Source organism: Oncorhynchus clarkii, chromosome 17 (genome assembly GCF_045791955.1).
Source record: "Oncorhynchus clarkii lewisi isolate Uvic-CL-2024 chromosome 17, UVic_Ocla_1.0, whole genome shotgun sequence".
Classification (NCBI taxonomy): Eukaryota; Metazoa; Chordata; class Actinopteri; order Salmoniformes; family Salmonidae; genus Oncorhynchus; species Oncorhynchus clarkii.
The window spans coordinates 4,949,746-5,021,834 of record NC_092163.1 but is presented as its reverse complement, the minus strand read 5'-3'; the positions used below and the strand labels follow the sequence as shown (position 1 = coordinate 5,021,834).

Genomic DNA, 72,089 nt, shown 5'->3' with positions numbered 1-72,089 from the left:
ACAGAGTCAATGTGGAGGCTATATACAGGGGGTACCGGTACAGAGTCAATGTGGAGGCTATATACAGGGGGTACCAGTACAGAGTCAATGTGGAGGCTATATACAGGGGGTACCGGTACAGAGTCAATGTGGAGGCTATATACAGGGGGTACCGGTACAGAGTCAATGTGGAGGCTATATACAGGGGGTACCGGTACAGAGTCAATGTGGAGGCTATATACAGGGGGTACCGGTACTGAGTCAATGTGGAGGCTATATACAATGAGTACCAGTACCGAGTCAATGTGGAGGCTATATACAGGGGGTACCGGTACAGAGTCAATGTGGAGGCTATATACAGGGGGTACCGGTACTGAGTCAATGTGGAGGCTATATACAGGGGGTACCAGTACAGAGTCAATGTGGAGGCTATATACAGGGGGTACCGGTACTGAGTCAATGTGGAGGCTATATACAATGAGTACCAGTACCGAGTCAATGTGCTGGGGTACAGGTTAGTAATGAGGCTATATACAGGGGGTACCGGTACTGAGTCAATGTGCTGGGGTACAGGTTAGTAATGAGACTATATACAGGGGGTACCGGTACCGAGTCAATGTGCAGGGGTACAGGTTAGTAATGAGGCTATATACAGGGGGTACCGGTACCGAGTCAAATTGCTGGGGTACAGGTTAGTACTGAGGCTATATGAGTACCAGTACCGAGTCAATGTGGAGGCTATATACAGGGTGTACCGGTACAGAGTCAATGTGGAGGCTATATACAGGGGGTTCCAGTACAGAGTCAATGTTGAGGCTATATACAGGGGGTACCAGTACAGAGTCAATGTGGAGGCTATATACAGGGGGTACCAGTACAGAGTCAATGTGGAGGCTATATACAGGGGGTACCAGTACAGAGTCAATGTGCTGGGGTACAGGTTAGTCGAGGTAATTGAGGTAAAATGGACATGTAGGTAGGGGTAAAATGACTATGCATAGATAATAAACAGTAGCAGCAACGTAAAAAAAAAAGACATCCTGAAAATAGATCTTCTCATTAAAACGTCTGTAGCGTCCGAACGGTGTGGCCTTCAAAACTACAATGACCTTTTCTATGGAAAAGGGAGACTCTTTTCTTCCGTTTTGCTCTACGACCCCTTCATCTGAAGGTAACCCATACAAATGAATGGCAGTATGGAGGTATATATATAGATATTAACCCATACAAATGAATAGCAGTATGGAGATATATATAGATATTAACCCATACAAATGAATGGTAGTATGAAGATATATATAGATATTAACCCATACAAATGAATGGCAGTATGAATATATATATAGATATTAACCCATACAAATGAATGGTAGTATGGAGATATATATAGATATTAACCCATACAAATGAATGGCAGTATGGAGATATATATAGATATTAACCCATACAAATGAATGGCAGTATGAATATATATATAGATATTAACCCATACAAATGAATGGTAGTATGGAGATATATATAGATATTAACCCATACAAATGAATGGCAGTATGAAGATATATATAGATATTAACCCATACAAATGAATGGTAGTATGGAGGTATATATAGATATTAACCCATACAAATGAATGGTAGTATGGAGATATATATAGATATTAACCCATACAAATGAATGGCAGTATGAAGATATATATAGATATTAACCCATACAAATGAATGGTAGTATGGAGGTATATATAGATATTAACCCATACAAATGAATGGCAGTATGAAGATATATATAGATATTAACCCATACAAATGAATGGCAGTATGAAGATATATATAGATATTAACCCATACAAATGAATGGCAGTATGGATATATATATAGATATTAACCCATACAAATGAATGGCAGTATGAAGATATATATAGATATTAACCCATACAAATGAATGGCAGTATGAAGATATATATAGATATTAACCCATACAAATGAATGGCAGTATGGATACATATATATAGATATTAACCCATACAAATGAATAGCAGTATGGAGGTATATATAGATATTAACCCATACAAATGAATGGCAGTATGGATATATATATAGATATTAACCCATACAAATGAATAGCAGTATGGAGATATATATAGATATTAACCCATACAAATGAATGGTAGTATGGAGGTATATATAGATATTAACCCATACAAATGAATGGCAGTATGGAGGTATATATAGATATTAACCCATACAAATGAATAGCAGTATGGAGGTATATATAGATATTAACCCATACAAATGAATGGTAGTATGGAGGTATATATAGATATTAAACCTTCATCTGAAGGTAACCCATACAAATGAATGGCAGTATGGAGATATACAGTGCCTTGCGAAAGTATTCGGCCCCCTTGAACCTTGCGACCTTTTGCCACATTTCAGGCTTCAAACATAAAGATATAAAACTGTATTTTTTTCTGAAGAATCAACAACAAGTGGGACACAATCATGAAGTGGAACGACATTTATTGGATATTTCAAACTTTTTTAACAAATCAAAAACTGAAAAATTGGGCGTGCAAAATTATTCAGCCCCTTTACTTTCAGTGCAGCAAACTCTCTCCAGAAGTTCAGTGAGGATCTCTGAATGATCCAATGTTGACCTAAATGACTAATGATGATGAATACAATCCACCTGTATGTAATCAAGTCTCCGTATAAATGCACCTGCACTGTGATAGTCTCAGAGGTCCGTTAAAAGCGCAGAGAGCATCATGAAGAACAAGGAACACACCAGGCAGGTCCGAGATACTGTTGTGAAGAAGTTTAAAGCCGGATTTGGATACAAAAAGATTTCCCAAGCTTTAAACATCCCAAGGAGCACTGTGCAAGCGATAATATTGAAATGGAAGGAGTATCAGACCACTGCAAATCTACCAAGACCTGGCCGTCCCTCTAAACATTCAGCTCATACAAGGAGAAGACTGATCAGAGATGCAGCCAAGAGGCCCATGATCACTCTGGATGAACTGCAGAGATCAACAGCTGAGGTGGGAGACTCTGTCCATAGGACAACAATCAGTCGTATATTGCACAAATCTGGCCTTTATGGAAGAGTGGCAAGAAGAAAGCCATTTCTTAAAGATATCCATAAAAAGTGTTGTTTGAAGTTTGCCACAAGCCAGCTGGGAGACACACCAAACATGTGGAAGAAGGTGCTCTGGTCAGATGAAACCAAAATTGAACTTTTTGGCAACAATGCAAAACGTTATGTTTGGCGTAAAAACAACACAGCTCATCACCCTGAACACACCATCCCCACTGTCAAACATGGTGGTGGCAGCATCATGGTTTGGGCCTGCTTTTCTTCAGCAGGGACAGGGAAGATGGTTAAAATTGATGGGAAGATGGATGGAGCCAAATACAAGACCATTCTGGAAGAAAACCTGATGGAGTCTGCAAAAGACCTGAGACTGGGACGGAGATTTGTCTTCCAACAAGACAATGATCCAAAACATAAAGCAAAATCTACAATGGAATGGTTAAAAAATAAACATATCCAGGTGTTAGAATGGCCAAGTCAAAGTCCAGACCTGAATCCAATCGAGAATCTGTGGAAAGAACTGAAAACTGCTGTTCACAAATGCTCTCCATCCAACCTCATTGAGCTCGAGCTGTTTTGCAAGGAGGAATGGGGAAAAAAATTCAGTCTCTCGATGTGCAAAACTGATAGAGACATACCCCAAGCGACTTACAGCTGTAATCGCAGCAAAAGGTGGCGCTACAAAGTATTAACTTAAGGGGGCTGAATAATTTTGCACGCCCAATTTTTCAGTTTTTGATTTGTTAAAAAAGTTTGAAATATCCAATAAATGTCGTTCCACTTCATGATTGTGTCCCACTTGTTGTTGATTCTTCACAAAAAAATACAGTTTTATATCTTTATGTTTGAAGCCTGAAATGTGGCAAAAGGTCACAAAGTTCAAGGGGGCCGAATACTTTCGCAAGGCACTGTATATAGATATTTAACCTTCATCTGAAGGTAACCCATACAAATGAATGGCAGTATGGAGATATACAGTGGGGCAAAATTATTTAGTCAGCCACCAATTGTGCAAGTTCTCCCACTTAAAAAGATGAGAGGCCTGTAATTTTCATCATAGGTACACTTCATCTATGACAGACAAAATGAGAAGAAAAAAATCCAGAAAATCACATTGTAGGATTTTTAATTAATTTATTTGCAAATTATGGTGGAAAATAAGTATTTGGTCACCTACAAACAAGCAAGATTTCTGGCTCTCACAGACCTGTAACTTCTTCTTTAAGAGGCTCCTCTGTCCTCCACTCATTACCTGTATTAATGGCACCTGTTTGAACTTGTTATCAGTATAAAAGACACCTGTCTACAACCTCAAACAGTCACACTCCGTACTCCACTATGGCCAAGACCAAAGAGCTGTCAAAGGAGGACACCAGAAACCAAATTGTAGACCTGCACCAGGCTGGGAAGACTGAATCTGCAATAGGTAAGCAGCTTGGTTTGAAGAAATCAACGGTGGGAGCAATTATTAGGAAATGGAAGACATGCAAGACCACTGATAATCTCCCTCGATCTGGGACTCCACGCAAGATCTCACCCCGTGGGGTCAAAATGATCACAAGAATGGTGAGCAAAAATCCCAGAACCACACGGGGGGACCTAGTGAATGACCTGCAGAGAGCTGGGACCAAAGTAACAAAGCCTACCATCAGTAACACACTACGCCGCCAGGGACTTAAATCCTGCAGTGCCAGACGTGTCCCCCTGCTTAAGCCAGTACATGTCCAGGCCCGTCTGAAGTTTGCTAGAGAGCATTTGGATGATCCAGAAGATTGGGAGAATTATCATATGGTCAGATGAAACCAAAATAGAACTTTTTGGTAAAAACTCAACTCGTCGTGTTTGGAGGACAAAGAATGCTGAGTTGCATCCAAAGAACACCATACCTACTGTGAAGCATGGGGGTGGAAACATCATGCTTTGGGGCTGTTTTTCTGCAAAGGGACCAGGACAACTGATCCGTGTAAAGGAAAGAATGAATGGGGCCATGTATCGTGAGATTTTGAGTGAAAACCTCCTTCCATCAGCAAGGTCATTGAAGATGAAACGTGGCTGGGTCTTTCAGCATGGCAATGATCCCAAACACACTGCCCGGGCAACGAAGGAGTGGCTTCGTACGAAGCATTTCAAGGTCCTGGAGTGGCCTAGCCAGTGTCCAGATCTCAACCCCATAGAAAATCTTTGGAGGGAGTTGAAAGTCTGTGTAGCCCAGCAACAGCCCCAAAACATCACTGCTCTAGAGGAGATCTTTATGGAGGAATGGGCCAAAATTACAGTCAAACTGAAATGAATCATTGTTTATTAACACCAAGCTGGAGAGATCACAGTCAAACTGAAATTAATAAAGTGCCGGTCTGCAGGGAGCTCCTCCGGGGCAGTCCTGTTATATCTCTTATATACTGCTAACAAGTTATATTTGCATGATTTAGCTTATTCATCATTCATAGTTTATTCATTATTAACGTTTGGTTCATGCATGTGACAGACCAATACCCCCACGAGACTTCTTCTCTCCAAGCTGAGACCTTGAAACTGAGATATCCCTTTCGTTCTCAAAACAAGGGTCTGAGCGTATTGCCAAATTGCAGACGCCGATAGTGAGGATTCGTTCAATCAGTCGCTTACATGAACACATACATTGGTTATTAGAAAAGCACAAACAACATTTTCCGTCACAATAGCATCAGAGAGGAAGAAGTGAAGCGAGAGGTTTCACTCTCGTCAAAATATGCCCAATGCGTTTCTATCGGCTTATTTTGGACCTGAACTTGTCGGCTGCCTTCACGCCGTTGGGACAACTCCCATTGTTAGGGCAAAGACTTGAGAATCTTGTCATAATATACAGATCTCTGATAGAATTTTCTGTTGGTCACATCATTTTACTGTTTGGATTTTTTTTGTTGACCGTTTGTTAACCGCTTAGTGAGGGTTGGTTAGTCGGCATCAAAATTAATCTAAATTTGTATCCCTAGACAAAATATCTTTCTGATACAAAAATGGCTCTAACAATCATGTTTACATGAACACATCTGAAGTCCGTTTACCTGATGGCACTGATAGATGCAGAAATATTCACCCTTTCAAAATATTTCTTCTGCCACAGCTACTATGTTATTTTTTTGTGAAGCATATTTGATTCTCAGTTCAGACAATACTGTATAAACGTTATGTGAAAACGACTTCTGACATTTCTATTGAATAATAAATCGCCAGAATACGTTCAATGCGTATTTTCTTTTACATATGAAATGCAGAGAGGCGGAGAGCAAAGGGTTTGAACAAGTCCCTTCTGTTACAAACCAAATATTTGACTAGCAGCATGGGGTAATAATGTCTAGATGCTTTTTTTTCCCCAGTGGAGAGAATTTCCTGTCTGGGCTGTGGGACAGTGGAGATTAGTTTATAAATTGCCTGGCTAGGCTGTGGGACAGTGGAGATTAGTTTATGAATTGCCTGGCTGGGCTGTGGGACAGTGGAGATTAGTTTATAAATGGCCTGGCTGGGCTGTGGGACAGTGGATGTGTAGGAATGATTCAAATGGAACTGTTAATAGCCATTACCCGGGTAGTATTGGGACTAACTAATGGCTATTAACCAATCGGCATCAAAGATCCAAATGTACGGTTTATAATGAGTCTAGATTAAAACCTCATAGGAAGACAGTTTTATCATGTGGGGGTTTTATTCAGGTCTCTCTGTTTAACCAAATACTCTGTCTTTGGCAGGAGAGAGACCAGACTCTCACTCTGACAGCAGTAAGAGTGCTTCAGGGGAACCAGACCCAGAGACTCCCAAACCAGTGAGACGACTCGACTGCTCCCAGTGTAATAAGAGTTTTAAGTTGTCACGGTACCTAAAAATACATCAGAGGACACACACAAGGGAGAAACCTTTTCTCTGCTCCCAGTGTGGAAAGAGTTTTACCCAGTTATGGAGCCTGAACAAACATAATAGAATACACACAGGAGAAAAGCCTTACCGCTGTTCCCATTGTGGAAATAATTTTAGGTCGTCAGATAAGCTGAAGGAGCACGAGAGGACACACACAGGGGAGAGACCATACCATTGCTCCTTGTGTGGAAAGAGTTTTACCCAGTTAGGAAGCCTGAAAGAGCATGAAAGGAAACACTCAGGAGAAAAGTCTTTCCAATGTTCCCAGTGTGGAAAGAGATTTTTAAGATCACAGCAACTAAAATCACACGAGAGGATACACACAGGGGAGAAACCATACCACTGCACCCAGTGTGAAAAGAGTTTTACCCAGTTAGGGAGCCTGAACAAACACAATAGAATACACACAGGAGAAAAGCCTTATCCCTGTGCCTATTGTCCAAAGAGATTTTCAGGATCACAGGATCTAAAATCACACGAGAGGACACACACGGGGGAGAAACCATACCACTGCTCCCAGTGTGAAAAGAGTTTTACGCAGTCAGGGAGCCTGAACAAACATAATAGAATACACACAGGAGAAAAGCCTTACCCCTGTGCAAATTGTGGAAAGAGATTTTCACGATCACAGGACCTAAAATCACATGAGAGGACACACACAGGAGAAAAGCCTTACCCCTGTGCCCATTGTAGAAAGAGATTTTCACAATCACATGACCTAAAATCACATGAGCGAACACACACAGGAGAGATACCTTACCATTGCTCCCTGTGTGGAAATGATTTTTTCCATTTAGGAAGTCTGCGCAAACATAAGAAGAGAAAACACTCTGGCGATGTGTGTACCCATGTTCCCATTGCGTAATGAATATCAGGTTGTTAAATAAAAAATACACAAAGACCTGAAATCACATCATTGAATAGACAGGCAGTGTTCCGATGAGTCACTGTGTTCTGATGAGTCACTGTGTTCTGATGAGTCACTCTGTTCTGATGAGTCACTGTGTTCTGATGAGTCACTGTGTTCTGACTGATGTTTGACTGTTGTTTTATGCCACATTAAATCATATTGTTCACATGAAATCATTCTCTAGAATAGGCCTGTTTTAGTTTCTGAGACAGGATTATGTCTAAAATCAGATTACACTTTTAAAATGTATTTGATTTTGATTCTACACTTTGATATGTTGGATACATGTAAGAAACCTTACATGTTCATGATATGATTTGGATATTATAAAATGTAAATTATAAAATGGATGAATATTGTGTGTATTTCTTGATTCTGACCTTAAAACCTCAGGACGTTTAGTTGTTTGGTTTACAGCGTGTCAGTCAGAACATCACTAGAGGTCTTCTGAGGTGGTGAATGGATGGATGGGAAGGTAGATGTCAGTCAGAACATTACTAGATGTCTTCTGAGTGGGTGGATGGAAGGTAGATAACATGTCAGTCAGAACATCACTAGAGGTCTTCTGAGTGGGTGAATGGATGGAAGGTAGATCACATGTCAGTCAGAACATCACTAGAGGTCTTCTGAGTGGGTGAATGGGTGGATGGAAGGTAGATCACATGTCAGTCAGAACATCACTAGAGGTCGATGGAAGGTAGATCACATGTCAGTCAGAACATCACTAGAGGTCTTCTGAGTGGGTGAATGGGTGGATGGAAGGTAGATCACATGTCAGTCAGAACATCACTAGAGGTCTTCTGAGGTGGTGGATGGAAGGTAGATCACATGTCAGTCAGAACATCACTAGAGGTCTTCTGAGTTGTCTTCTACTTGAAAATATTTTGTACTTAAGTCGTTTTATTGGCTACTTGTACCTTACTTCACTATAGATTTTTTTGACAACTTTTACTCCACTCCGTTCCTAAAGAAAAATATGTCATTTTTACTGCATACATTTTCCCCAAAAGTACTTGTTACACGATGAATGCTTAGCAGCAGGAACATTTTCCAATTCAAGCACATCAAGAGAACATCCCTGGTCACCCCTCCTGCCTCTTATCTGGCAGACTCACAAAACACAAATGCTTATTTTGTAAATGATGTCCGAGTGTTGAATTTAGCCCCTGGCTATCCGTAAATAAAAACAAATACAAATGAACATCCTGTTGTCTGGTTTGCTAAATATTAGGAATGTGAAATTATTTATACTTTTACTTTTGAAACAAGTATATTTTTGAAATTACATTTACTTTTGATACGTAAGTATATTTAAAACGATTATTTTACTCAAGTAGTATTTTACTGGGCGACTTATTAGTAAGTTATCTTTACTTTTACTCAAGTTTGACAATTGGGTACTTTTCCCACCACTGGCACGTAGTAGAAGCAAAGTAGCAGAACGTCCATCTGTGTTTACACCAGAAGGGATACCGGAAAAAACGTGATGTCGACACAGGGGCGGGACTTCCGTTGCAAAACGTTCTCAATACCGCCCCACTCAATCTTCACAAGGAACGGGTGTCAATTTCCAGGTAGAAAAAAAAACTGCTTTGAATGACGAAGCGTCTTACAAGAAGTCGCCCCTTTTGTAAGGAAAAACGACATTGCAACTATGTGCTAAGCTCCTTCGGCCCTGTTTGCGTATTGTCTGTAGACCCCTTTAGTTTACGAACTAGCTCCGTCGGTCGCGGCGCGCAAGACCAGAATGATACAACGCTAAACCACCAAAGGCACATCCCATTTCTGTTAGAAAATTGAGAGGTGGAGTTGGACTGTTTTTTTGTGTGCCCAAAGCCAACCTTTAAAGCTACATGAGTGTGTGTGTGTGTGTGGGGGGGGGGGGGGGGGGGGGGGGCAACAACAAAAATCTTTAAGTTCTTAGGTTTTTAGCTATAAGGGAAAACAGACTGACCTGATTGAAATCTCTATGATACCACGTCATATAACATATTGTTACCACCAGCTCATGTCTGACCGGCCCCACAGGTTATTACAGGTTATTACAGGTTATATAGACCCCGGCCCCACAGGTTATTACAGGTTATATAGACGCCGGCCCCACAGGTTATTACAGGTTATATAGACCCCGGCCCCACAGGTTATTACAGGTTATATAGACACTGGCCCCACAAGTTATTACAGGTTATATAGACCCCGGCCCCCCAGGTTATTACAGGTTATATAGACCCCGGCCCCACAGGTTATTACAGATTATATAGACACCGGCCCCACAGGTTATTACAGATTATATAGACACCGGCCCCACAGGTTATTATTACAGGTTATATAGACACCGGCCACACAGGTTATTACAGGTTATATAGACCCCGGCCCCAGGTTATATAGACCCCGGCCCCACAGGTTATTACAGGTTATATAGACAATGGCCCCACAGGTTATTACAGGTTATTACAGGTTATATAGACACTGGCCCCACAGGTTATTACAGGTTATATAGACCCCGGCCCCACAGGTTATATAGACACTGGCCCCACAGGTTATTACAGGTTATATAGACCCCGGCCCCACAGGTTATATAGACACTGGCCCCACAGGTTATTACAGGTTATATAGACCCCGGCCCCACAGGTTATATAGACACTGGCCCCACAGGTTATTACAGGTTATATAGACACTGGCCCCACAGGTTATTACAGGTTATTACAGGTTATATAGACCCGGCCCCACAGGTTATTATTACAGGTTATATAGACACCGGCCACACAGGTTATTACAGGTTATATAGACCCCGGCCCCACAGGTTATATAGACACTGGCCCCACAGGTTATTACAGATTATATAGTCCCTGGCCCCACAAGTTATTACAGGTTATATAGACCCCGGCCCCACAGGTTATTACAGGTTATATAGACCCCGGCCCCACAGGTTATTACAGGTTATATAGACACCGGCCCCACAGGTTATTACAGGTTATATAGACACTGGCCCCACAGGTTATTACAGGTTATATAGACCCCGGTCCCACAAGTTATTACAGGTTATATAGACCCCGGCCCCACAGGTTATTACAGGTTATATAGACCCCGGCCCCAGGTTATATAGACCCCGGCCCCACAGGTTATTACAGGTTATATAGATACCGGCCCCACAGGTTATTACAGGTTATATAGACACCGGCCCCACAGGTTATTACAGGTTATATAGACACCGGCCACACAGGTTATTACAGGTTATATAGACACCGGCCCCACAGGTTATTACAGGTTATATAGACCCCGGCCCCCCAGGTTATTACAGCGTATATAGACACCGGCCCCACAGGTTATTACAGGTTATATAGACCCCGGCCCCACAGGTTATTACAGGTTATATAGATACCGGCCCCACAGGTTATTACAGGTTATACAGACACTGGCCCCACAGGTTATTAAAGGTTATATAGACCCCGGCTCCAGGTTATATAGACACCGGCCCCACAGGTTATTACAGGTTATATAGACCCCTCTCCACAGGTTATTACAGGTTATATAGACCCCGGCCCCACAGGTTATTACAGGTTATATAGACGCCGGCCCCACAGGTTATTACAGGTTATTACAGGTTATATAGACACCGGCCCCACAGGTTATTACAGGTTATATAGACACTGGCCCCACAGGTTATTACAGGTTATATAGACCCCGGTCCCACAAGTTATTACAGGTTATATAGATACCGGCCCCACAGGTTATTACAGGTTATATAGACACCGGCCCCACAGGTTATTACAGGTTATATAGACACCGGCCACACAGGTTATTACAGGTTATATAGACACCGGCCCCACAGGTTATTACAGGTTATATAGACCCCGGCCCCCCAGGTTATTACAGCGTATATAGACACCGGCCCCACAGGTTATTACAGGTTATATAGACCCCGGCCCCACAGGTTATTACAGGTTATATAGATACCGGCCCCACAGGTTATTACAGGTTATACAGACACTGGCCCCACAGGTTATTAAAGGTTATATAGACCCCGGCCCCAGGTTATATAGACACCGGCCCCACAGGTTATTACAGGTTATATAGACCCCTCTCCACAGGTTATTACAGGTTATATAGACCCCGGCCCCACAGGTTATTACAGGTTATATAGACGCCGGCCCCACAGGTTATTACAGGTTATTACAGGTTATATAGACACCGGCCCCACAGGTTATTACAGGTTATATAGACACTGGCCCCACAGGTTATTACAGGTTATATAGACCCCGGCCCCACAGGTTATTACAGGTTATATAGACACCGGCCCCACAGGTTATTTCAGGTTATATAGACACCGGCCCCACAGGTTATTACAGGTTATTACAGGTTACAGCGGATGTTTGGGGATAATTAAAATGGAACTGTTAACAGCTATTACCAGTGGATTATCGTGAATTACTAACAGCTACCAATCAATCAGCATCCACGATCCAAACGACCCATTTTATAATGAGGGATCTAGACTGGATTAAAGCTCATAGGGAGACAGTTTAAAAATGTGGAGGTTTTATTCAGGTCTCTCTATTTAACAAAATACTCTTGTCTTTGACAGGAGAGAGACCAGACTCTCACTTTGACAGCGAAAAGAGTCCTTCAGGGGAACCAGACTCAGAGACGCCCAAACCAGCAAGACAACATCACTGCTCTCAGTGTGGAAAGAGTTTTACCCATTTAGGGTATCTGAAATCACATGAGAGGAGGCACCCAGGAGAAAAGCCTTTCCACTGCTCCCAGTGTGGAAAGAGATTCTCCATGTCAAGTAACCTGAAAAAACACGAGCGAACACACTCAGTAGAGAAGCCTTTCCACTGTTCCCAGTGTGAAAAGAGCTTTACACAGTTAGGGCAACTGGAAAAACATAAAAGAATACACACTGGAGAGAAGCCCTACCTCTGCTCCCACTGTGGTAAGAGTTTTACCCAATCAGGTACCTTGAAATCACATGAGAGAACACACTCTGTAGAGAAGCCTTTCCAATGCTCTCAGTGTGGAAAGGCGTTTGCCCAATCAGGTACTCTGAAATCACATGAGAGAACACACACTGTAGAAAAGCCTTTCCAATGCGCTCAGTGTGGAAAGGGTTTTACCCAGATGGGGAGCCTGAAAAAGCATGACAGAACACACACAGGGGAGAAGCCTTTCCAATGCTCTCAGTGTGGAAAAGGTTTTACCCAGATAGGGAGCCTGAAAGGTCATGAAAGAACACAACACATACAGGGAAGAAGCCTTATCACTTCCCCCAGTGTGAAAATTATTGTAATTTATCCGGCTAGGGCACCTGAAAGAACATAATAGAACACACACGGGGGAGAAGCCTTTCCAATGCTCCCAGTGTGGGAAGGGTTTCACCCAGAGAAGCTTGCTGAAAAGCCATGAAAGAACACATACAGGGGAGTAGTGACGGGGAAGCCAAGCGTTTAGATTTTCCAGCCAATTGTGTCAAAAATAGGTACATTACTCAATGCTTTGATCAACACAGTGTACACTATTGCCACCTGCTGGTCTGAAATAATTTAGAGCAGGCATATTATTGTAGAGGACGTCCCACGCCCCATAGCGTGCCCAGCGTTTTTGTCTTCTACCAAACCAATCAGGTGGAAACTATAAGCTTGCGACTGTGTTTTTGTTTGTCACATGAAATCAAATGAGTACAAAGCAGGACTCAAATATAAATGTTTTATTTAAAAAAAACATGAGCTGAATATGGAGTCAGTTTCCATGTATACACACTGGTGTCGTTCCTCAAAGACTACAGAATATGGAGTCAGTTTCCATGTGATGCATTTTCTCCATTGTTTCCATCGCTGGTCCTCTGATGATCTGTATCTAACAGAGTGACTTTAATAGTCTGGTCACATCTATAACAGAGTGACTTTAATAGTCTGGTCACATCTAACAGAGTGACTTTTCTAGTCTGGTCACATCTATAACAGAGTGACTTTAATAGTCTGGTCACATCTAACAGAGTGACTTTAATAGTCTGGTCACATCTAACAGAGTGACTTTACTAATCTGGTCACATCTAACAGAGTGGCTTTAATAGTCTGGTCACATCTAACAGAGTGGCTTTACTAGTCTGGTCACATCTAACAGAGTGACTTTACTAGTCTGGTCACATCTAACAGAGTGGCTTTACTAGTCTGGTCACATCTAACAGAGTGACTTTAATAGTCTGGTCACATCTAACAGAGTGACTTTACTAGTCTGGTCACATCTATAACAGAGTGACTTTAATAGTCTTGTCACATCTAACAGAGTGGCTTTACTAGTCTGGTCACATCTAACAGAGTGGCTTTACTAGTCTGGTCACATCTATAACAGAGTGACTTTACTAGTCTGGTCACATCTAACAGAGTGACTTTACTAGTCTGGTCACATCTAACAGAGTGACTTTAATAGTCTGGTCACATCTAACAGAGTGACTTTACTAGTCTGGTCACATCTAACAGAGTGGCTTTACTAGTCTGGTCACATCTAACAGAGTGACTTTAATAGTCTGGTCACATCTAACAGAGTGGCTTTAATAGTCTGGTCACATCTAACAGAGTGACTTTACTAGTCTGGTCACATCTAACAGAGTGGCTTTACTAGTCTGGTCACATCTAACAGAGTGACTTTTCACATTAATTAAGCCACATAAAAAAACGCAGAGAACTCAGAATTCTCTGCAATGTCGGTAAACTAAAGACAACACCATATATATTGCTCCATTACATTGACACTAACATCTCCCAAAGCCTCAAACCGAAGAGAAAATAAAAGTTGATCAACTCAAACAAGCCGGCCATAATGTCACCCTGTGCTTGAGAGGAAGCCACGGCTGCCAAGTGGCATAACGCCAACGTTTCTGCATTAGGAAGGCTCTTTCTCATAGTAAAGTGCAACTGGATGGGCCTCCTGAGTGGCACAGCGGTCTGATCAGTGCTAGAGGCATTACTACAGATCCGGGTTTGATCCCGGGGCTGTGTCGCAGCCGGCCGAGACCGGGAGACCCATGAGGTGGTGCACAATTGGCCCAGTATCGTCCGGGTTAGGGGAAGATTTGGCCGGCTGGGATGTCCTTGTCCCATCACGCTCTAGCGACTCCTTGTGGCGGCCGGGCGTATGCACGCTGGCTTCGGTTGCCAGCTGTACTGCCTTTCCTCCGACACATTGGTGCGGTTGGCTTCCAAGTTAAATGAGCAGTGTGTCAAGAAGCAGTGCGGCTTGGCGGGTCGTGTTTTGGAGTACGCATGGCTTTCGACCTTCGCCTCTCTCTCTGCACAGGAGTTGCAGTGATGGGACAAGACTGGAACTACCAATTCGAAATAAAAGAGAAAAATGGATAATTAAAAAAAACTGGAACTGAATTATTTGGTAATAACGACATTGTCACGCCCTGACCTTAGTTATCTGACCTTTATTATTTTGGTTAGGTCAGGGTGTGACTAGGGTGGGTATGTTTGTTTTGTCTTCTCTAGGGGTTTTGAATTTCTAGAGATTTTGTATGTCTAGGTTTATTGTATGTCTATGGTGGCCTGAATTGGTTCCCAATCAGAGGCAGCTGTTTATCGTTGTCTCTGATTGGGGACCATATTTAGGTAGCCATTTTGCCTAGGGTTTTTGTGGGTTCTTGGTCTATGTTTAGTTACCTGTCTGCACTACGCATATTAGCTTCACGGTTCGTTTGGTTGTTTTGATAGTTTGTTCAGTGTTTTTTTTATAAGAAGAATGTACGCTTACCACGCTGCCTTGGTCTCCTCCTTACGACGGCCGTTACAGAAGAACCCACCATAAAAGGACCAAGCAGCGTGTTCAGGAGGAGCAGTCAGTATGGGCATGGGAGGAAATACTGGATGGAACAGGACCCTGGACGCAGCCAGGGGAGTATCGCCTTTCTAAGGAGGAGATAGAGGCAGCGAAAGCGGAACGGCGATACTACGAGGAGAAATACAGGAGAATGGAGGAAAGGCGACGATATGAGGGTACACGGCTAGCACTGAAGCCCGAGAGGCAGCCCCAATATTTTTTGGGGGGCGGCACACGAGGAGATTGCATGAATCAGATTGGAGACCTGAGCCAGCTCCTCGTGCTTACTGTGGGGAGCGTGTTACTGGTCAGGCACCGTGTTATGTTACAGCTCTTCGCATTTGCCGGGCTAGAATGGGCATCCAGCCAGGACGCATTGAGTCAGCTATACGTTCCAGATCTCCAATGCGTCTCCGCGGCCCAGTGTATCCTGTGTCTGCTCCCCGCTCTCACCTTGAGGTGTGTGTCACCAGCCCAGTACCACCAGTGCAGGCACCACGCACCAGGCCTCCAGTGCCCCTCCACAGTCCAGTACGTCCTGTTCCTCCTCCCCGCACTCGCCCTGAGGTGCGTGTCACCAGCCCAGTACCTCCAGTGCCGGCACCACGCACCAGGCCTACTGTGCACCTTTGCAGTCCAGAGCGTCTGGTGACAGTACCCAGTCCAGAACGTCTGGTGACAGTACCCAGTCCAGAGCGTCTGGTGACAGTACCCAGTCCAGAGCGTCTGGCGACAGTACCCAGTCCAGAGCTTCTGGTGACAGTACTCAGTCCAGAGCTTCTGGTGACAGTACTCAGTCCAGAGCGTCTGGTGACAGTACCCAGTCCAGAGCGTCTGGTGACAGTACCCAGTCCAGAGCGTCTGGTGACAGTACCCAGTCCAGAGCGTCTGGCGACAGTACCCAGTCCAGAGTGTCTGGTGACAGTACCCAGTCCAGAGCGTCTGGTGACAGTACCCAGTCCAGAGCGTCTGGCGACAGTACCCAGTCCAGAGCGTCTGGCGACAGTACCCAGTCCAGAGCGTCTGGCGACAGTACCCAGTCCAGAGCGTCTGGCGACAGTACCCAGTCCAGAGCGTCTGGCGACAGTACCCAGTCCAGAACGTCTGGCGACAGTACCCAGTCCAGAGCGTCTGGCGACAGTACCCAGTCCAGAGCGTCTGGCGACAGTACCCAGTCCAGAACGTCTGGCGACAGTACCCAGTCCAGAGCGTCTGGCGACAGTACCCAGTCCAGAGCGTCTGGCGACAGTACCCAGTCCAGAGCGTCTGGCGACAGTACCCAGTCCAGAGCGTCTGGCGACAGTACCCAGTCCAGAGCGTCTGGTGACAGTACCCAGTCCAGAACGTCTGGCGACAGTACCCAGTCCAGAACGTCTGGCGACAGTACCCAGTCCAGAGCGTCTGGTGACAGTACCCAGTCCAGAGCGTCTGGTGACAGTACCCAGTCCAGAGCGTCTGGTGACAGTACCCAGTCCAGAGCGTCTGGTGACAGTACCCAGTCCAGAGCGTCTGGTGACAGTACCCAGTCCAGAGCGTCTGGTGACAGTACCCAGTCCAGAGCGTCTGGTGACAGTACCCAGTCCAGAGCGTCTGGTGACAGTACTCAGTCCAGAGCGTCTGGCGACAGTACCCAGTCCAGAGCGTCTGGCGACAGTACCCAGTCCAGAGCGTCTGGCGACAGTACCCAGTCCAGAGCGTCTGGCGACAGTACCTAGTCCAGAGCGTCAGGTGACAGTACCCAGTCCAGAGCGTCTGGCGACAGTACCCAGTCCAGAGCGTCTGGTGACAGTACCCAGTCCAGAACGTCTGGTGACAGTACCCAGTCCAGAGCGTCTTGTGACAGTACCCAGTCCAGAGCGTCAGGCGACAGTACCCAGTCCAGAGCGTCTGGCGACAGTACCCAGTCCAGAGTGTCAGTATATTTGCAGCCCGTCGGCATTGAGCTGATGTGGAAAACAGTAAGCTGGTTTTTAATATTCAAAAAGTCACAGAAGATGAGGTCTTATCTGCACTATCTGCTATAGACTCTAAGAAATCATTAGGCGCTGACAATCTGGATCCATATTTACTCACGTGTGCGGCACCTATTATTTCTGGTGTGGTGACGCACATCTTTAATCAAACATTAGTCGTAGGAAAGATTCCTAAATCTTGGAAAACAGCTTTTGTTTAACCACTCCTCAAGGGAGGTGATGGTAGTGAGTTGGATAATTATCGGCCCATCTCTAACTCTCCTGTTTGGATAAACTTCTACAGTCACTGGTGAATAGGCAACTACAATCCTTTTTAACTGTTAACAATACTCTTTCTAGTAATCAATCTGGCTTTAGACCTAAACACAGTACTATTACGGCCACTGTACGTATTGTAAATGATATTACTAATGCCCTAGATAATAGAAAGTACTGTGCCGCCTTGTTCATAGATTTATCTAAAGCTTTTGACACTGTAGACCATGCGATACTTTTGGGTAAACTGTCGCCAATGGGACTGGATGCCTGTCGTTGGTTTCATGACTATCTAAAGGATAGAAGTCAGGCTGTTAGAGTCGACGGCATCCAGTCAGAGCCATTGGAGTTGGTTAAAGGGGGTTCCACAAGGTTCTATACTCGGTCCATTACTGTTCACTCTCTACATAAACAATATCGGTGATGAGATAAAAAAAGTGTCAAATTCATTTATATGCTGATGACACTGTCATGTACTCTATCGCTTCAACGGCTCACCAAGCATTATCACTATTGGAGACAGATTTTAAGATATTACAAGGGTATTTTATACAGCTTAAACGTTTGTGATTTTTAATAGGTTCAAAAAGTTGGTTGAAAATACACTTGCAATTACGAGCATAGATGGTTCTCGAATTAATCAGGTCTCTGCATGTAAATACTTATGGATATGGTTGGATGATAAACTCTCTATTAAAATGCATGTTGACGAACTTTGTAAACGGCTAAAAATCAAGCTAGTCTTCCTCTATAGAAACAGGACATGTTTGTCCTCTACAAATAGAAGACAAATTGTGCAAGCTACTTTTATGTCTGTTATAGATTATGGGGATATTATTTATATGCATGCTACGGCATCAACACTTAAATGGCTGGATGCTACTTCTCATTGCACACTTAGGTTTATTACGGGTGCTAGCTACAAAACTCACCACTGTGTTTTATATCATAATGTGGGTTGGACTTCGCTGTCCGTGAGATGAGAACAACATGCTCTCGTGTTTGTCTATAAAGCACTTCTGAATAAAATACCTTCTTAATTATCATCACTCATCAATATTAGAATTATAATTCCTAAAACCAGGTCTCAAGCTTGGATTCCACTTGAGGCCCATGTGATTTCCACAGAGTTGGGTATGGATTCCACTTGAGGCCCATGTGATCTCCACAGAGTTGGGTATGGATTCCACTTGAGGCCCATGTGATCTCCACAGAGTTGGGTATGGATTCCACTTGAGGCCCATGCGATTTCCACAGAGTTTGGTATGGCTGCCTTTTCCTGTTACACTCCTTGCCTATGGAATAAGCCTGCAGACTAAACTTAGACTTGAGACTCTTGTCCCCCTGTTGCTCATTTTAAACATTTATTGGAGCATTTTTATTGTTGTTTTGCTTGTAACTGTTTCGGGTAATGTTCTCGTGCTGTTAGTAGAATAACCTGTTAGTGGAATAACCTGTTAGTAGAATAACCTGTTAGGGGAATAACATGTTAGTAGAATAACCTATTAGTAGAATAACCTACGTGTAAATTAAATCTGTTGCTGTATTTTTTATTTTTTGTGTGTTGTCTGTGATCGTTTTGTTTGTCTTGTGTAGTTTCTTAATCGTTGTACCTAAACTATATGTGTAAACATGTATAAGCAGGGCCCAGCTGTTAAAGAGACCTTGGTCTCAGGCTGTGGTCCTTGTTGAAATAAAGGTATAAAAATACAATACATTTTTAAAAACATGTTTTTATTGGAGTGGCGGCATACGACACCGTACTTCTCTTTGTATGTCGCAATATAATATTACTATTTCATAAAAATAAACAAAAAAATAAACCCATTTTTTTTATTCTCTCAACTGCGTTATCCACTCCAGTCAGCAGATGGCGATGTGTGTATTTCAGGTGAAGCTACCATCGTGACGTATAATCTAGTGGACAGGACGCGTCTTCAACAACAACAGATAGTCATCCACCTCGGTAGCTTGCTAGCTAACAGCTGAATGAAACACTACATTTCTTGAGCCACTGTCGGTGTATATTAGCCACTGTGTTTGAAACACAAGTCTGTCGTATAGCTGGTTGCCGAATTTAATTTCATTTTACGCTGCTAGTAGTCAGCTAGCTGACTGGTTAAATCAGAAGTAGCACCTGGCTAATCATTAATGCTAACCAGCTAACGTTAGCTAACTAACATCCCGACCATGAGTTCACTAAGCTACTCTCCTGATAAAGAAGAGGTGGTCTGCTGGACGGAGAAAGAAGCTCTCATGAAAGAGGAGGAGGCTGTCACAGTTAAACAAGAAGTAGAGGATGAGGCTGTTACAGTTAAAGAAGAAGAGAAAGACGTTACAGTGAAAGAAGAGGAAGAAGCTTTCAGAGTGAAGGAGGAGCAGCAGGCTGCAGTGTTTGGAGTGAAAGAGGAGGAGGGAGAGCTGACGGTCACAGTGGAAGAAGTGTTTGGAGTTAAGGAAGAAGGGGAGATTACTGTCACATTGGATGAGGAAGAGGGAGAATTAGAGAAGACTGGAAATCTGATTAACACCAGTAAGTACCATCTTACAAATAGGGCCACACATTATGTAGTTGTTGAACTAATATCTGTTTTTTTTAAAGAGTATTCTACACTTGACTATGTTGTTTTGTATTGTAGGAATTGTTAAAGGTACAAAGAGTGGGGTCAACCCACCAAACGTTAATGGATTAAAAGTCTTCCCATTATATTACCTACACAATTCATAAAATCGATATCAACAATCTGTCCCCCATTCCTGTAAAAAAAAGCGGCTAGACAGGACAACCCCATAGTTCTAGTCAACTAGTCAACTAGTCCAACAGAGGGCATTTGTATACATCTTTCTACAGTGACTAATGAAAGTCTGCATTTTGCTGCCCTACATTGACTAAATGTAACAGATGGGAAATGGCTAGCTAGTTAGCGGTGGTGCGCTAAATAGCGTTTCAATCGGTGACGTCACTTGCTCTGAGACCTTGAAGTAGTAGTTCCCCTTGCTCTGCAAGGGCCGTGGTTTTTGTGGAGCGATGGGTAACGATGCTTCGTGGGTAACTGTTGTTGATGTGTGCAGAGGGTCCCTGGTTCGCACCCGGGTGGGAACGGACTAAAGTTATACTGTTACATAAACATGATTGACATGTTGTTGTCTTGCTAGGCACAAGAGGTGTTGTCATGACAGCCGGGTTGGTTAACACCTTGTTACAATTGCCCCCAACGCAGTGTTAACATTGCCCTAAATCAAGCAGCCAAATTATGAAAACAACTAGTGATTTTAACTTTAGGATAGTATAAATTATACATGATCATATACTCACTCTAGCCAGCCTTGGGGTCGTGTAGAAGCCAAACAAGTTGAATGATCATATACTAACTTTAACCAGCCTTGGGGTCCTGTAGAAGCCAAACAAGTTGAACGATGTTCTAAACAGATCTGATGGCCATCAGACAGATGTTTTGAGAGGATCTGAATGGCAATGCAAAAAACAGGGCTGCTACTGTAAATATTGGTTACGTACATTTCTAGCGAAATCATTACATACGTCTATGATAATTCATTAACATGAATGGTTTTGAAGTTAATTACATTTATTTAGTTAAACATTTTCGGTGTTACATTTGACCCCACAGCGACTGTTACAATTGGCCCGGGGGGCAAATGAAAAGTGCAGACTTCTCGGACTGAAATCAATATTGTGATCTGACTGTTTTATGCACAAACCTATAAATGGTATGAATGTTTATGAGACAGATGTACGTTTGTTATATAAAACAATGACTTTGCCTAGTTCTAGTGTTTCTGAGAAATTGAGTAAAACGCACCAAAAACAAGTACAATTGCCCGTTATCTCTCCTACTCATTAAAATCGTGTTTTTAATGAAAACATGTAGGTAAACTTTTTAAAATGTTTTATAAATGCAGTAAGGCACTCAAACCTGTGGATTATGGTGAATAACACACTAACAACAGCCCTTGTGGAGACTATATACAGGGGATACCGGTACAGAGTCAATGTGGAGGCTATATACAGGGGGTACCAGTACAGAGTCAATGTGGAGGCTATATACAGGGGGTACCGGTACAGAGTCAATGTGGAGGCTATATACAGGGGGTACCAGTACATAGTCAATGTGGAGGCTATATACAGGGGGTACCGGTACATAGTCAATGTGGAGGCTATATACAGGGGGTACCGGTACAGAGTCAATGTGGAGGCTATATACAGGGGGTACCGGTACAGAGTCAATGTGGAGGCTATATACAGGGGTACCGGTACAGAGTCAATGTGGAGGCTATATACAGGGGGTACCAGTACAGAGTCAATGTGGAGGCTATATACAGGGGGTACCAGTACAGAGTCAATGTGGAGGTTATATACAGGGGTACCACTACTGTAAGTAGCCATTTCACTGTAAGGTCTACACCTATTGTATTTAGCGCATGTGACAAATAACATTTTATTTGAGCAGCAGTAGTAGATGTAGCAGTAGTAATAGTATCAGTAGTGGTGGTAGTAGCAGTGGTAGTAGTAGTGGTAGCAGTAATAGTTGTGGTAGTAGCAGTAGCAGTAGTAGTAGTGGCTGCAGTAGTAGCATTAGTGGTGGTAGTAATAGTTGTGGTAGCAGTAGTAGTAGTGGCTGCAGTAGTAGTATTAGCGGTGGTAGCGGTTAGTTGTGGTAGCAGTAGTAGTAGTGGCTGCAGTAGTAGTATTAGCGGTGGTAGCGGTTAGTTGTGGTAGCGGTAGTAGTAGTGGCTGCAGTAGTAGCATTAGCGGTGGTAGCGGTTGTGGTAGCGGTAGTAGTAGTGGCTGCAGTATTAGTATTAGCGGTTGTGGTAGCGGTAGTAGTAGTGGCTGCAGTAGTAGCATTAGCGGTGGTAGCGGTTGTGGTAGCGGTAGTAGTAGTGGCTGCAGTAGTAGTATTAGCGGTGGTAGCGGTTGTAGTTGTGGTAGCGGTAGTAGTAGTGGCTGCAGTAGTAGTAGTAGTATTGGTAGCGGTTGTAGTTGTGGTAGCGGTAGTAGTAGTGGCTGCAGTAGTAGTATTAGCGGTGGTAGCGGTTGTAGTTGTGGTAGCAGTAGTAGTAGTGGCTGCAGTAGTAGTATTAGCGGTGGTAGCGGTTGTAGCCACTACTGTAAGTAGCCATTTCACTGTAAGGTCTACACCTATTGTATTTAGCGCATGTGACTATTAACATTTTATTTGAGTAGAAGTAGATATAGTAGCTGTGGTGGTGGTGGTAGTAGTAGCAGAAGCAGTAGTAGTAGTAACGGTAGCAGCAGTAGCTGTAGTGGTGGTAGTAGTAGTAGCAGTAGTAGTGGTTGTGGTAGAGGTAGTAGTTGTGGTAGGAGTTGTGGTAGCGGTAGCAGCAGTAGTGGTGGTAGGAGTTGCAGTAGTATCGGTAGCAGTAGTAGTGGTTGTGGTAGTAGTAGTAGTGGTAGCAGTAGTAGTAGTCGCAGTAGTAGTGGTAGTAGCTGTAGTAGTGGTAGCAGTAGTAGTGGTAATGGTGGTAGTAGTAGTAGCAGTGGTAGTGGTAGCGGTAGTAGTAGTAGCTACAGTAGTGGTGGTAGCTGTAGTAGTAGTAGCTGCAGTAGTGGTCGTAGCTGCAGTAGTAGTGGTAGTAGTAGCTGTAGTAGTAGCAGTAGTAGTAGTGGCAGTCGTAGTAGCTGCAGTAGTAGTTGTAGTCGTAGTAGCTGCAGTAGTAGTAGTGGTAGTAGTAGTAGTAGTGGTAGTCGTAGTTGTAGTAGTAGCAGTAGTAGCTGTAGTAGTAGTAGTAGTGGTAGTCGTAGTAGCTGCAGTAGCTGCGGTAGTAGTAGTAGCTGCAGTAGTATTGGTAGTAGTAGTAGCTGCAGTAGTAGTGGTAGTAGTAGTAGCTGCAGTAGTAGTGGTAGTAGTAGCTGCAGTAGTAGTGGTAGCTGTAGTAGTAGTAGTAGGTCTGGTAGCGGAAGCAGTAGTTGTGGTAGCGGTGGTATTGTTAGCAGTAGTTGTGGTAGCGGTAGTAGTGTTAGCAGTAGTTGTGGTAGCGGTAGTAGTGTTAGCAGTAGTTGTGGTAGCGGTAGTAGTGTTAGCAGTAGTTGTGGTAGTAGTAGTAGCTGCAGTAGTAGTGGTAGTAGTAGCTGCAGTAGTAGTGGTAGCTGTAGTAGTAGTAGTAGGTCTGGTAGCGGAAGCAGTAGTTGTGGTAGCGGTGGTATTGTTAGCAGTAGTTGTGGTAGCGGTAGTAGTGTTAGCAGTAGTTGTGGAAGCGGTAGTAGTGTTAGCAGTAGCAGTAGTTGTGGTAGCGGTAGTAGTGTTAGCAGTAGTTGTGGTAGCGGTAGTAGTGTTAGCAGTAGTTGTGGTAGCGGTAGTAGTGTTAGCAGTAGTTGTGGTAGCGGTAGTAGTAGTGGTAGTGCGGAAGCAGTAGTAGTGGTAGAAGCAGTAGTAGTAGCAGTAGTAGTGGTAGAAGCAGTAGTAGTGGTAGAAGCAGTAGTAGTGGTAGAAGCAGTAGTAGTGGTAGAAGCAGTAGTAGTGGTAGAAGCGGTAGTAGCGGTGGTAGTGGTAATAGTGATAGCAGTAGTAGGAGTAGTAGGAGTAGTAGTAGTAGCAGCAGTAATGTTAGTAGCAGTAGCAATACAAGTGGCAGTAGTATTAGTAGTAGTAGCAGTAGCAATGGAAGTGGCAGTAGTAGTATTAGTAGTAGTAGCAGTAATGGTAGTAGCAGTAACAATAGAAGTGGCAGTAGTATTAGAAGTGGCAGTAGTAGTATTAGTAGTAGCAGCAGTAATGGTAGTAGTAGTAGTAGCACTAGTAGTAGTAGCAGTAATGGTAGTAGCAGTAACAATAGAAGTGGCAGTAGTAGTATTAGTAGTAGCAGCAGTAATGGTAGCAGTAGTAGTAGTAGCACTAGTAGTAGCAGCAGTAATGTTAGTAGCAGTAGCGATAGAAGTGGCAGTAGTAGTATTAGTAGTAGCAGCAGTAATGGTAGTAGCAGTAGCGATAGTAGTAGCAGTAACAATGGAAGTGGCAGTAGTAGTATTAGTAGTAGCAGCAGTAATGGTAGCAGCAGTGGTAGTAGTCGTAGCTGCAGTAGTAGTTGTGGTAGCGGAAGCAGTAGTTGTGGTAGTGTTAGTAGTAGTTGTGGTATCGGTAGTAGTGTTAGCAGTAGTAGTGGTAGCGGTAGTAGTGTTAGCAGTAGTAGCTGCAGTGGTAGCAGTGGTAGTGGAAGCAGTAGTTGTAGTGGTAGTAGCGGTAGTGCGGAAGCAGTAGTAGTGGTAGCAGTGGTAGTGGAAGCATTAGTGGTAGTAGCGGAAGCAGTGGTAGTAGTAGTAGCGGTAGCAGTAGTAGTGGTGGTAGCAGTAGTAATGGTAGTAGCAGTAATAGTAGTAGTGGTAGGAGTAGTAGTGGCACCAGTAATGTTGTTGGTAGTAGCAGCAGTAATGTTTTTGGTAGTAGCAGCAGTGATGTTAGTAGCAGTAGCAATCGAAGTGGCAGTAGTAGTATTAGTAGTAGTAGTAGCAGCAGTAATGGTAGTAGCAGTAGCGATAGTAGTAGTAGTAGCACTAGTGGTTGGGTAGTAGTAGTAGTAGCAGCAGTAATGTTAGTAGCAGTAGCAATAGAAGTGGCAGTAGTAGTATTAGTAGTAGTAGCAGTAATGTTAGTAGCAGTAGCAATAGAAGTGGCAGTAGTAGTATTAGTATTAGTAGCAGTAATGTTAGTAGCAGTAGCAATAGAAGTGGCAGTAGTAGTATTAGTAGTAGTAGCAGCAGTAATGGTAGTAGCAGTAGCGATAGTAGTAGTAGTAGCACTAGTGGTTGGGTAGTCGTAGTAGTAGTAGCAGCAGTAATGGTAGTAGCAGTAGTAGCACTAGTAGTTGAGTAGTAGCAGTAGTAGTTGTAGCAGTAGTAGTAGCACTAGTAGTTGGGTAGTAGTAGTAGTAGCACTAGTAGTTGAGTAGTAGCAGTAGTAGTTGTAGCAGTAGTAGTAGCACTAGTAGTTGGGTAGTAGTAGTAGTAGCACTAGTAGTTGAGTAGCACTAGTAGTTGTGGTAGTAGTAGTAGCACTAGTAGTTGAGTAGTAGTAGTAGTAGTGGTAGCAGTATGCCCAGATTCCCAGAATCATTAGCGAATAAGCAGGAAATCCGGAATCCTCCAAACCAGGATTTCTGAAAAGCCTGGGAATTCTGGGAAATCAAACCTAATAGGAAGACACTTTCATCACGATGAGGTCTTATTCAGGTTTCTGTTTAGTATTTAGCTAAATACTCTGTTTGTCTTTGGCAGGAGAGAGACCAGACTCTCACTCTGACAGCGGGAAGAGTCCTTCAGGGGAACCAGACCCAGAGACGCCCAAACCAGCAAGACAGCATCACTGCTCCCACTGTGGAAAGAGTTTTACCTGGCTAGGGTACCTAAAACAGCATGAGAGAACACACACAGGAGAAAAGCCTTTCCAATGTTCCCAGTGTGAAAAGAGTTTTACTGTGTTAGTCAACCTGAAAAGGCATGAGAAACTACACTCTGGAGAAAAGCCATTCCAATGTTCCCAGTGTGGAAAAAGTTTTACAAGGTTAGGACACTTAAAAGAGCATGAGAGGACACACACAGGAGAAAAGCCTTACCACTGCTCCCATTGTGAAAAGAGATTTTCACGATCAGGGGATCTAAAAAGTCATGAGAGGACACACACAGGAGAAAAGCCTTACCAATGTTCCCAGTGTGAGAAGAGTTTCACCCAGGTAGGGAACCTGAAAATACACAACAGAATACACTCTGGAGAGAAGCCGTACCATTGCTCCCAATGTGGAAAGAGTTTTACCTGGTTAGGGAGTCTGAATTCGCATGAGTGGACACACAGAGGAGAGATGCCTTACCACTGCTCCCAATGTGAAAAGCGTTTTAGCCAGTTGGAGCACCTGAAATCACATGAAAGAACACATTCAGGAGAGAAGCCTTTCCACTGCTCTCATTGTGGAAAAACATTTTCCCAGTCAGAGGACCTGAAATCCCATGAGAGAATAGAGAGGCTGTGTTCTGACTTATGTTTTTGACTGGAAATGTGTGTGTTTTGAAATCATATTGTTTATATGAAACCAAAATAGGCCTACTCTTGTTTTTTTTTCATCCCGTGACATGATCGATGAAAAATATCTCTTAAGTCTGGGTAGGCTGGGTGGGAGGTAACCAAGGATGTTCATTATATACATCTACATGATGTATTGTTACACCATGTAGGAGCAGTATAGACCTAGTCTGTTCATTATATACATCTACATGATGTATTGTTACACCATGTAGGAGCAGTATAGACCTAGTCTGTTCATTATATACATGATGTATTGTTACACCATGTAGGAGCAGTATAGACCTAGTCTGTTCATTATATACATCTACATGATGTATTGTTACACCATGTAGGAGCAGTATGGACATATTTGTTAATTATAAAATATGTTTAGGTGAATTAATAGGACATTATCTTAAATGCAGATGTGCAGTAGTCTAGTATTTAAATTCTCACCCAATAAAAATCTGCACTACTGTACTTCCGGCGCCGACAGAGATGGCCGCCTCGCTTCGCGTTCCTAGGAAACTATGCAGTTTTTTGTTTTTTTACGTGTTATTTCTTACATTAGTACCCCAGGTCATCTTAGGTTTCATTACATACAGTCGAGAAGAACTACTGAATATAAGATCAGCGTCAACTCACCATCAGTACGACCAAGAATATGTTTTTCGCGACGCGGATCCTGTGTTCTGCCTTACAAACAGGACAACGGAGTGGATCCTATTCAGCGACCCAAAAAAACGCCTCCGAAAGAGAGGGAAACGAGCCGGTCTTCTGGTCAGACTCCGGAGACGGGCACACCGTGCACCACTCCCTAGCATTCTTCTTGCCAATGTCCAGTCTCTTGACAACAAGGTTGATGAAATCCGAGCAAGGGTAGCATTCCAGAGGGACATCAGAGACTGTAACGTCCTTTGCTTCACTGAAACATGGCTCACTGGAGAGACTCTATCCGAAGCGGTGCAGCCAACGGGTTTCTCCACGCATCGCGCTGACAGAAACAAACATCTTTCTGGTAAGAAGAGTTGCGGGGGCGTATGCCTCATGGCCAACGTGACATGGTGTGATGAAAGAAACATACAGGAACTCAAATCCTTCTGTTCACCTGATTTAGAATTCCTCACAATCAAATGTAGGCCGCATTATCTACCAAGAGAATTCTCTTCGATTATAATCACAGCCGTATATATCCCCCCCCAAGCAGACACATTGATGGCTCTGAACAAACTTTATTTAACTCTCTGCAAACTGGAAACAATTTATCCGGAGGCTGCATTCATTGTAGCTGGGGATTTTAACAAGGCTAATCTGAAAACAAGACTCCCTAAATTTTATCAGCATATCGATTGCGCAACCAGGGGTGGAAAGACCTTGGATCATTGTTACTCTAACTTCCGCGACGCATATAAGGCCCTGCCCCGCCCCCCTTTCGGAAAAGCTGACCACGACTCCATTTTGTTGATCCCTGCCTACAGACAGAAACTAAAACAAGAGGCTCCCACGCTGAGGTCTGTCCAACGCTGGTCCGACCAAGCTGACTCCACACTCCAAGACTGCTTCCATCACGTGGACTGGGAGATGTTTCGTATTGCGTCAGATTACAACATTGACGAATACGCTGATTCGGTGTGCGAGTTCATTAGAACGTGCGTTGAAGATGTCGTTCCCATAGCAACGATTAAAACATTCCCTAACCAGAAACCGTGGATTGATGGCAGCATTCGTGTGAAACTGAAAGCGCGAACCACTGCTTTTAATCAGGGCAAGGTGTCTGGTAACATGACCGAATACAAACAGTGCAGCTATTCCCTCCGCAAGGCTATCAAACAAGCTAAGCGCCAGTACAGAGACAAAGTAGAATCTCAATTCAACGGCTCAGACACAAGAGGCATGTGGCAGGGTCTACAGTCAATCACGGACTACAGGAAGAAATCCAGCCCAGTCACGGACCAGGATGTCTTGCTCCCAGGCAGACTAAATAACTTTTTTGCCCGCTTTGAGGACAATACAGTGCCACTGACACGGCCTGCAACGAAAACATGCGGTCTCTCCTTCACTGCAGCCGAGGTGAGTAAAGACATTTAAACGTGTTAACCCTCGCAAGGCTGCAGGCCCAGACGGCATCCCCAGCCGCGCCCTCAGAGCATGCGCAGACCAGCTGGCCGGTGTGTTTACTGACATATTCAATCAATCCCTATACCAGTCTGCTGTTCCCACATGCTTCAAGAGGGCCACCATTGTTCCTGTTCCCAAGAAAGCTAAGGTAACTGAGCTAAACGACTACCGCCCCGTAGCACTCACATCCGTCATCATGAAGTGCTTTGAGAGACTAGTCAAGGACCATATCACCTCCACCCTACTTGACACCCTAGACCCACTCCAATTTGCTTACCGCCCAAATAGGTCCACAGACGATGCAATCTCAACCACACTGCACACTGCCCTAACCCATCTGGACAAGAGGAATACCTATGTGAGAATGCTGTTCATCGACTACAGCTCGGCATTCAACACCATAGTACCCTCCAAGCTCGTCATCAAGCTCGAGACCCTGGGTCTCGACCCCGCCCTGTGCGACTGGGTACTGGACTTCCTGACGGGCCGCCCCCAGGTGGTGAGGGTAGGCAACAACATCTCCTCCCTGCTGATCCTCAACACTGGGGCCCCACAAGGGTGCGTTCTGAGCCCTCTCCTGTACTCCCTGTTCACCCACGACTGCGTGGCCACGCACGCCTCCAACTCAATCATCAAGTTTGCGGACGACACAACAGTGGTAGGCTTGATTACCAACAACGACGAGACGGCCTACAGGGAGGAGGTGAGGGCCCTCGGAGTGTGGTGTCAGGAAAATAACCTCACACTCAACGTCAACAAAACTAAGGAGATGATTGTGGACTTCAGGAAACAGCAGAGGGAACACCCCCCTATCCACATCGATGGAACAGTAGTGGAGAGGGTAGCAAGTTTTAAGTTCCTCGGCATACACATCACAGACAAACTGAATTGGTCCACTCACACAGACAGCATCGTGAAGAAGGCGCAGCAGCGCCTCTTCAACCTCAGGAGGCTGAAGAAATTCGGCTTGTCACCAAAAGCACTCACAAACTTCTACAGATGCACAATCGAGAGCATCCTGGCGGGCTGTATCACCGCCTGGTATGGCAACTGCACCGCCCTCAACCGTAAGGCTCTCCAGAGGGTAGTGAGGTCTGCACAACGCATCACCGGGGGCAAACTACCTGCCCTCCAGGACACCTACACCACCCGATGTCACAGGAAGGCCATAAAGATCATCAAGGACATCAACCACCCGAGCCACTGCCTGTTCACCCCGCTATCATCCAGAAGGCGAGGTCAGTACAGGTGCATCAAAGCTGGGACCGAGAGACTGAAAAACAGCTTCTATCTCAAGGCCATCAGACTGTTAAACAGCCACCACTAACACTGAGTGGCTGCTGCCAACACACTGACACTGACTCAACTCCAGCCACTTTAATAATGGGAATTGATGGGAAATGATGTAAATATATCACTAGCCACTTTAAACAATGCTACCTTATATAATGTTACTTACCCTACATTATTCATCTCATATGCATACGTATATACTGTACTCTATATCATCGACTGTATCCTTATGTAATACATGTATCACTAGCCACTTTAAACTATGCCACTTGTTTACATACTCATCTCATTTGTACATACTGTACTCGATACCATCTACTGTATCTTGCCTATGCTGCTCTGTAACATCACTCATATATCCTTATGTACATATTCTTTATCCCCTTACACTGTGTACAAGACAGTAGTTTGGGAATTGTTAGTTAGATTACTGTTATTACTGCATTGTCGGAACTAGAAGCACAAGCATTTTGCTACACTCGCATTAACATCTGCTAACCATGTGTATGTGACAAATAACATTTGATTTGATTTGACTAATGAATCAAAACATGCTTCTCTTTGTACGTTTCCATATAATATTGACTTCTATAATAAACTTTTTGTCTGAAAATAAAATAATTTCCGTAACTGCGTTATCCACTCTAGTCAGCAGTTGGCGATGTTCGTTTTTCTCGCGATACTACTTGCGTGACGTATAATCTAGTTGACGGGGACGGGACACTTCAACAACAGTTAGCCACCTCGCCGAAATATTCAAGGTCTTTATACTATTTCGGTGTATATTAGCCATTGTGTTATAAACACACGTCTACCAGTTACCCAATTTCATTTCATATTTACGTTGTTCGCTAGCTGGTTGGTTAAATTTGCCTATCACTAGTCTAATCGCTAATGCTAACTAGCTAGCTAACTTCCTCGACCATGAGCGCACTAAGATACTGCCATACTAAAGAGGAGGTCGGATGGACGGAGAAAGAAACTCTGGTGAAAGAGGAGAAGGAAGAGGATGATGTCGCAGTTAAAATAGAAGTAGAGGACGAGGCTGTTACTGTGAAAGAAGAAGAAACTGTTAAAATAGAAGTAGAGGATGAGGCTGTTACTGTGAAAGAAGAAGAGATGGACGTTAGAGTGAACGAAGACAAAGGAGAGTTCGGAGTGAAAGAGGAGGGGGATGTTACCAAAGATATTTATATCTGTGATGTAAAAAAAGAGGAGGAGGAGGATGCAGTTTTTGGAGTGGAGGGAGAGATAACTGTCACATTGAAAGAAGAAGAGGAGGAGACAGGAGATCTGATTAACACCAGTAAGTAATCGAAGTAAAGTTGGTTTTATTTACAATCATTAAAATATATTCACATATTAAATGCCTACTTTTACAACCTTTGATTTGCATCGATGTGTTGATTTGATAGAATCAACACAATGTAAAAAATGCATTTAAATCTCTGATCTGCACTAACTTTTTTCATGGGTTGTCGTAGAAACCTCAGAACCCGTGCTTAATATTCTAAACTGGTCTGGTCTACTTTCACAACCTTTGATTTGGGAAAAAAAAGAGTGAATCATTGATTTGATAGAAAGACATCAAATCATTAAAGGCATTTAAATCTATTTGATTAAAAAAGTTTTTGTGGATAAGAGATGTAGCCCTTTCCATCACTCACAGCCCATATGTCATCCAGTTTATGGGTTGAAAATGGCAGGTTTGGTCACGCCATACATGACGTCAGAGCTCAGTGGCTGTACAGTAACACGCTATACATGACGTCAGAGCTCAGTGGATGTACAGTAACACGCTATACATGATGTCAGAGCTCAGTGGCTGTACAGTAACACGCTATACATGACGTCAGAGCTCAGCGGATGTACAGTGACATGCTATACATGACGTCAGAGCTCAGTGGCTGTACAGTAACACGCTATACATGACGTCAGAGCTCAGTGGCTGTACAGTAACATGCTATACATGACGTCAGAACTCACTTTCTCTGCTGTGTGGGTTTCGACTGACAGCCGTTATAAACTGGAGCGTGGAGCGCAACAAGAAGATGCCCCCCTCCCTCCCTCCCGCTAATGGGGCTACTTCTGCACATTAGTGGTTGTCTGAGTGGAATGCTGTAAATCAAGAGGAGTTGATGTTGTCTGAAAGATGAAATGTTGAGGATTATAAGAAATACCGCATCGATGTCATAGAAGCAAACGACACAGCAGTGAGTCCTAATTGTTCACTTCACATCATTTACAATATCAAGGTTTATGAGCCGTATGTTTGATCCACAGTTACAAGGATGGCATTATAATACAATCAAATTGTATTGGTCACATACACATGGTTAGCAGATGTTATTGGTCACATACACATGGTTAGCAGATGTTATTGGTCACATACACATGGTTAGCAGATGTTATTGGTCACATACACATGGTTAGCAGATGTTAATGGTCACATACACATGGTTAGCAGATGTTATTGGTCACATACACATGGTTAGCAGATGTTATTGGTCACATACACATGGTTAGCAGATGTTATTGGTCACATACACATGGTTAGCAGATGTTATTGGTCACATACACATGGTTAGCAGTAAATATTCTTAATTAAAGTGGAATTATTAGTGACTAGTGTTCCATTTATTAAAGTGGCCAATGATATCAAGTCTGTAGATAGGCAGCCGCCTCTCTGTGCTAGTGATGGCTGTTTAGCAGTCTGATGGCCTTGAGATAGAAGCTGTTTTTCAGACTCTCGGTCCCAGCTTTGATGCACCTGTACTGATCTCGCCTTCTGGATGATAGCGGGCTGAACAGGCAGTGGCTCAGGTGGTTATTGTCCTTGATTATCTTTTTTTGCCTTCCTGTGACATCGGTTGTTGAATGTGTCCTGGAGGGCAGGTAGTTTACCCCCAGTGATGCTTTGTGCAGACCGCACCACCCTCTGGAGAGCCCTTTGGTTGTGGACGGTGCAGTTGAACCAGGAACACATCGACAACAGCCACCCTCGAAGCGGCATTACCCATCGCTCCACAAAAGCCGCGGCCCTTGCAGAGCAAGGGGAACGACTACTCCAAGTCTCAGAGCGAGTGACGTAGCTAGCCATTTCACATCGGTTACACCAGCCTAATCTCGGGAGTTGATAGTCATAAAGTCATAAACAGCTCAATGCTTGAAGCATTGCGAAGAGCTGCTGGAAAAACGCACGAAAGCGCGGTTTGATTGAATGCTTACGAGCCTGCTGCTGCCTACCATCTCTCAGGCAGACTGCTCTATCAAATCGTAGACTTAGTCATAACATGATAACACACAGAAATACGAGCCTTAGATCATTAATATGGTCGAAACGTTTATTCTTTCAGTTAAATATGGAACCGTTCCGTATTATCTGACGGGGGGCATCCCTCAGTCTAAATATTCCTGTTACATTGTAACAACCTTCAATGTTATGTCATAGTTACGTAAAATTCTGGCAAATTAGTTCGCCACGAGCCAGGCGGCCCAAACTGTTGCATATACCCTTGACTCTGCGTGCAATGAACGCAAGAGAAGTGACACAATTTCACCTGGTTAATATTGCCTGCTAACCTGGATTTCTTTTAGCTAAATATGCAGGTTTAAAAATATATACTTCTTTGTATTGATTTTAAGAAAGGCATTGATGTTTATGTTTAGGGACAGTCGTGCAACGATTGTGCTTTTTTCCCAAATGCGCTTTTGTTAAATTATCCCCGGTTTGGCGAAGTTGGCTCTCTTTGTTAGGAAGAAATAGTCTTCACACAGTTCGCAACGAGCCAGGCAGCCCAAACTATTGCATATACCCTGACCCTTTATGGTTAGGTACACGTTGGAGCAACGACAGTACTTTTTTGCGAATGCGCAGCGCATCGATTATATCAGGTCACGCTAGATAAACTAGTAATATCATCAACCATGTGTAGTTAACTAGTGATTATGATTGATTGATTGATTGTTTTTTATAAGATAAGTTTAATGCTAGCTAGCAGCTTACCTTGGCTTCTTACTGCATTCACGTAACAGACAGGCTCCTCGTGGAGTGCAATGTGAGGCAGGTGGTTAGAGCATTGGACTAGTTAACCGTAAGGTTGCAAGATTGAATCCCCGAGCTGACAAGGTAAAAATCTGTCGTTCTGCCCCTGAACAGGCAGTTAACCCACCGTTCCTAGGCCGTCATTGAAAATATGAATGTGTTCTTAACTGACTTGCCTAGTTAAATAATGGTGTAAAAAAAAAAACAGCAAAATCGGTCTCCAAAAATACCGATTTCCGATTGTTATGAAAACTTGAAATCGGCCCTAATTAATCGGCCATTACGATTAATCGGTCAACCTCTACTGTAGGCCGTCTCGTCATTGTTGGTCATCAAGCCTACCACTGTTGTGTCGTCTGCAAACTTGATGATTGAGTTGGAGGCGTGCGTGGCCACGCAGTCGTGGGTGAACAAGGGAGTACATGAGGGGGCTGGGAACGCACCCTTGTGGGGCCCCAGTGTTGATGATCAGCGGAGTGGAGATGTTGTTTCCTACCTTCACCACCTAGGGGTGGCCCGTCAGGAAGTCCAGGACCCAGTTGCAGAGGACGGGGTCAAGACCCAGGGACTCGAGCTTAATGATGAGTTTGGAGGGTACTATGGTGTTGAATGCTGAGCTGTAGTCAATGAACAGCATTCGTACATAGGTATTCCTCTGGTCTAGATGGGATAGGGCAGTGTGATGGCGATTGCATCGTCTATGGACTCTATGGTCTAGGGTGTCAGGTAGAGTGTCAGGTAGGGTGTCAGGTAGGGTGTCAGGTAGGGTGTCAGGTAGGGTGTCAGGTAGGGTGTCAGGTAAGGTGGAGGTGATATGCTCCTTGACTAGTCTCTCAAAGCACTTCATGATGACAGAAGTGAGTGCTACGGGGCGATTGTCATTTAGTTCAGTTACCTTGGCTTTCTTGGGAACAGGAACAATGGTGGCCCTCTTGAAGCATGTGGGGACAACAGACTGGAATAGGGAGAGATTGAATATGTCCGTAAACGCACCCTGTGTAGTCCTGAACAGAATGAGCCTATGTTTGTTGTACCGTGAAGAAAAATGACAATCTGTTTGTCTGAAGTGCCTTGTGAAAGCCTAACACTGTAAAATCGTAGTCTATAGCTTATCCATTTTGGCAATATAATAAGCATTCAAATGACGCCCACCTGACCCAGATTCCGATTTATAATGGAATGTTTTTTGGATTGTGGCAACAACAACAGTAATTGTGTGTTGGTGGGGAAGCAGGGCTGTGTTCCAAACAAAAAATGATAATTGGGCTTGCTTCAGTTCCTCAACTGCAAAGCTAGGAGAGCTAAAAAAAAAAGCACCTTATAGTTGAAGGCTCTTCTCTTGAATCATAAAAGTGCATTGAAATTACACTATATATGCAAAAGTATGTGGACACCCCTTCAAATGAGTGGATTCAGCTATTTCAGCTACACCCGTTGCTGACAGGTGTATGAAATCAAGCACACAGCCATGCAATCTCCATAAACAACCAATGGCAGTAGAATGGCCTTACTGAAGAGCGTGGCTCAATTCAGTTTGTCAAATTTCTGCCCTGCTAGAGCTGCCCCGGTCAACTGTAAGTTTTGTTATTGTGAAGTGGAAACGTTTAGGATCAACAACGGCTTGGCCGCAAGGTGGTAGGACACACAAGCTCACAAAACGGGACCGCCAAGTGCTGAAGCGCTTAGCGCGTTAAAATTGTCTGTCCTTGGTTGCAACACTCACTACCGAGTTCCAAACTGCCTCTGGAAGCTTCATGAAATGGGTTTCCATGGCTGAGAAGCCACACACAAGCCTAAGATCACCATGCTTAATGCCAAGCGTCGGCTGGAGTAGTGTAAAGCTCGTCACCATTGGATGCTGGGGCAGTGGAAACGCCTTCTCTGGAGTGATGAATCACGCTACACCATCTGGAAGTCCGACGGAAGATTCTGGGTTTGGCGGATTCCAGGAGAACGTTACCTGCCCCAATGCATAGTGCCAACTGTAAAGTTTGGTGGAGGAGGAATAATGGTCTCGGGCTGTTTTTCATGGTTCGGGCTAGGCCCCCTATCTTATCTAGGCGATTCTGTGCTTCCATCTTTGTGGCAACAGTTATGGGAAGGCCCTTTCCTGTTTCAGCATGAACATGCCCCCCAGTGCACAAATCCAGGTCCATACAGAAATGGTTTGTCGAGATCGGTGTGATAATAGGTAAATGAATCCAACTAAATGAATCGAACTAAACGAATCGAACGAAATGAATCGAACGAAATGAATCAAACGAAATGAATCCAACTAAATGAATCCAACTCAACGAATCCAACTAAACGAATCCAACAAAACGAATCCAACTAAACGAATCCAACTCAACGAATCCAACTAAACGAATCCAACTAAATGATTCACTCGATTCCAGATGATGTTCAGGAGGTGTCTGATTAAGTTCGGATGCTGCAGGGTTTACAGGCCCTGTGTGTTGTAGTATATCTCAGCTTAGCTCTCTGGCTGAGCTCCTGGGATTCTCTCAGCTGACTGTTCTGGATCTCTGGATGTCGTTCTGTTGGATGGGACCTGTGTTGTATATCTCAGCTTAGCTCTCTGGCTGAGCTCCTGGGATTCTCTCAGCTGACTGTTCTGGATCTCTGGATGTCGTTCTGTTGGATGGGACCTGTGTTGTATATCTCAGCTTAGCTCTCTGGCTGAGCTCCTGGGATTCTCTCAGCTGACTGTTCTGGATCTCTGGATGTCGTTCTGTTGGATGGGACCTGTGTTGTATATCTCAGCTTAGCTCTCTGGCTGAGCTCCTGGGATTCTCTCAGCTGACTGTTCTGGATCTCTGGATGTCGTTCTGTTGGTTGGGACCTGTGTGTGTTCCCTTGGATGCTACTGTAGTGTAACGGTCTCTCTGGCTGAGCTCCTGGGATTCTCTCAGCTGACTGTTCTGGATCTCTGGAGTATTTCTATATGGAGTATTTCTATATGGGGTACTTCTATATTATGGTGTATTTCTATATGGGGTACTTCTATATTATGGTGTATTTCTATATGGTGTATTTCTATATGGAATATGGAGTATTTCTATATGAAGTATGGAGTATTTCTATATGAAGTATTTCTATATGGAATATGGAGTATTTCTATATGGGGTTTTTCTATATGGAGTATTTCTATATGGAATATGGAGTATTTCTATATGGAGTATTTCTATATGGAATATTCTATATGGGGCATTTCTATATGGAGTATTTCTATATGGAGTATTTCTATATGGAATATTTCTATATGGAATATGGAGTATTTCTATATGGAGTATTTCTATATGGAATATGGAGTATTTCTATATGGAGTATTTCTATATGAAGTATTTCTATATGGAGTATTTCTATATGAAGTATTTCTATATGGAATATTCTATATGGGGCATTTCTATATGGAGTATTTCTATATGAAGTATGGAGTATTTCTATATGAAGTATTTCTATATGGAAAATGGAGTATTTCTATATGGGGTTTTTCTATATGGAGTATTTCTATATGGAATATGGAGTATTTCTATATGGAGTATTTCTATATGGAATATTCTATATGGGGCATTTCTATATGGAGTATTTCTATATGGAATATTTCTATATGGAATATGGAGTATTTCTATATGGAGTATTTCTATATGGAAAATGGAGTATTTCTATATGGAGTATTTCTATATGGAGTATTTCTATATGGAGTATTTCTATATGGAATGTGGAGTATTTCTATATGGAGTATTTCTATATGGAGTATTTCTATATGGAATATGGAGTATTTCTATATGGAGTATTTCTATATGGAGTATTTCTATATGGAGTATTTCTATATGGAGTATTTCTATATGGAATATTCTATATGGGGCATTTCTATATGGAGTATTTCTATATGGAGTATGGAGTATTTCTATATGGAGTATTTCTATATGGAGTATGGAGTATTTCTATATGGAGTATTTCTATATGGAGTATTTCTATATGGAATATTCTATATGGGGCATTTCTATATGGAGTATTTCTATATGGAGTATTTCTATATGGAGTATGTAGTTTCTATATGGAGTATTTCTATATGGAGTATTTCTATATGGAATATGGAGTATTTCTATATGGAGTATTTCTATATGGAATATTCTATATGGGGCATTTCTATATGGAGTATTTCTATATGGAGTATTTCTATATGGAGTATTTCTATATGGAGTATTTCTATATGGAATATGGAGTATTTCTATAAGGAGTATTTCTATATGGAATATTCTATATGGGGCATTTCTATATGGAGTATTTCTATATGGAGCATTTCTATATGGAATATTTCTATATGGAATATGGAGTATTTCTATATGGAGTATTTCTATATGGGGTTTTTCTATATGGAGTATTTCTATATGGAATATGGAGTATTTCTATATGGAGTATTTCTATATGGAATATTCTATATGGGGCATTTCTATATGGAGTATTTCTATATGGAGTATTTCTATATGGAATATTTCTATATGGAATATGGAGTATTTCTATATGGAGTATTTCTATTTGGAATATGGAGTATTTCTATATGGAGTATTTCTATATGGAGTATTTCTATTTGGAGTATTTCTATATGGAATATGGAGTATTTCTATATGGAGTATTTCTATATGGAGTATTTCTATATGGAGTATTTCTATATGGAATATGGAGTATTTCTATATGGAGTATTTCTATATGGAGTATTTCTATATGGAATATGGAGTATTTCTATATGGAGTATTTCTATATGGAGTATTTCTATATGGAGTATTTCTATATGGAATATTCTATATGGGGCATTTCTATATGGAGTATTTCTATATGGAGTATGGAGTATTTCTATATGGAGTATTTCTATATGGAGTATGGAGTATTTCTATATGGAGTATTTCTATATGGAGTATTTCTATATGGAATATTCTATATGGGGCATTTCTATATGGAGTATTTCTTTATGGAGTATGTAGTTTCTATATGGAGTATTTCTATATGGAGTATTTCTATATGGAGTATTTCTATATGGAATATGGAGTATTTCTATATGGAGTATTTCTATATGGAATATTCTATATGGGGCATTTCTATATGGAGTATTTCTATATGGAGTATTTCTATATGGAATATTTCTATATGGAATATGGAGTATTTCTATATGGAGTATTTCTATATGGAGTATGGAGTATTTCTATATGGAGTATTTCTATATGGAGTATTTCTATATGCAGTATTTCTATATGGAGTATTTCTATATGGAGTATTTCTATATGGAATATGGAGTATTTCTATATGGAGTATTTCTATATGGAGTATTTCTATATGGAATATGGAGTATTTCTATATGGAGTATTTCTATATGGAGTATTTCTATATGGAGTATTTCTATATGGAGTATTTCTATATGGAATATTCTATATGGGGCATTTCTATATGGAGTATTTCTATATGGAGTATGGAGTATTTCTATATGGAGTATTTCTATATGGAGTATTTCTATATGGAATATTCTATATGGGGCATTTCTATATGGAGTATTTCTATATGGAGTATTTCTATATGGAATATGGAGTTTCTATATGGAGTATTTCTATATGGAGTATTTCTATATGGAATATGGAGTATTTCTATATGGAGTATTTCTATATGGAATATTCTATATGGGGCATTTCTATATGGAATATTTCTATATGGGGCATTTCTATATGGAGTATTTCTATATGGAGTATGTAGTTTCTATATGGAGTATTTCTATATGGAGTATGTAGTTTCTATATGGAGTATTTCTATATGGAGTATTTCTATATGGAGTATTTCTATATGGAATATGGAGTATTTCTATATGGAGTATTTCTATATGGAATATTCTATATGGGGCATTTCTATATGAAGTATTTCTATATGGAATATTCTATATGGGGCATTTCCATATGGGGCATTTCTATATGGAGTATTTCTATATGGAGTATTTCTATATGGAATATGGAGTATTTCTATATGGAGTATTTCTATATGGATAATTTATATATAGAGTATGGAGTATTTCTATATGGGGCATTTCTATATGGAGTATTTCTATATGGAGTATTTCTATATTCCCGAAATACACCTTTAATTCTCATAAATGTATAGATTAGATTAATTTAAAGACTAAATATTAAGATAAAATAAGATTATAAATAAAAACGTATTATTATAAATATATATTTCTAAAGTACCCTTCATTGTAATGAATTAAGTTTACATGTGAGAATTGCCAATCTGAGATACTAAAACAATTTTTTCACTTTTACGATGGTGTGGAATCGCCTATGTATTAAAGTGATGAGGTGTGATGGTTCCATACAACTGCCTCCTCATAAGTGTTTTTGAAAATTATGGGCATTTTCTGAAACCTGACCTCAGGTTATTGGGGGGGGGGGGGGGGGATCTAGTCTAGATTAAACCTCATAGGAAGACAGTTTTATCATGTGGAGGTTTCATTCAGGTCTCTGTTTAGTATTTAACTAAATAATCTGTTGTCTTTGACAGGAGAAAGACCACACTCTCACAACAGGAAGAGTCCCTCAGGGGAACCAGACCCAGAGACGCCAAATCCAGCCAGACGACACCACTGCTCCCAGTGTGGAAAGCATTTTACCAAGTTACAGAACCTAAAACAGCATGAGAGGACACACAAAGGAGAAAAGCCTTTTCAATGCTTTCAGTGTGAAAAAATATTTTCATATTCACAGGATTTAAAAAAGCATGAGAGGACACACACAGGAGAAATGCCCTTCCAATGCTCCCAGTGTGGAAAGGGTTTTAACCGGTTAGGGAACCTGAAAGAACATACAATAATACACACAGTAAAGAAGCCTCACCACTGCTCCCAGTGTGGAAAGAGTTTTAACCGGTTAGGGAATCTGAAAAAGCATGAGAGAATACACTCTGGAGTGAAGCCTTACCAGTGTTCCTATTGTGGAAAGAAGTTTACTCAGTTAGAGAACCTGAAGGAGCATGAAAGGACACACACAGGGGAGAAACCACACCATTGCTCTCAGTGTGGAAAGGCTTTTACCACGTCACGAAACCTTAAAGAGCATAAGACGAAACACACCGGAGAAAAGCCTTTCCACTGCTCCCTGTGTGGAAAGAATTTTACCCATTTAGGGAACCTGAAGAAACATGAGAGAATACATTCTGGAGATAAGCCGTACCCCTGTTCCCACTGTGGAAGGAGTTTTAGGTGGTTAGGAACCTTAAAGCAACATGAGAGAATACACACAGGAGAGAAGCCTTTCCAATGTTCCCAGTGTGGAAAGGGTTTTACCCAGTTAGGTAACCTAAAAGCTCATGAGAGGACACACTCAGGAGAAAAGCCTTTCCAATGTTCCCAGTGTGGAAAGAGTTTTACTGTGTTTGTGAGCCTAAAAGAGCATAAGAGAATACACACAGGAGAGAAGCCCTACCAATGCTCCCACTGTGGCAAGAGTTTTAGGGGGTTAGGGAACCAGAAAAAACATGAGAGGACACACACAGGACAAAAGCCTTACTAATTTTCTCAATGTGGAAAGAGTTATAACCAGTTAAGCACCTGAAATCACATGAAATAAAACATTTAGGTGTGAAGCCTTTCCACTGCTCCCATTTTAGTTCCATGGCTATGATTTCCGCATATTTACACTTTCGGACATTTGCCCATAGACTGGCCTGTAACTTGGAGAGGGTGGAGCTTTTGGTTCCGGTTCCGATCCCAGTTCTATCTCGTCTCTTAACACATATGGATCCAGAACTTCATCAAGTGTTACCAACCCAGTAACTAACCCACGGATGTTGTTGCACTCGCTTTGTCTAAGGGGTGCTAAGCCTAGTTACATGGTCTGTAACCTGAATGAATGAATGTATGCATTTATGTGAGAAATCAGTTCATGGACCTAGGTGCCAGTCCAAGACGACTATTATTTGTTTAGATGGTGACGAAACGTAAACATGCCAAAATCATCATCCGCAAAGTCTTCACCACCGCCAACCTCACAATCATCATCCCCATGACAACCAAGGACAATGATAGCAGTTCCAGATCAGACTAGCCTACGTCCTCCTCTTCCCGGTGTTCAAAGGGCCGTACGGTTAAAGAAGTGTTTGTACCAGTTGGTCATGACAGTGGGAAGTCCATCCTGTCTGACTGTGCCCACCCTTTTTACACCAGGGGTTCTTAAACCTTTTTCAGCCTGGGACCCAAATTTTTAAAAAATCTGTGTTTTCGTGGGACCCAAGTTGATTAAAATATGCAACTATGTGTAAAATATTGGTTGATTTCATTGCCCTTATGCCTAAAACAAATGTAATATAAACAAAAACATATAACAATGATATGAAATACCCATAAAAAGCCCAAATCATGTTTATTCTTTAAAAAAAACTTTTACATATCTGTCTAGGTTGGACCTGTTGCTGTACAAATACAATAAATCATTTTCATTCTGAACTGGAATAAACTGATTGATCACATCACACAGATGTAGAACAGAACACACACACACACACAGACTCAGTTTTTGATAGTGCAACCCTAAGTAACAGTACAGATGAAAAATGATCAGGCCTACCGTACATGGAAAGTATTGTTGAAAAAAAAGTCTAAGTAGGAACTGTTTCTGTTAAAATACAATAACTATTTGTATTATTCTGAACTGGAATAAACTGATCAAACCACACACAGGTTGAAGTTTTCAACAAGCTTGTCTATTCCAGACTCCGGTTATGACAGAGCAACACGGAGGTCATGCTCAGCATTGAGTCACAGGAGAGGGGGGGCAGAAATGCCTTCTGGAACATGTGTACGTTCATGTGCCTTAATAACAAACTGGTTTGCCATCTGTAAATACCAATACAATTGTTAAACTACGAGCCTAGTTGGTTTAGCCAACGGAAAAAGACATGAACCTTCCCTCCTCTAGCCACGATTGGCTGAGATAATTGATGGGCTGGACATGCCGAGAGATGAGTTCGGATTGGTCTGCCAGGTAGCTTCTGTCTATAACATGAGCTGATCAGTATCTTTCTAATGTTTCTTGTTTTCTCTCATGTTTTTCCACTGAGGCCGATACGTAAAAGCTTAATAAAGAGCAGTGTGGGAGTTTCTTGTTATTTTCTCCATTGAAACAAAAGATCAGCTCAGATGTGCAAGTGCCTTTTGAAGTTGTGATAGTGGCAAAATATGTATTTTGGATGTAGCGGTTGTTAGCTTGAATGCTAACGCTCATTGACACAGGCTGGTAGCAAAGCTAGCCAAAGAGCAAGTGCTTTTTAATTATAAAGCAATTGATTTGCGACGATGACACAAACATTACACTAAGCAGGACTTTCAAATTAACCTTACAATTGTAATTCAAAAGTAGTGTGAAATGGACTCATATTCAACCTGTAAATGGAGGCTATTTTTGCTGGCAGCCTATGAGAACTCCCCTGAGATTTCCCCCATGGTGAATTAGTGAATTGCAACGCAGATCTTAATGCTGCAATTTTTGCAATCACAAGAAAGGGGCCTATGTTGGAGGGGCCTATGTTGGAGGGGCCTATATTGGAGGGGCCTATATTGGAGGGGCCTATGTTGGAGGGGCCTATATTGGAGGGGCCTATGTTGGAGGGGCCTATGTTGGAGGGGCCTATATTGGAGGGGTCTATATTGGAGGGGCCTATATTGGAGGGGCCTATATTGGAGGGGCCTATGTTGGAGGGGCCTATATTGGAGGGGCCTATATTGGAGGGGCCTATGTTGGAGGGGCCTATATTGGAGGGGCCTATGTTGGAGGGGCCTATATTGGAGGGGCCTATATTGGAGGGGCCTATGTTGGAGGGGCCTATGTTGGAGGGGCCTATGTTGGAGGGGCCTATGTTGGAGGGGCCTATGTTGGAGGGGCCTATGTTGGAGGGGCCTATTTTGGAGGGGCCTATGTTGGAGGGGCCTATGTTGGAGGGGCCTATGTTGGAGGGGCCTATGTTGGAGGGGCCTATGTTGGAGGGGCCTATGTTGGAGGGGCCTATATTGGAGGGGCCTATATTGGAGGGGCCTATATTGGTGACCAAGAGTCATCTGGCACACATCCACTTTACTACTAATATTTAAAAAACAAGACAGAATATGGCTGTTGTTGCTCACTTGATTATATTATTTTATTATTCTATTTTCAAATAAGTTTATAAACGCATTGAAACATTCATTGGAGTTGTAAGTTGTTGTTCAACATCCTGGGCATCACCTTTTAGCTCAAATAAACTGTAGATTTCTACTGTTGTGGGTCTTTAACCATCTGTCTGACTTTGTTGTTCACACAGGAGAGAGACGTGACTATCGTGGATCCTCTGGGGAGCCTCAACAACATCATGAAGCTGACGAGGCAGAGAAGAGTCTGTCCTCATCAGAACGGCTCAAACACCAGCAGAGACCCAGAGGGAAGAAACCTCACCACTGCTCTAACTGTGGAAAGAGTTACTCAAGATTAGATTCACTGAAAGTACACCAGAGAATTCACACTGGAGAGAAAACGAATAGCTGTTGTCAATGTGGGAAGAGTTTTACTACATCTAGCCAGCTGACTATACACCAGAGAAAACACACAGGAGAGAAACCTTACCACTGCTCTGACTGTGGAAAGAGTTTTGCTGTCTCAGGATATTTACAATCACATCAGAGAACACACACAGGAGAGAAGCCTTATAGCTGTCATCAATGTGGGAAGAGTTTTGCTCACTCAAACACACTGATATCACACTTGAGAATACACACTGGAGAGAAATCTCATAGCTGCTCTCATTGTGGGAAGAGGTGCACATCTTTAGCAACCCTTAAAATACATCAGAGAATCCATACAGGAGAGAAACCTTATAGCTGCGCTGACTGTGGGAAGTGTTTTGGTTTGTCAGGACATTTAAAATTACACCAGAGAACACACACAGGAGATAAACCTTATAGGTGTGATCAATGTGGGAAGAATTTTAGTTACTCAGGTGGCCTGATAGTACATCAGAGAATCCATACAGGAGAGAAACCTTATAGCTGTGATCGATGTGGGAAGAGATTTGTTACATCTAATAGTCGTAATATACACCAAAGAACACACACAGGAGAGAAACCTTACCACTGCTCTGACTGCGGAAAGAGTTTTGTTTCGACAGGACATTTAAAAGTACACCAGACAACACACACAGGAGAGAAGCCTTATAGCTGTAATCCTTGTGGCATGAGTTTTGTTACATCGGGCAGCCTGAAAAGACACCAGAGAACACACACAGGAGAGAAGCCTTATAGCTGTCATCAATGTGGGAAGAGTTTTGTTACATCTAGCTGTTGTACTATACACCAGAGAACACACACAGGAGAGAAACCTTATCATTGCTCTGACTGTGGAAAGCGTTTTGTTTCATCAGGATGTTTAAAATCACACCAGAGAACACACACAGGAGAGAAGTGTCATAGCTGTGACCAATGTGACAAGAGATACTCTGATAAAAGATCTCTGATTAAACATCAGAAAATTCATACATGAAGTCGTTTTTTTAAATGAAATAATGTCACAATGTAGAATGTGATATTATTAATTAATGATGTCACAATGTAGAATGTTTAACATTGTAGTAGGAGTATTTTAAGTAATGATGTCACAATGTAGAATGTTTAACATTGTAGTAGGATAATTTTTATTAATGATGTCACAATGTAGAACCCTAAACGTTTGCCCCCCTTTTCTATTGATTTCAGCGTGATATGGATATTAGCCTCATCAGGGGAAAACTCCAGGCTCTGAATTGAAAGAGTCCTATTTAATGTCATTAACAAAGAGTGATTGTCAAATAAAGCGTGACACTTACATTGGCAACCCACTTAAATCAAAATGCACCACTTCAAACTGTAGCGAGCTGTTTTCTACTAATTGTCCAGTGATGTACACTTCATTCCCAGATTCCATGTGTTTTTAAACTGTTCTAAACGTACGTGCAACCTCATCTCCCGCCTCTCGCGCCATTGATTTCATATCGATATGAATGATGACAAATAAGTGTTGCGTTTATCTTAGTTTTGGGGACCCCTACATTTAAATGCATCACTCCAAAGTGTAGCTGACTGTCTCCTACAGGTTGTTGTCTAACCAGTGAGGTAAAAGATATCTCCCATCTCCCATGTGTTTTTTAGTTGTGTTAGTTTCAACCGCATGTGCAACCTGATTTTCCCCACTAATCATTATCAATGATTTATTGCCAGTTGTTTAAACAGTGTTTTTGGTGCAGTTTAGAAGGTGCTCGTTGACATTTTTTTTAAAGTAATATGATTACTATTGTGTTTGTGTCGATAGTACATTTTCATATTGATGTTGTCAATATATCACAAACTGTTTCTGCATACTGGTTATTGATTAGGACACGTAAAACTGTTTTGACATTGGGCTCTCCCACCTAGCAAAATGACATTGAAAAGACATGAAGATTATGCCCGAGGTCCAATCTACGTTCGGTTTTGGTTGAAAATATGTATTTTTCAGGTCCTTGTTTCAACGACTTGAAAACAACTTAATTCAACGTACTTGCAGCCTATACACATGGATGCAGTATATAAAAAAAATGGGTCTACGAACAATTTTTATGAACAATCCTACATCACTTGATATAATCATTTGTATGTTTAAGATAATGACTAAAGTATTCCACCCTGAAACCATATAATTGTATGAAATGTGTTAGAGTCATAATCCAATAATGTGTGTGACTAGACTTTTTAAGACTAGGCCATTGTGCTACTATTTCGCAATATGAGCAGCGTATAGTTGAGACATTCAAGGACAACTGAACTGTCGACTTGTGATAACGGTGAAACTAATAACTGGAAAGAGGCCTCCCCACCCTAGGGAGGAGGAAAACTATTAGAAATGGGTAGGCTTGCAGAAGATGATGAAACATGTTGCAGAAGTGTGATTAACAATGTATGTGAACTTTGGAAAAATTACAGCCCACCTAAAGAGAGGTGGAGTTTCTACTGATGTGAGTTAATTTGTGTGTGGGAGCTATAAAAAGATTGTGTTCTCATTTTGAAGACAGAGCGCTCTCTGAATAAAGGACTGAGCTATTACAGAATCTGAGACTTTGTCTACTTCTTTATTAACTGAAGCCTTACAACCTTCAGGAAATAGACAAAGCTTTGAGTAGTAGTTGAATTCCACCATTGACATCATCTAGTGACATCACTCCAATATTTCTTTACAACATTCTAGTTGTCTTTATTCCACTACTGAAGAAGTATGACTCAAATCACCTACTCATATTTTATTAATATAATATATAATATAAATATTATTCATATTTCAAACTTTCATCCTGAAAAAATATAAATGTTTAATAAATCCATTCCTCACCATTAATTAAGTGAATTATTACCAATACATGTTAACATTCTGTTTTTATATTTCATCATAGTTACATTTCATGTAACATTTAGTAATCTTAATTATTTATGCAACCAACTGACAATGTTTTGGGGTTCAAATTATATTGTTTACAAAGAATGGAATAAAACAAGCTTTTCCTTAGAATGCTCATTAGTCTTTCAGTTTTTTTTGTTATTCTTTCGTTTTTTTATTTTTCCATACTAGAATCTGTAACAAACAGAGTGGACTACGTTGTAGACTTTACCATTTGCCAAAGTTTGTTTACAAGGAGAGCAAGTTGAGTATTGAGTTGTTGCACATGCTCATTTCACACAGTAGGCGTTACCTAACAAAAATATGCAAATAAATTCTAGAACGCACCTATAGGAACTCTCTTGCTCCTGCTTGGCTCTGCCCACTTCCTCGCTTGTTCTGCCCACTATGATTAATTTGCTTCCATTGGAAACGATAGAACAGAGCCTATCATTGGGTTAGTTATAAAAAAGATTTGGCCACACAGTCTGTGAAGAGCATGGGGTGTGGCGGACATTAGCCAGCTTGAATAAAGAATATACAAAGGGTATTTGGGCTGGGGGCGGGGATAGGGGCGGGGCTGGGGGCGGGGATAGAGCTATCATATCACATTACAGAAGGATTAAGGGGCATACACACAGTTATCATTCTAACAGCTTTTTTTTAATGAAATCTGGCCAAAATAAAATAGTTTTTACTTATTTATATCGTAAGTAAAGAATTCAAGCAGTACATCTCTCCATAATAGTGTAACATCTTCATAAATGTGTTCAATTATAAATCTACTGATGTCTTACCACAGATTCCTTACATGAAAACAATGCCAAAAAAGATGCAACACAGTTTCTGGATGGTCATTACAAAAGGTACATTTGGAGTTGATGTTTTCCTTAAACTTCTTCATATAGTGGTTGGCAGGATAATATTTATGAATAATTTTAAAAGAAACGTCCTTAATTTTGTTAATAAGTAGTTATGTGTGTAGCAACATCCAAACTTTTTCCCAACAGATGTGATCAATGAAACCCATTCTAATAAGGCATGACAAGGTATAGATACAACATCCTGTTGAAAGAAGGCTCGTATAGCTCTATTGTTGTTGATGGGACTGAAATAAAAACAAATCTGTCCTACCGATGAGTCAACAGGGTTAATCGTAGGTAATATTCTAAAAACAAAGAAGTATTTTTAGACAATATGTCCCGATTCCATATGTAATATCTGTGTGGAGAAAAATTATGCTTATAAATTAAGGTCCGTAACAAGAAAAGCTGCCGATATAAAGCAGGAACTTTCTCAATATTATAATTGCAAACCAACATGAAGCATACAAACTTGGTAGTACAGAGTAAATCAATAGGACGTTGCGAAATATTGCATTTTACCCACACTGTTGTTACATTGGTGGGTAAAAACGAATGCTTCCTAACCGTTAACTTGTTGTCTGAAAATAAAATATACGTTTATCTCAACTGCGTTACCCCCTCCAGTCAGCAGATGGCGGTCTGAGACTTTAAGGCGATGCTGCTGGTGTGACGTATAATCTAGTGGACGGAACGATTCTTTCAACAGCAGCAACAGTTAGTTAGACACCTCGGTAGCTCGCTAGACAAATTAGACGAACCAATAAAGCTCTTTTGACGCTTTCATATAGCCACTGTGTTTTAAACCTACTTCTGTCGTCTAGTCCGTTATCCCATTCATTTGACATTTTTACGTTGTTATTAGTCAATTAGCGGGCTGGCTAAGTTAGCATTAGCCTAGCTAACATCCCCGACCATGAGTTCACCTAACTACTCTCGTCTTGCTAAAGACTGGACGGAGGAAGAAGCTTCCCCTCCAGCTACAGAAGAGGAGGTCTGCTGGACGGAGAAAGAAGCTCTCGTTAAAGAGGAGGAGGAAGAGAAGGTTGTTACAATACAAAAACGAGTAGATGATGAGGCTGTTACAGTGAAAGAAGAAGAGAAAGACGTTTCAGTGAAAGAAGAGGATGTTACTGTAAAAGAGGAGGAGGATGTTACTGTAAAAGAAGAAGAGGGTGTTACTGTCAAAGAAGAGGAGGAAGACGCGTTCAGAGTGAAAGAAGAAGACGATGTTACAGTAAAAGAAGAGGAAGGTGCCGTTTTTGGAGTGAAATTGGAGGAGGAGGAGATGACTGTCACATCGAACAAGGAGGAAGAGGAGGAAACTGGATATCTGGGCCCGGTTCCCCAAAGCCATCTTAAGGCATCCAGTATTGATGATGAAGTTAGCCGTGAGAATCTTTTGAGAAACCGGGCCCTGATTAACAATAGTAAGTACTGTCTTAAAATCAGAGGCGCAAACTCTGCAGTTGTTGAACTGATGTTTGGTGTTAAAGGGGAAATCTGCCGTTGCTACATCCATATTGTTACTTTTAAATTCTTAATTTATAGCCATTGATTCTTGAAGAATATAACACATGCCTCATGAGCTTAGTACAACTGTTGTACCCCATCAGAACCCCAAATAAACTTTTTTTACTCCAATGTTTAGAAACAATGTAAACCAGCACTGTATCGCCTCAACATGGTTAAAACTATAATGTTGGTATCATGGATGGTCAGTCCTTGCATCCATAGGTCTGTCTATGAATTTGAGAGTAGTTAAATTTCTCCAGCCCCATCATAATCTTATTACCAAAACAGTGGTGTAATTACAGCTGTGTTATTGTTTGAACTGCAGATTAGTTGATTGAAGTGTGGCTTTTTTAAAGGAACAACCTAGGTTTTAAAAAGCAACAAAATGGCTGCTCAGAGACTTGGTTTGGTAAACGGCTTAGGGATGGAGAAATTTAACCACTCTCAAATTCATAGAGAAAGCTATTGTAGCAACCTTAACCCAAAACATAGTGACCTCATCAAGAAGTTCAGACATCTTTGCATAACAGTTATAAGGTGTTGGCTTGACAGTCGCTGGAATCAGATTGGAATCCTGCTCAGGGCCTCCCCCTGAGTTGACTACACTATGATTATAAGGACGGGCCATCCATAAGGTCAAAATTATAGTTTTAACCAGATTGAGGCTATACCGTGTTAATTTACCAACAGTGGAGTTATACAAGCTTATGTTTTGGTTTCTGATGGGGGAAATACAGTTGAAACATTTAAGGCATTTTATAAGTTCTATTCTTCAGTAGTCAATGGCTATTATGATGTCATAATGATATAATGTCTGACCCCATTTAGTCGACTGGTCGTTTTGTTCGGTCTAAAGGCTGTTGGTCGACCAAGATTTTTTTTTTTTTTTTGTCGAACCGTCGCAAATATATACGTATGTACGTTCCGTCACTGTGGCGGCGATGTCAGCGATACATGAAGCCGTTGACTGATGTGGTAAACTCCTGAATGCCTCAGGATGAATCCCTGAACCTATTCCAGTCTGTGCTAATGAAACAGTCCTGTCGCTTAGCAACCTCTTCATCGGAACACTTCAGTATTGAGCTGGTACTTCCTGTTTTGATTTATAAGCAGGAATCAGGAGTATAGAGTTATGTTCATATTCACCAGAGGGAGGGGCTTTGTATGTGTCTCTGTGAGTGGAGTAAAAGTGATCTAGTGTTTCTTTTCCCCTCTAGTCCCCCTCTGATCTTATGTTCTGTCCTGTCGATGCTGAAAACCCAGCTAGATGATCTAGTTTTGCTTTTCCCTCTTTTCCCTCTCACTTTTTTTTAGAAGGGATTTCGTGACTATTAGCTTAGCAACCACGTGACGCAGCATGACAACGTGAACTCGATTGGTCGACAGTCTGTAGGACGGGCGTTAGATGTTTGGAACGTTTTGAAACTTTCTGAACAAGTTTTTCCTTTAAAACAATTTTTGTTTACTAGCCTGTTTAATTTGGATCCCTTGACACGTTTGTTTACTAGCCTGTTTAATTTGGATCCCTTGACACGTTTTGTTTACTAGCCTGTTAAATTTGGATCCCTTGACACGTTTGTTTACTAGCCTGTTTAATTTGGATCCCTTGACATGTTTTGTTTACTAGCCTGTTTAATTTGGATCCCTTGACACGTTTGTTTACTAGCCTGTTTAGTTTGGATCCCTTGACACGTTTTGTTTACTAGCCTGTTAAATTTGGATCCCTTGACACGTTTGTTTACTAGCCTGTTAAATTTGGATCCCTTGACACGTTTGTTTACTAGCCTGTTAAATTTGGATCCCTTGACACGTTTGTTTACTAGCCTGTTTAATTTGGAAGATTGCAACAAACTGTAAATCACCGTGAGATGACATCATCACTGTCTGAATTATTATTACAGATGACATCATCACTGCCTGTGTATTATCACAGATGACATCATCACTGCCTGTGTATTATCACAGATGACATCATCACTGCCTGTGTATTATCACAGATGACATCATCACTGCCTGTGTATTATCACAGATGACATCATCACTGCCTGTGTATTATCACAGATGACATCATCACTGCCTGTGTATTATCACAGATGACAAACACAAGGCCCGCAGGCCCGTGACACATTTCTATACGGCCCGCGCAGTTATTTGGGTTGTCATTTCAGTTTGGCCTGATGCGCTGCACTACAAGTCCCAGCAAGCACTGCCAACGTGCTGCACGCCTAACGTCAGTGGATTGCCATAGACACGCCCCTCTTCCCAGTTCCACACACGAACCAGCCAGTGTGCTGTAACATATCACTAATGTCTACCAGACTGAAAGTTTAAACATGTTGTAGGCTTAACAATGAATAACCAAAACACTGAAAACTAAACTATTTTATTTAACACATATTAAACTCATTTTTTAGGCACCAAACCACTTCTATATACTGTAGACTTCCATTAATTTATTAGACTGATGCCAAACTACCTTCAGACCAGTCTTGTCAGGCTTCTGGGCCTCCTAGAGCAAAACAATGTAGGTGTTGATGAGAGACTCCTCCTCCTTTCCACAGAGGGGTCATATTAGTGTTGTAGTCACGACAGACTCCTCCTCCTTTTAGTGTTGTAGTCACCAGAGACTCCTCCTCCTTTCCACAGAGGGGTCATATTAGTGTTGTAGTCACCAGAGACTCCTCCTCCTTTCCACAGAGGGGTCATATTAGTGTTGTAGTCACCAGAGACTCCTCCTCCTTTCCACAGAGGGATCATATTAGTGTTGTAGTCACCAGAGACTCCTCCTCCTTTCCACAGGGGGATCATATTAGTGTTGTAGTCACCAGAGACTCCTCCTCCTTTCCACAGAGGGATCATATTAGTGTTGTAGTCACCAGACTACTCCTCCTTTCCACAGAGGGATCATATTAGTGTTGTAGTCACCAGAGACTCCTCCTCCTTTCCACAGAGGGGTCATATTAGTGTTGTAGTCACCAGAGACGACTCCTCCTTTCCACAGAGGGGTCATATTAGTGTTGTAGTCACCAGACTCCTCCTCCTTTCCACAGAGGGGTCATATTAGTGTTGTAGTCACCAGAGACTCCTACTCCTTTCCACAGAGGGGTCATATTAGTGTTGTAGTCACCAGAGACTCCTCCTCCTTTCCACAGGGGGATCATATTAGTGTTGTAGTCATCAGACTCCTCCTCCTTTCCACAGAGGGATCATATTAGTGTTGTAGTCACCAGAGACTCCTCCTCCTTTCCCCAGAGGGATCATATTAGTGTTGTAGTCACCAGACTCCTCCTCCTTTCCACAGAGGGGTCATATTAGTGTTGTATTCACCAGAGACTCCTCCTCCTTTCCACAGAGGGATCATATTAGTGTTGTAGTCACCAGAGACTCCCCCTCCTTTCCACAGAGGGATCATATTAGTGTTGTAGTCACCGGAGACTCCTCCTCCTTTCCACAGAGGGATCATATTAGTGTTGTAGTCACCAGAGACTCCCCCTCCTTTTAGTGTTGTAGTCACCAGAGACTCCTCCTCCTTTCCACAGAGGGATCATATTAGTGTTGGAGTCACCAGAGACTCCTCCTCCTTTTAGTGTTGTAGTCACCAGAGACTCCTCCTCCTTTCCACAGAGGGATCATATTAGTGTTGGAGTCACCAGAGACGACGACTCCTTTCCACAGAGGGATCATATTAGTGATGTAGTCACGAGAGACTCCTCCTCCTTTCCACAGAGGGATCATATTAGTGTTGTAGTCACCAGACTCCTCCTCCTTTCCACAGAGGGATCATAGTAGTGTTGTAGTCACCAGAGACTACTCCTCCTTTCCACAGAGGGATCATATTAGTGTTGTAGTCACCAGAGACTCCCCCTCCTTTTAGTGTTGTAGTCACCAGAGACTCCTCCTCCTTTTTGTGTTGTAGTCACCAGAGACTCCTCCTCCTTTTAGTGTTGTAGTCACCAGAGACTCCTCCTCCTTTCAACAGAGGGGTCATATTAGTGTTGGAGCCCAAACTGTTTCTATCTGTAGCTCTGACACCTTTCACCGCTGATGAGGAAGGCTGATATCTGTAGCTCTGACACCTTTCACCGCTGATGAGGAAGGCTGATATCTGTAGCTCTGACACCTTTCACCGCTGATGAGGAAGGCTGATATCTGTAGCTCTGACACCTTTCACCGCTGATGAGGAAGGCTGATATCTGTAGCTCTGTCACCTTTCACCGCTGATGAGGAAGGCTGATATCTGTAGCTCTGTCACCTTTCACCGCTGATGAGGAAGGTATCCTCATCAGGAAGGCTGATAGGAAGGCTGATATCTGTAGCTCTGTCACCTTTCACCGCTGATGAGGAAGGCTGATATCTGTACCTCTGTCACCTTTCACCGCTGATGAGGAAGGCTGATATCTGTAGCTCTGACACCTTTCATCGCTGATGAGGAAGGCTGATATCTGTAGCTCTGAGGAAGGCTGATATCTGTAGCTCTGACACCTTTCACCGCTGATGAGGAAGGCTGATATCTGTAGCTCTGACACCTTTCACCGCTGATGAGGAAGGCTGATATCTGTAGCTCTGAGGAAGGCTGATATCTGTAGCTCTGAGGAAGGCTGATATCTGTAGCTCTGACACCTTTCACCGCTGATGAGGAAGGCTGATATCCGTAGCTCTGAGGAAGGCTGATATCTGTAGCTCTGACACCTTTCACCGCTGATGAGGAAGGCTGATATCTGTAGCTCTGAGGAAGGCTGATATCTGTAGCTCTGACACCTTTCACCGCTGATGAGGAAGGCTGATATCTGTAGCTCTGACACCTTTCACCGCTGATGAGGAAGGCTGATATCTGTAGCTCTGAGGAAGGCTGATATCTGTAGCTCTGAGGAAGGCTGATATCTGTAGCTCTGACACCTTTCACCGCTGATGAGGAAGGCTGATATCTGTAGCTCTGACACCTTTCACCGCTGATGAGGAAGGCTGATATCCGGCGGATGCAGTGGGATTGAGACACGGCCCAGCTTATTAGACAGACATATTCTTATGGGGAATGTTGTGTTATACTAATTACATTTAAGTGGGTGTGTAGACGACAACTCTAAGGGGTTTTAACTTGTCTCCTCCCCCCTTATCTACACTGATTTGGACTGGATTTAACAAGTGACATCGATAATGATCATGTCTTTAACCTGGATTCATGTGGTCAGTCTGTCATGGAAAGAGAATGTGTTCATAATGTTTGTGACACTCGGTGTTATTACTTCTAAATAAACTGCTGTTCACCATCTGGGACCATTCAACAGTCTAGATTTACCAGGTTATTACTAAATAAACTGTTCACCATCTGGGACCATTCAACAGTCTAGATTTACCAGGTTATTACTAAATAAACTGTTCACCATCTGGGACCATTCAACAGTCTAGATTTACCAGGTTATTACTTCTAAATAAACTGTTCACCATCTGGGACCATTCAACAGTCTAGATTTACCAGGTTATTACTTCTAAATAAACTGTTCACCATCTGGGACCATTCAACAGTCTAGATTTACCAGGTTATTACTAAATAAACTGTTCACCATCTGGGACCATTCAACAGTCTAGATTTACCAGGTTATTACTAAATAAACTGTTCACCATCTGGGACCATTCAACAGTCTAGATTTACCAGGTTATTACTAAATAAACTGTTCACCATCTGGGACCATTCAACAGTCTAGATTTACCAGGTTATTACTAAATAAACTGTTCACCATCTGGGACCATTCAACAGTCTAGATTTACCAGGTTATTACTAAATAAACTGTTCACCATCTGGGACCATTCAACAGCCTAGATTTACCAGGTTATTACTTCTAAATAAACTGTTCACCATCTGGGACCATTCAACAGTCTAGATTTACCAGGTTATTACTAAATAAACTGTTCACCATCTGGGACCATTAAACAGTCTAGATTTACCAGGTTATTACTAAATAAACTGTTCACCATCTGGGACCATTCAACAGTCTAGATTTACCAGGTTATTACTAAATAAACTGTTCACCATCTGGGACCATTCAACAGTCTAGATTTACCAGGTTATTACTAAATACACTGTTCACCATCTGGGACCATTCAACAGTCTAGATTTACCAGGTTATTACTTCTAAATAAACTGTTCACCATCTGGGACCATTCAACAGTCTAGATTTACCAGGTTATTACTTCTAAATAAACTGTTCACCATCTGGGACCATTCAACAGTCTAGATTTACCAGGTTATTACTAAATAAACTGTTCACCATCTGGGACCATTCAACAGTCTAGATTTACCAGGTTATTACTAAATAAACTGTTCACCATCTGGGACCATTCAACAGTCTAGATTTACCAGGTTATTACTAAATAAACTGTTCACCATCTGGGACCATTCAACAGTCTAGATTTACCAGGTTATTACTAAATAAACTGTTCACCATCTGGGACCATTCAACAGTCTAGATTTACCAGGTTATTACTAAATAAACTGTTCACCATCTGGGACCATTCAACAGTCTAGATTTACCAGGTTATTACTTCTAAATAAACTGTTCACCATCTGGGACCATTCAACAGTCTAGATTTACCAGGTTATTACTTCTAAATAAACTGTTCACCATCTGGGACCATTCAACAGTCTAGATTTACCAGGTTATTACTAAATAAACTGTTCACCATCTGGGACCATTCAACAGTCTAGATTTACCAGGTTATTACTAAATAAACTGTTCACCATCTGGGACCATTCAACAGCCTAGATTTACCAGGTTATTACTTCTAAATAAACTGTTCACCATCTGGGACCATTCAACAGTCTAGATTTACCAGGTTATTACTAAATAAACTGTTCACCATCTGGGACCATTAAACAGTCTAGATTTACCAGGTTATTACTAAATAAACTGTTCACCATCTGGGACCATTCAACAGTCTAGATTTACCAGGTTATTACTAAATAAACTGTTCACCATCTGGGACCATTCAACAGCCTAGATTTACCAGGTTATTACTTCTAAATAAACTGTTCACCATCTGGGACCATTCAACAGTCTAGATTTACCAGGTTATTACTAAATAAACTGTTCACCATCTGGGACCATTAAACAGTCTAGATTTACCAGGTTATTACTAAATAAACTGTTCACCATCTGGGACCATTCAACAGTCTAGATTTACCAGGTTATTACTAAATAAACTGTTCACCATCTGGGACCATTCAACAGTCTAGATTTACCAGGTTATTACTAAATAAACTGTTCACCATCTGGGACCATTCAACAGTCTAGATTTACCAGGTTATTACTTCTAAATAAACTGTTCACCATCTGGGACCATTCATCAGCCTAGATTTACCAGGTTATTACTTCTAAATAAACTGTTCACCATCTGGGATCATTCAACAGTCTAGATTTACCAGGTTATTACTAAATAAACTGTTCACCATCTGGGACCATTAAACAGTCTAGATTTACCAGGTTATTACTAAATAAACTGTTCACCATCTGGGACCATTCAACAGTCTAGATTTACCAGGTTATTACTAAATAAACTGTTCACCATCTGGGACCATTCAACAGCCTAGATTTACCAGGTTATTACTTCTAAATAAACTGTTCACCATCTGGGACCATTCAACAGTCTAGATTTACCAGGTTATTACTTCTAAATAAACTGTTCACCATCTGGGACCATTAAACAGTCTAGATTTACCAGGTTATTACTAAATAAACTGTTCACCATCTGGGACCATTCAACAGTCTAGATTTACCAGGTTATTACTAAATAAACTGTTCACCATCTGGGACCATTCAACAGTCTAGATTTACCAGGTTATTACTAAATAAACTGTTCACCATCTGGGACCATTCAACAGTCTAGATTTACCAGGTTATTACTTCTAAATAAACTGTTCACCATCTGTGACCATTCATCAGTCTAGATTTACCAGGTTATTACTAAATAAACTGTTCACCATCTGGGACCATTCAACAGTCTAGATTTACCAGGTTATTACTAAATAAACTGTTCACCATCTGGGACCATTCAACAGTCTAGATTTACCAGGTTATTACTTCTAAATAAACTGTTCACCATCTGGGACCATTCAACAGTCTAGATTTACCAGGTTATTACTTCTAAATAAACTGTTTACCATCTGGGACCATTCAACAGTCTAGATTTACCAGGTTATTACTAAATAAACTGTTCACCATCTGGGACCATTCAACAGTCTAGATTTACCAGGTTATTACTAAATAAACTGTTCACCATCTGGGACCATTCAACAGCCTAGATTTACCAGGTTATTACTTCTAAATAAACTGTTCACCATCTGGGATCATTCAACAGTCTAGATTTACCAGGTTATTACTAAATAAACTGTTCACCATCTGGGACCATTAAACAGTCTAGATTTACCAGGTTATTACTAAATAAACTGTTCACCATCTGGGACCATTCAACAGTCTAGATTTACCAGGTTATTACTAAATAAACTGTTCACCATCTGGGACCATTCAACAGTCTAGATTTACCAGGTTATTACTAAATAAACTGTTCACCATCTGGGACCATTCAACAGTCTAGATTTACCAGGTTATTACTAAATAAACTGTTCACCATCTGGGACCATTCAACAGTCTAGATTTACCAGGTTATTACTAAATAAACTGTTCACCATCTGGGACCATTCAACAGTCTAGATTTACCAGGTTATTACTAAATAAACTGTTCACCATCTGGGACCATTCAACAGTCTAGATTTACCAGGTTATTACTAAATAAACTGTTCACCATCTGGGACCATTCAACAGTCTAGATTTACCAGGTTATTACTTTTTGGAGTTGATGATTTCTTGAGCCGCTAAGATATTTGGTTTTGATAGTTGCTAAATACCTATTTTGAATGCAGCAGTTGTTAGCTTTCATGCTAATGCTCATTGACATGCTGGTAGCAAAGCTAACCAAAGAGCATTTTACTGATTGAAGTTGAAGTGTTTTTTAAGTAGAAAGCAGCTGATTTGCGACGATGACACAGACATTATATTAAGCAGGAGATTCAAACGAGCCTTACAATTATAATCCAAGGTAAATTAGTGTGAAATGCACTCATAAACAACCTGGAAATGGAGGATATTTTTGCTGTCAGCCTATGAGGACTCCCCTGAGTTTTCCCCCCCATGAGGGTGAATTAGTGAATAGCGACAGAGTTTAATGTGACTTTCCTTGAGTAGCACTCCCAATATTGCTCAGAAAATGTGTGGTAATATACAGAATACATTGTGGAAAAACTAAAATCTTCGCTCACCATTTTAGCTCCATGCAGATATACTACATCCATAACTAGCGGGTTCTGTATTAGCAGGGAGGAGTTTCTGCAATCAAGTTGAGTGTGCATCGCCCTCGTGCGGCCATTTTGGCACAGAAAGGGGACTCTATATTCTAGCCTAGAGGGTTTTTTTCCGATTTACTACTAAAGTGAAAAAAATAACACAAAATATGACTTTTGTTGATCACTGACTGTCATATTAAGATAATTGTCAATTAAGTTTATCAAAGCGTTTAAATATTCATTACAGACGTAAATTGTTGAACAACATCATGGGCATCACCTTTTAGCTTAAATATACAGTGGATTTCTGCTGTTGTGGCCTTTAACCATCTGTCTGACTTTGTTGTTCACACAGGAGAGAGACGTGACTATAGTGGATCCTCTGGGGAGCCTCAGCAACATCATGAAGCTGATGATGCAGAGCAGAGTCTCTCCACATCAGAACATCTCAAGAAACACCAACGGAAACCCACAGGGAAGAAATCTCACCACTGCTCTGACTGCGGGAAGAGTTACTCAAGATTAGATTCACTAAAAGTACACCAGAGAATTCACACAGGCGATACAGCTCACTGCTCTGACTGTGGGAAGAAATTCACCTCTTCAGCAGACCTAAAAAGACATGAGAGAATCCATACAGGAGAGAAACCTTATAGCTGTGATCAATGTGGGAAGAGATTTACTCACTCAAGCTGCCTGAAGGTACACCAGAGAACACACACTGGAGAGAAACCTTATAGCTGTGATCAATGTGAGAAGAGATTTGTTACATCTAGCCGTCTGACTATACACCAGAGAACACACACAGGAGAGAAACCTTATAGCTGTGAGCAATGTGGGAAACGTTTCAATGTTCGAAGCGGCCTGAAAACACACCAGACAACACACACAGGGGAGAAATCTTTTAGTTGCTCTGACTGCGGGAAGACCTTTTCAAAATTATATACATTACAGTTACACCGGACAATTCACACTGGGGAGAAACTTTATAGCTGTAATCAATGTAGGAAGAGTTTTAATCACTCAAGCTTGCTGAAGGTACATCAGAGAACACACACAGGAGAGAAATCTTTTATAGCTGTGATCAATGTGGGAAGAGATGTGTTACATCTAGCAGTCTGACTATACACCAGAGAACACACACAGGAGGCATATCGTACAGCTGTGATCAATGTGGGAAGAGATGTGTTACATCTAGCAGTCTGACTATACACCAGAGAACACACACAGGAGGCATATCGTACAGCTGTGATCAATGTGGGAAAATACTTACATCTAGCCATCGGACTGTTCACCAGCAGACACACGAGAGAACCCTTGTAGCTGTAATCAATGTGGGAAGAGTTTTACTCGGCCAAACATCCTGATATCACACCAGAGAACACAGGAGAGACACCTCATAGCTGTGATCGATGTGGAAAGAGTTTTACTCGGCCAAACATCCTGATATCACACCAGAGAACACAGGAGAGACACCTTGTAGCTGTGATCGATGTGGAAAGAGTTTTACTCGGCCAAACATCCTGATATCACACCAGAGAACACAGGAGAGACACCTCGTAGCTGTGATCGATGTGGAAAGAGAGACGCTGGTAAAGTATCTCTGATTAAACATCAGAGAAAATGCATATATGAAGGAGTTGTTTCATGACATCAATACGATGATGTCACAATGTAGAATGTTTTAACATTGTAGTAGGATTAATTTAATGATGTCACAATTTAGAATGTTTTAACATTGTAGTAGGATTAATTTAATGATGTCACAATGTAGAATGTTTTAACATTGTATTAGGAGTATTTTAATGATGTCATCATGTAGAATGTTTTAACATTGTAGTAGGAGTATTTTAATGATGTCATAATGTAGAATGTTTTAACATTTTAGTAGGATTAATTTAATGATGTCATAATGTAGAATGTTTTAACATTGTAGTAGGATTAATTTAATGATGTCACAATGTAGAATGTTTTAACATTGTATTAGGAGTATTTTAATGATGTCATAATGTAGAATGTTTTAACATTGTAGTAGGATTAATTTAATGATGTCACAATGTAGAACCCTAAACGTTTGTCTCCTGTTCTATTGATTTCAACATGATATCGAAATGAGTGATGACAAAAATGTGTTGTGTTTCTCTTCGTTTTAGCGACCCCTACATTTAAATGCACCACTCCAAAATGTAGCTGATTGTCTTCTGCAGGTTGTCCTCTAACCAGTGAGGTAAAATATATCTCCCATTTCCATGTTTTTTTATTTTTTATAGTTGTGTTAGTTTTAACAGCACATACAACCTGATTTCCCCCCTAATCGATATCAGTGATTTATTGTTGTTGTTTTTGGTGTAATCGTGTAACATTTAGTAATCATAATTATTTATGTAACCAACTGACATTTGTTTTGTTTACTAACAATGTAGTAAAACTAGCTTATATTTTTGGTTGGATATTACATCCTATTCTTGCCATTTTAGTCAATGTCATTTCCTTAGAATGCTCATTAGTCTTTCAGTTTTTATTGTTATTCCTAATGTTGGTTGTGGTGTAAATATTTAGTGTAGTTTTTATTTGTTTGTTTTTTCCTGTGAACCGCATTGCGTTGCATCCATGTCGGAAATGGGCTGTATAAATAAAGCTTGATTTGAACATATTTTAAAACAAATTAACCCAACCACCGACCAATTAACAGACTATCAAAACCAATGACGAAATATGTGCAAAAGCAACACAAATCTTGGTCCATCTCAGTATGAAAAACAGTATTAATTCAGTATATCTTCCACTATGTCTAAATAATACACGGTATGCCAGTTAACTATCTATTTTCAACCAACCCAGTACATTCTTGTTGAACATTTAGAAATTGTAGTGTAATATTGAAATACTCATCAACTGGATGAGTCACCATTTAGTTTGGAAATGATACAACCATGATGTAACGTAAACTCACTCACTTTTGTACATCGCCTTGGTCCGCACAATTGACCTTATTTTAGCGCCTAAAAAAACGTAATACTTCCAGGTCAACTGTAATATGAATACTACTGTAAAGCGGAACTTATTCCCTTTACAACAAAATCAAAGAGGAGATCTCGACGCTGCCTGTTTTTGCATGATTTACGTAAGTGATGGAGCTTCGCCGGGCCTTTTAAAAAAATGGCAGGTTTGGAGCGAAGGCTACGAAGTGATCGTGAAAGGGGGAAATATGTTGTGTGAGGAAACAGTTTTTTTCACTCGATATGTCGAACTAATCAACTTTAAAATGTAAATAAAACAAGAAAGAGTTTATGTAATGTCGCATCATATACCTGTGTCGAATTTGAAGAGGAGTTTAGGGCTGCACTAACGTTAGCCTCACAACTGAACTGTGAGTGTCATGATGGCTCACAGTAATGACGCGCAAAATTAACCATTGATTGAATGAACTAAAGTTATTGATGAACTCACGAGTAATTAACTTACACTCACCATTGATTATGTATTGATAAGTAAATAAATAAATGCTGTTAAATAAACAATATTAATATAAAAAATAAATATAAAAATTACCAATCGTTCTAACACCAACTCACCTCTGTCCTCTCACTCCAACTTATTTACTGAGTGTAAAGTACAAAAAATGTATGCTCTTTCCATGACATATGCAATAACATTATGTTGGGTTACATGGAAATGTTATCCACGTCAACAGTGACAACTGGTGGTCGAGATTCAGGGCTCGCCACCCTGAACTTTCCAGCAGGATCCCAGACACCTTGGAACGGGCCAGGGTGTATGGGGCAACTCATGAGGCAATCGAGGGCTTCTTTAATGTCTACGAGCCTATCTTCAATAAGTACGGGTTTGACAAAAAAGCCTTACCTCATCTTTAACTGTGATGAGACAGGGTTTGGGGACAAGCCCAAGTCCAAGGAGCGGGCGCTGGTGCAGAAGGGCAGAAAGCATATTTATCAGCAACAGAACACAGAACACCACCAGGGAGCACATCACCCTGCATGCTTGCGTGAGTGCAGCGGGTGAGAGTATCCCCCCCATTTATCATCTTCCCCCGCCGCCTCCCCAGTACTGCCTCCTCCCTGGAGGGTCCCAAGGACAACCCTTTATGGAGTCTCCTAAAATGCTATATGGACAGGGAGCTCTTCATGAAGTGGCTGGCCTTGTTTGTGAAGTGGCTGGCCTTCTTTCTCCCAGCCGGGAGGTGGAGGTGGTGTTGCTGCCATCACACACCGCCCATGTTGATGCAGCCAGCCGGGATGCGTGCCATCTGCCGCAACATCAAGGTAGCAGACCTCACCGGGGGGCACTGTGCCATCTGCCACAACATCAAGGTAGCAGACCTCACCGGGGGGCACTGTGCCATCTGCCGCAACATCAAGGTAGTAGACCTCACCGGGGGGCACTGTGCCATCTGCCGCAACATCAAGGTAGTAGACCTCACCGGGGGGCACTGTGCCATCTGCCGCAACATCAAGGTAGTAGACCTCACCGGGGGGCACTGTGCCATCTGCCACAACATCAAGGTAGTAGACCTCACCGGGGGGCACTGTGCCATCTGCCGCAACATCAAGGTAGTAGACCTCACCGGGGGGCACTGTGCCATCTGCCACAACATCAAGGTAGTAGACCTCACCGGGGGGCACTGTGCCATCTGCCGCAACATCAAGGTAGTAGACCTCACCGGGGGGCACTGTGCCATCTGCCACAACATCAAGGTAGTAGACCTCACCGGGGGGCACTGTGCCATCTGCCGCAACATCAAGGTAGTAGACCTCACCGGGGGGCACTGTGCCATCTGCCACAACATCAAGGTAGCAGACCTCACCGGGGGGCACTGTGCCATCTGCCACAACATCAAGGTAGTAGACCTCACCGGGGGGCACTGTGCCATCTGCCGCAACATCAAGGTAGTAGACCTCACCGGGGGGCACTGTGCCATCTGCCGCAACATCAAGGTAGTAGACCTCACCGGGGGGCACTGTGCCATCTGCCACAACATCAAGGTAGCAGACCTCACCGGGGGGCACTGTGCCATCTGCCGCAACATCAAGGTAGTAGACCTCACCGGGGGGCACTGTGCCATCTGCCACAACATCAAGGTAGCAGACCTCACCGGGGGGCACTGTGCCATCTGCCACAACATCAAGGTAGTAGACCTCACCGGGGGGCACTGTGCCATCTGCCGCAACATCAAGGTAGTAGACCTCACCGGGGGGCACTGTGCCATCTGCCACAACATCAAGGTAGTAGACCTCACCGGGGGCACTGTGCCATCTGCCACAACATCAAGGTAGCAGACCTCACCGGGGGGCACTGTGCCATCTGCCGCAACATCAAGGTAGCAGACCTCACCGGGGGGCACTGTGCCATCTGCCACAACATCAAGGTAGCAGACCTCACCGGGGGGCACTGTGCCATCTGCCGCAACATCAAGGTAGCAGACCTCACCGGGGGGCACTGTGCCATCTGCCACAACATCAAGGTAGCAGACCTGTGTAGGCTATGCTATATGTGTAGGCTATGCTATATGTGTAGGTTGTGCTATATGTGTATTCTATGCTATATGTATTGGATGTGCTATATGTGTAGAGGATGTGCTATATGTGTAGGCTATGCTATATGTGTAGGATATGCTATATGTGTAGGCTATGCTATATGTATTGGATGTGCTATATGTGTAGGATATGTATATGTGTAGGCTATGCTATATGTGTAGGCTACGCTATATGTGTATGCTATGCTATATGTGTATGCTATGCTATATGTGTATTCTATGCTATATGTATTGGATGTGCTATATGTGTATTCTATGCTATATGTATTGGATGTGCTATATGTGTAGAGGATGTGCTATATGTGTAGGCTATGCTATATGTGTAGGATATGCTGTATGTGTAGGCTATGCTATATGTTCAGGCTATGCTATATGTGTATTCTATGCTATATGTGTATGCTATGCTATATGTGTAGGCTATGCTATATGTGTAGGATATGCTGTATGTGTAAGCTATGCTATACGTGTAGGCTATGCTATATGTGTAGGATATGCTATATGTGTAGGCTATGCTATATGTATTGGATGTGCTATATGTGTAGGATATGCTATATGTGTATGCTATGCTATATGTGTAGGCTATGCTATATGTGTAGGCTATGCTTTATGTGTATTCTATGCTATATGTGTAGGATATGCTTTATGTGTATTCTATGCTATATGTGTAGGCTATGCTGTATGTGTAGGCTATGCTATATGTGTATTCTATGCTATATGTGTATGCTATGCTATATGTGTAGGCTATGCTATATGTGTAGGCTATGCTTTATGTGTATTCTATGCTATATGTGTAGGCTATGCTTTATGTGTATTCTATGCTATATGTGTAGGATATGCTTTATGTGTATTCTATGCTATATGTGTAGGCTATGCTGTATGTGTAGGCTATGCTATATGTTCAGGCTATGCTATATGTGTAGGCTATGCTTTATGTGTATTCTATGCTATATGTGTAGGCTATGCTATATGTTCAGGCTATGCTATATGTGTAGGCTATGCTTTATGTGTATTCTATGCTGTATGTTCAGGCTATGCTTTATGTGTATTCTATGCTATATGTGTAGGCTATGCTATATGTGTAGGCTATGCTATATGTTCAGGCTATGCTATATGTGTAGGCTATGCTTTATGTGTATTCTATGCTATATGTTCAGGCTATGCTATATGTGTATTCTATGCTATACGTGTAGGCTATGCTGTATGTGTAGGCTATGCTATGTGTGTAGGCTATGCTGTATGTGTAAGCTATGCTATATGTGTAGGCTATGCTATATGTGTAGGCAATGCTATATGTGTAGGCTATGCTATACGTGTAGGCTATGCTATATGTGTAGGCTATGCTATATGTGTAGGATATGCTATATGTGTAGGCTATGCTATATGTATTGGATGTGCTATATGTGTAGGATATGTATATGTGTAGGCTACGCTATATGTGTATGCTATGCTATATGTGTAGGCTATGCTGTATGTGTAGGCTATGCTTTATGTGTATTCTATGCTATATGTGTAGGCTATGCTATATGTGTAGGCTATGCTATATGTGTAGGCTATGCTATATGTGTAGGCTATGCTATATGTATTGGCTAATATGCAGCTGTCGTCTTCAAACCTCCATTCTAGAAACAAACACTTATTTCTATATACACTACTGTTCAAAAGTTTGGGGTCACAATTTCCCATTTTTTTGTCCATTAAAATAACATCAGAAAGAAATACAGTTTGACATTGTTAATGTTGTAAATGCCTATTGTAGCTGGAAACGGCTGCTATTTGAATGGAACATCTACATAGGTGTACTACAGAGGCCCATTATCAGCAACCATCACTCCTGTGTTCCAATGGCACGTTGTATCAGCTAATCCAAATTAATCATTTTAACATGCTAATTGATCATTAGAAAACCCTTTTGCATTTATGTTAGCACAGCTGAAAACTGTTGTTCTGATTAAAGAAGCCATAAAACTGGCCTTCTTTAGACCAGTATCTGGAGCATCAGCATTTGTGGGTTCGATTACAGGCTCGAAATGGCCAGAAACAAAGAAACTCATCAGTCTATTCTTGTTCAGAGAAATTAAGGCTATTCCATTCAAGAAATTGCCAAGAAACTGAGGATCTCATACAACGTTGTGTACTACTCCCTTCAAAGAGCAGTGGAAACTGTCTCTAACCAGAATAGAAAGAGGAGTGGGAGATACCGGTGCACAACTGAGTAAGAGGACAAGTACATTAGAGTGTCTAGTTTGAGAAACACACGCCTCAAAAGTCCTCAACTGGCAGCTTCATTAAATAGCACCCGCAAAACACCAGTCTCAACGTCAACAGTGAAGAGGCGACTCTGGGATGCTGGCCTTCTACGCAGAATTGCAAAGAAAAAAACATTTCTCAGACTGGCCAATAAAATAAAAGATTAAGATGGGCAAAAGAACACAGACACTGGACATAGGAAGATTGGAAAAAGGTTTTATGGAGAGACAAATCTAAGTTTGAGGTGTTCGGATCACAAAGAAGAACATTCGAGAGACACAGAAAAAATGAAAAGATGCCTCAGGAGTGCTTGACGCCATCTGTCAATCATGGTGGAGACATTGTGATGGTCTGGTGGTGCTTTTGCTGGTGGTAAAGTGGGAGATTTGTACAGGGTAAAAGGGATCTTGAAGAAGGAAGGCTATCACTCCATTTTGTAACGCTTAATTGAAGCCAATTTCCTCCTACTGCAGGACAATGACCCAAAGCACAGCTACAAACTATGAAATAACTTTTTAGGGAAGAAGCATTCAGCTGGTTTTCTGTCTATAATGGAGTGTCCAGCACAGTCACCAGATCTCAACTCTATTGAGCTGTTGTGGGAGCAGCTTGATCGTATGCTACGTAAGAAGTGCCCATCAAGCCAATCCAACTTGTGGGAGGTGCTTCAGGAAGCATGGTGTAAGGGTCTGTGTGTAGCTGGTGCAGAGGAGTCAGGCACAGGACAGCAGAGATGAGTGAATAAAAGTAACTTTACTGAAAATCATCAAAATACAAGATAAATCCAAGCCCACAATACGGACCACAATACAACAAACAATCACTCACAACGAAACATGGAGAACAGAGGGTTAAATAATAAATAGGTAATTGGGTGAGTGAAACCAGGTGTGTAAGACAAAGACAAAACAAATGGAAAATGAAAAGTGGAACGGTTAAAAGGCCGGTGACGTCCACCGCCGAACAAGGAGAGGGACCGACTTTGGCCGAAGTCGTGAAACATGGGGTGAAAACTCTTCAGATTACCTCAACAAGTTGACAACTAGAATGCTGCAAATTGAGGATTTTTTGACAAAAGCTAAGTTTGAAGGACACAATTATTATTTAAATTAAAAATCTTTATTTATAAACTTGTCCATGGCTTGACTATATTTCCTATTCATTTTGTAACTCATTTCATGTATGTTTTCATGGAAAACAAGGACATTTCTAAGTGACCCCAAACTTTTGAACGGTAGTGTACATTCCACATTTATTTTTTGGTTATAATCATGTAATAATGCTCATGTACAAAACATTAGGAACACCTGCTCTTTCCATGACAGACTGACTGGTGAATCCAGTTGAAAGCTATTGATGTCACTTCTTAGGGGGAAGACAGGTTAAAAAATGATTTTTAAGTCTTGAGGCAATTGAGGCATTGTATATGTGTGCCATTCAGAGGGTGAATGGGCAAGACAAAATATTTAAGTGCCTTTGAATGGGATATGGTAGTAGGTGCCTCGCTCACCGGTTTGAGTGTGTCAAGAACCAACCAAAGGATATCCAGCCAACCTCAGGCGAGCAAAAAACTTGAGACTTCCTTAGATATCGTGCACCAACTGTTGTTTACAAATATACACAAGCCCCCGCCCTGTGTCTTACCAGAGGCTCTATCCTGCCGATAGAGTGTATAACCCGCCAGCTGTATGTTATTAATGTCGTCGTTCAGCCACGAGTCGGTGAAACAATAGGATATTACAGTTTTTAATGTCCCGTTGGAAGGATATACCTGCTTTCCGTTTGTCCCATTTATTTTCCAGCGATTGAACGTTAACTAGCAGTACGGAGGGCAAAGGCAGATTAGCCACTCGTTGCCTGATCCTCACAAGGCACACCGATCTCTCTTCCCGCAAAATCTCAGTTTCCTTCTCAAGCGAATGATGAGGACGAGGGCCTGTTTGGGTGTTTGGAGTATATCCTTCCCGTCCGACTCATTTAAAGAAAAATTCTTCGTCCAATTTGAGGTGAGTAATCGCTGTTCTGATGTCCAGAAGCTCTTTTCGGTCATAAGAGACGGTAGCATCAACATTATGTACAAAACAAGTTACGAACAACGCGATAAAACAAACCAAAATAGAACGGTCGGTTAAGAGACAGTAAAACAGCAGCCATCTCCTCTGGCGCCATCTTCCAATTTACAGCAGGTTATCAACTGTACTGCAGGGATGGACACGTAAGACACAGAAAATAGAGGTTGTGGTGGCAGCTGCAGAGAGGTATTTGGGTGTGCGAGACTTGACGTCAGAAGAGTGTGTGTTAAGTGGTGGTGTCCCATCCTTTCAGGCTGTTGGCCTGAGGTAGGGCTAAATAGATTTAAATAGTGGAGTAGGGTGGTGGGTTGTTTGTGATTGTAGGGTATTTGATTTATTTATTTATAAAAAAAATCGAATAAAGCAAAGTATAAGGGAGTTATACTCCAGTCTAGTAGGTGGCGGTAATGCAACATTTATTGGATGCCAACTGCCGTTAAACCACATCGAAGAAGAAGAAGAATCTAGTGGATCACGTGACACGGGACGCTTCTTCAACAACAACACGGCCAGTGATTCATTCGTCGCCACTCGGTAGTTAGCCAACGTAAAATCGGAACATGGAAGCTCTTTAGACCATTTTTGTGTGTATTGATCTCGGTGTCGTTTGCTTGTTAAAATTGACACATTTGTTAAGGTTGATTATACTGAGCCTAAGCACTAGGCTAATGCTAATTTTAGGTAGCCCAACCATGAACTCACAAATATACTCCCATCCTGCTAAAGAAGAGGGGGTCTCCTGGACGGAGAAAGAAGCTCTGGGTCTGAACATTGTCGTAAAAGAAGAGGAAGAGGAGAATATTACAGTGGAAGAAGCTTTCAGAATAAAACAGGAGGAAGAGGAGGCTATCACGTTGAAAGAAGAGGATGTTATAGTGAAAGAAGAGGAAGAAGCTTTCCGAATAAAAAAGGAGGAAGATGAGAATGTTACAGTGAAAGAAGAGAAAGAACATTTTGGAGTGAAAGAGGAAGATGAGGCTATCTCAATAAAAGAGGAGGAAGAGGAAGATGTTTTGGGAGTGAAAAAGGATGAGGAGGAAGGAGAGGAAGTGGAGACTGGAGATCTGATTGACACTAGTGAGTATTGTCTTAAACACGGACACAAAACTCCGTTGTTGAATTAATGTATGGTTTTAAAGCCAAGGGGGCATTCCACCATAGTTTTACAATTAAATATGTTGTTCAGTACTGTAGGAAGTGTTAAATGGGAAATCTGCGATTGGTACTTACATGTTTGGACTTTTAAATTAATTATATATATTTTTATTTATTTTACCTTTGTTTAACTAGGCAAGTCAGTTAAGAACAAATTCTTATTTTCAATGACGTGCTAGGAACAGTGCCCCTGCCTGTTCAGGGGCAGAACGAGAGATGTACCTTGTCAGCTCGGGGGTACTTGCAACCTTCCGGTTACTAGTCCAACACTCTAACCACTAGGCTACCCTGCCGTCCCTACACTCTAACCACTAGGCTAACCTGCCGTCCCTACACTCTAACCACTAGGCTACCCTGCCGCCCCTACACTCTAACCACTAGGCTACCCTGCCGCACCATATAGAGGCCTAGCCATTCATTCTTAGAGAATATAACTTAGAAATACACCAATGAGCTTATGTAACAGATGTGAAACGGCTAGAAGGTTAACGGTGCGCGCTAAATAGCGTTTCAATCGGTGACGTCACCTGCTCTGAGACCTTGAAGTAGTGGTTCCCCAAGGGCCGCGGCTTTTGTGGAGCGCTGGGTAACGATGCTTCGTGGGTGACTGTTGTAGTTGTGTGCAGAGGGTCCCTGGTTCGCGCCCGGGTACGGGGGAGGGGACGGTCTAAAGTTATACTGTTACACTGTTCTACCTCACCAGAACCCAAACTTGGTGTACTCCATTGTGTGTAAACAATGTAATTGTAACTAACACTAACACAACCTCAAAACGTGTTTGAAATTGTCATTTTGATCTCAGGCGTGGTCAGTCCTTGCATCCATGGCTCTGTCTATGAATTTGCAAACTCATCCGTCAGTGACAGTGGTGGGGAAAAAGTACCCAATTGTCATACTTGAGTAAAAGAAAAGATAACTTAATAGAAAATGACTCAAGTAAAAGTGAAATACTACTTGAATAAAAGTCTTAAATTATTTGTTTTTTATAAAAATACTTTAAGTATCAAAAGTAAATGTCATTGACAAAATATACGTAAGTATAAAAAGTAAAAATTGAAATCATTTCACATTCCTAATATTAAGCAAACCACACGGCACAATTGTCAATTTAATTAATACATTTTTTGATAACCAGGGGCACACTCCAACACTCAGACATAATTTACAAACGAAGCGTTTGTGTTTTAGTGAGTCCGCCAGATCAGAAGCAGCATGATAAGTGCGTGAATTGAACCAGTTTCCTGTCCTGCTAAGCATTCGAAATGTAACATGTTCATTTAAGCATCAGGAGTAAAAAAGTACATTATTTTCTTTAGGAATGTAGTGGAGTAAAAGTAGTAAAGTACAGATAGCCCAAAAAACGACTTAAGTAGTACTTTAAAGTTTTTTTTTTACTTAAGTAGTACTTTAAAGTATTTTTTACTTAAGTAGTACTTTAAAGTATTTTTACTTAAGTAGTACTTTAAAGTATTTTTACTTAAGTAGTACTTTAAA

At 41.8% G+C, this 72,089-nt stretch overlaps 4 protein-coding genes across 4 annotated transcripts in view; all 4 read left to right on the top strand.

Moving 5' to 3' along the window:
- LOC139370109 (zinc finger protein 135-like) overlaps positions 1 to 8,004 on the top strand; it is a 9,566-nt gene extending 1,562 nt beyond the window's left edge. Inside the window, exon 2 of the mRNA XM_071109428.1 lies at positions 6,798 to 8,004. Within this exon, the coding sequence (XP_070965529.1) occupies positions 6,798 to 7,828 (1,031 nt within the window). The 3' untranslated portion in view covers positions 7,829 to 8,004. The remainder of the gene's footprint in view (positions 1 to 6,797) is intronic.
- A 23,057-nt stretch (positions 8,005 to 31,061) lies between these two features.
- On the top strand, positions 31,062 to 42,475 carry LOC139370111 (zinc finger protein 135-like). The gene is made up of 2 exons (XM_071109430.1): positions 31,062 to 31,671; positions 40,954 to 42,475. The coding sequence occupies exons 1-2, from the start codon at positions 31,290 to 31,292 to the stop codon at positions 41,958 to 41,960; spliced, it is 1,389 nt and encodes a 462-aa protein (XP_070965531.1). The 5' UTR covers positions 31,062 to 31,289; the 3' UTR covers positions 41,961 to 42,475.
- Positions 42,476 to 49,527: 7,052 nt separating this feature from the next.
- On the top strand, positions 49,528 to 60,814 carry LOC139370118 (zinc finger protein 214-like). Its single transcript, XM_071109442.1, has 2 exons — positions 49,528 to 50,148; positions 59,923 to 60,814. The coding sequence occupies exons 1-2, from the start codon at positions 49,635 to 49,637 to the stop codon at positions 60,687 to 60,689; spliced, it is 1,281 nt and encodes a 426-aa protein (XP_070965543.1). The 5' UTR covers positions 49,528 to 49,634; the 3' UTR covers positions 60,690 to 60,814.
- Positions 60,815 to 69,968: 9,154 nt separating this feature from the next.
- LOC139370270 (zinc finger protein 883-like) overlaps positions 69,969 to 72,089 on the top strand; it is a 13,268-nt gene continuing 11,147 nt past the window's right edge. Inside the window, exon 1 of the mRNA XM_071109644.1 lies at positions 69,969 to 70,517. Within this exon, the coding sequence (XP_070965745.1) occupies positions 70,109 to 70,517 (409 nt within the window). The 5' untranslated portion in view covers positions 69,969 to 70,108. The remainder of the gene's footprint in view (positions 70,518 to 72,089) is intronic.

Bases quoted from the DNA above. Each gene is read 5' to 3' on its own strand.
- LOC139370111 (XM_071109430.1), top strand. From the start codon at position 31,290: ATGAGCGCACTAAGATACTGCCATACTAAAGAGGAGGTCGGATGGACG. The intron at 31,672-40,953 runs GTAAGTAATCGA...TGTCTTTGACAG, and splicing joins AGGAGATCTGATTAACACCA to GAGAAAGACCACACTCTCAC.
- LOC139370118 (XM_071109442.1), top strand. From the start codon at position 49,635: ATGAGTTCACCTAACTACTCTCGTCTTGCTAAAGACTGGACGGAGGAA. The intron at 50,149-59,922 runs GTAAGTACTGTC...TTGTTCACACAG, and splicing joins CCGGGCCCTGATTAACAATA to GAGAGAGACGTGACTATAGT.